This window comes from Tachysurus fulvidraco, chromosome 13, assembly GCF_022655615.1.
Source record: "Tachysurus fulvidraco isolate hzauxx_2018 chromosome 13, HZAU_PFXX_2.0, whole genome shotgun sequence".
NCBI classification, from domain to species: Eukaryota; Metazoa; Chordata; class Actinopteri; order Siluriformes; family Bagridae; genus Tachysurus; species Tachysurus fulvidraco.
In genome coordinates this window covers 9293181-9365269 of record NC_062530.1, presented here as the reverse complement: position 1 = coordinate 9365269, position 72089 = coordinate 9293181, and the positions used below count along the sequence as shown (strand labels likewise).

General features: G+C 40.5%; 1 pseudogene; it reads left to right on the top strand.

Annotated features, from left to right (window-relative positions):
- Window positions 1-32199: 32199 nt before the first annotated feature.
- Window positions 32200-41342, top strand: LOC113662613 (annotated as a pseudogene).
- The last annotated feature ends 30747 nt before the right edge of the window (window positions 41343-72089 follow it).

Below are 72089 nucleotides of genomic sequence, written 5' to 3'. Positions count from 1 at the left end.
AATTATCAGTTTAACAAGCACTAGAAGCAAGGAACAAAAGTCAGAAATGGTTAAATTAGAGAAACAAATAAAATCACTGGAAATAGACATAAATAAGCATGAGGATTATAGCAAACAAAAACAATTATTAGCTCTAAGAACGCAATACAACAAGCTTACAAGTGATAAGGCAGCAAAAAGTCTACTTTTGAACCAAGTGGTTGAACCAAGCTTTTTATGATCGAGGGAAAAGGCCGGTAAATTGTTAGCATGGAGAATTAAAAAATAGAGTCTGAAAGAGTCATTAATGGCATAACCTCACAATCAGGTGGGATCACGAATGATCCACAAGACATCAATAATGCATTCAAAGACTTTTATCAATCATTGTATAGATCAGACACTTCTGCCGACTTTGTTGATCGAGATGCTTTTCTCGACCATCTTCAATTTCAAGTACTCACTGAAGAGGCCAGGATAGAATTGGATAATGATATAACTGAACAAGAATTATTGCAAGCCATAGAAAACGGGCCAGACGGCTTGCCTATAGAATTTTACAAAACTTTTCAGAAGCGGTTGTTAACTCCGCTTCTGAATATGTTTAATGAATCATTTGATATTGGTAGCCTACCTCCAACTTTAAGACTTGCTACAATAACTCTTATTTTAAAACCTGGTAAAGCATCAACTGATTGCTCATCATACAGGCCAATCAGTCTTATGGGAGTGGACACAAAAATATTATGTAAGGTTCTTGCTAAAAGACTAGATCCATATGTCCCTTTTTTAGTGCATAATGATCAGAATGGATTTGTAAAGAGCCGTCAGGGCTTTCATAACATCAGACGATTCCTTAATATAATTCACTATAATAATAATGCAAAAGACCATGCACTATTGTCTTTGGATGCAAGACAGGCATTTGATAGAATAGAGTGGCCCTATTTGTTCAATGTACAGCCAAGCTATGGAATTGGGGGAAAGTTTTTAAAATGGATACAGTTACTATACACTGAACCGGTGGCATGTGTAAGGACTAATAATAATCTATCAAGCCAAATAACCCTATAAAGATCAACCCGTCAGGGATGCCCTCTGTCCCCGTTATTGTTTGTCCTGGCCATTGAGCCGCTAGCCATATCTATTCGAAATGATGCAAATCTGTCAGGAATTACTATCGGAGACCAAGAACATAGAATATTGCTATATGCAGATGATGTGATACTTTTCTTGTCCAAGTTATCAACTAGCATTCCAGCAATATTACAATTAATTAATAGGTTTGGTAAGTTTTCCGGATATAATATTAATGACACAAAATCTTCCATACTCTTCCTAAACCAGGAGGAAAGGAGTAATCCAGTCATAGGATCACCATTTTTTAATGCAAGAGAAGGATTTACGTATCTTGGAGTTAAAATTACCCCCCAAATTGATAAAATTGTTAAAGGAAATTACGATCTGTTAATAGGCGAAGTACATGAATTAATTGAAAAATGGACAACAATGCCCATATCAATGATAGGCCGAATTAATTTGATTAAGATGGTAATTCTGCCGAAATTTTTATACTTGTTTCAATCACTCCCACTGCCACTGCCAAATAATTTTTTTAAGGAAATTAACAAGATTCTTTGTAGGTTTATCTGGAGCAATAGAAAGCCTAGGCTTAGATTATTGTATCTTCCATATGACAGGGGTCGTTTACAGATACCGAGTTTACAGTGGTATTACTGGGCCGCTCAGCTTCGATGTGCTATGTTTTACTTCCTTACACAGTCTCCTCCAGCCTGGGTTTCTATTGAACAAACAATATCTAAGCTCCCATTAAGATTATACTTATATTCATCAGACCCAAAGACTTTGAAAAAACAAACAACAAATCCTTTCCTAAAGAATACCATTGATATATGGTTCAAAGCTCACAAACATATTGGCGATACACCTTCTATTTCTCAGTTCTCTCCTATTTGGAGTAATGCAAAGTTCATTCCGGGCAGGGCAGACGGTGGTTTTAAGGCTTGGGCTGATAGGGGTGTGCAAAAAATTGGAGATTTATATGACAAAGGCATTCTGTTAACGTTTAATGACCTGAGTCTGAAATATTCAATTCCTCAAAAGCACTTTTTTAAGTATTTACAATTGAAACATTTTATTTCATCAAAGCATTGTGATGCCCATCGGGAACCGCGGCTGTCCTGTCTGGAGAATATTATGATTAAACATGGACATGGGAAGCACCAAATTTCTATGTTATATGCTACACTTGATAAGGAATCTAGTAAAGATAGAATGAGGGCTTGGAGTTTGGACATTAAAGAGGATATCGAGGAAACTGAGTGGTCACGAGCATGCTTAAAAGCTCAAATACAGACCATTAATACAAGAATGAAGTTATTGCAACATAAATGGTTGATGAGGACATATATAAACCCTGAAATGCTTAACAAATGGTCCCCGGACATTCCAGACACATGTTGAAATGTTTAATTGAGAAGGGAACTTTAATTCATTGTGTATGGGAGTGCCCTAAATTGGTAAATTTTTGGAAAATGCTTGTCAGTACCCTAAGTAATATCATAAAAATTCAAATACCGTACATTGCAAAACTTTGTATTCTGAGGATATACCCAGATCATCTTTCTGTCAATAACAATCAGAGGACTCTTATTGACTTTGGCCTTCTACAGGCCAGGAGGATGATTGCTTTGAGCTGGAAAGAGACTGAAATATCTTCTGCATACACTTGGATCAGGGAGATGGCAATGTGTGTTACTTTGGAGAAGTTAACATGCATTGCAAGGGGTACGGTACAGCAATTTGTGGAGATGTGGGTACCTTTAATTGATTTCCTTAAGAAATAAGATGAAGCATGTAATAAGGTTCTGAGTGTGACACATTTTTTATTTATTTTTTTATTTTATTATTATTTATTTTATTTGTATTTGTATTTTTTTTTATTAGGTTTGGAGGGTTTTTGTATTTTGTTTTTATTTTGGTGATACGGTTTTTGTTGTTTGGTTATGGTTGATATTATAGAAAAATCAATAAAAAACATTGTTGAAAAAAAAAAGAAAGAAGACCTATTTTCTTAAATTAATATTTATGAGCTAGTGTACAAAGTATTTTATAAGACTTTTTATCTTTTATTACAAAAATCAAGACATATTTTCTAGAAAAGATTTTTTTACTTTCTTAGATTTTGTTTTTTGCAGTGTATGTTTAATCACTTTATAATCAGAGATATTTGTTATTGCGCTAGCTTTGACATAGAAATCCTGTTTGCTACACTGTTGAATATAATGCTATTTTGCATTTTAATAAGTTTATGTTTTTCATTTCATTTACAGTTTTACTTAGTTCATTGACCGGTGAGTTTGCCCTGTAATTGCAAGTTATCATTAAAGGAGAAAGGCGCTAATTTCCTGGCTTTTGAACAGAGTTTGGCTTGACATTTATTTATATTAATGCTTTTTAGCAAAACATATAAAGAGAACAGTACAGTAGCCATGTCATTATAACGAGTATTTTGTGAAATATTGTGGAATTAACTTATCAATTACGATTGCACGCTTTACAAAATATGTCTGCTATTTTATCCAAGACTTTGGCACATTGTCTGTGAAAATCAATTGAGCATTAATTATGTGACAGTAGACTAGAATCTTTAGGGTCGGTTAGCACATTTTACAGAAACTCACACAAGCTAACAATCAGATCTTACATTTATGGGGCAGACAAAACCATAGTAGCTAACAATAGTGGCTAATGCATAAGCAACTTTTTTTATATCTACAGTTCACATTACTAAAATCAGGAAATTAGAAGTGTCAAACATTACTTCTGCAAGAATTAAAATCATACACAATTGATTAGCAACTATACCACAGATTCACCGAGTTAACTCAGATGAACAGAGGACTGTTAAATTTGACACATGTATTGTACATGCTTGGGTCAAACAGTCAGCAAAAGTACATTGTCAATGACTTATTATATATAATTACTCTACATTTCATAGACACTTTTATCCAAATTAACTTACAAGTACAGTAAGCTGCAGTGAAACTTGGACTTACTGCCTCTCAACCATTTATATACTCAACTGCTAAGCTACTGCTGCCTTACACAATAACATATGAGCATACAACCAACTGATTCTTATTATTTTAGTTGTTTTGGATTCCAATTGTACTTTTCTGTAATTAATAGTTTACTGATGCAGTTCATGAGGTCTGACAAATCCAACAGTAACAGAGATTTCAGATCCTTAAAATACTCAGAGAAAGGATGTGAACTAATTTAGCATCCCAATTCATTTTCCGTCTCCTCGGTTGGACCATGAACAATATGATTAGTTTCGATCAGAAACAATTTGATTTTGGCTCAGAATGGAGATACAGAGTTTGAGTGTGTGAAATCGTTATTCGTACTTTTTGATACAAACCTAAAATGTACAACCCTAAAATGTACTGCAAAATGTGTAATTCATGCCTGTTATTTTCAGTTACTTTTTATTGGTTTGTACAAAATACCAAAGATTATTTGGAATGTTTTTAACATTAAGATGGTTTAAAATTAAATGGATTGGATTACATTTTTGCACATACTATATCTCCATAAAAATCGCTGTCTACTCCAATTTGCAACCTCCCGAAAACATTTAGTTGCCTGGCATTTGCTAGTCACAGACTCAGAAATTATAACTATTGAATAAACTATTGATGCATATGATGCACATATTGGAAAGAGTTAATTAGTTTCAAAGTCATCATCTTGTTGGAATCTACAAGATTTCTGGGAGATATGTGTATCTTATTTTTTTTTTATTATTTTTTATTTTTAGCTTTTAATTGCTTTTTCCTCATTAGCTCTGTACTCAGGCTCAATCAGGCAGGGTTCCAAAACTTGAACTTGAACAATATCTTTTATTAAACACTCTTGTAACTGTACTAGCAATATCCCCTACTAATATCAGAGCAGCACACATCTGATGACTTCTAACATGAATAATGAAAATAGAGCATCAACCTCCATGTCAATCCCCTCCATGTTACCTGATATGAGTGACCTTCAAGGTAGAAAGCAAACCATCTGCATACTGCTCCTTAGGATGGACAAGAGAGTCTTGGAGATGACTTTTTCAAATGCTACCAAAAGGTCGAAGAAGGATGAGAACAGATGGCAGCTTTGCTGAACTTGCACCATGTATTTTCTTAGTGAGATACAAAAGAACTGTCTTTGTGGATTATGCCACTTTGAAGCCAGTCTGGTTGGGATCTACTATTTTCTATTTTACTAAGACGTGTCTAGCTCAAACTCTCGCCAAACTCCTGTTTTATAAAATTATTTTAATTTAAAGTCAATTGTGAAAAGCTACGCAGGTGTAAATATGACACATGATCCAACACTAGACCTAACTCTGCCTCAACTCTGTTCTCTACCATCATCCAAACTCGAATGACCGCACCCCGCCGAACAGCCCAGGAAAAATAGACATGGTGGCCTTGAAATTAGAGCTTCTTTGCACATTAAAAGCAGACATCTCAGCAGTGATCAAATCTGAACTGAAAGGTGTGCTGGCTGATGATTTTAGTTCCATTAAGAAAGAAATACAAGCAGTTAAAAAGGAAAAATCATTTGAGGGCTACGACAAAAGAGGTAGAAAGTGGGATATTATTAATGCATTGTTAAGGCTTCCTTACTTATTTCCATCTGTGTCTTGAAAATAATATTGTTCATCTTCTATTGTGAGCCTGTGTTGCTCGCTTACATTTCAAAGGAAGCCTATAATATTTATATTGGGTTTTCAATTTTCATTAGGCTTACTGTATTTCTTTTTTCTTTATTTCGCTTTATCACTATTATTGTGTTATGCATTCAACCAGATTTTTTGATATAATAACACAATGCTTTATCCGAGCTACTTCAGTATGGTGGGTTGGTGGGGGCACTAGCTGTTGGTTTTATAGAGTTCCCAAATGTAAACACCTAATGTGTGGATTTGTTTTTGAAGGGTAACATGTTTATCATGTATTTCTAGGTGCTAAGGGCGGAGGGGAAGTGGTGGTTTACCAGTTCTACTTACTTACCAGACTTATACAGATTCATGGACATGTATATTTCATATATTCAGTTACTTCCCCTTAACATGACTGTCATAAATACCTCTGGCTCACTAGGTTACATATTTAAGATACCATGAGTTAAAAACATTGTTCAAAGTTACAATGAAAAAAAAAGTGTCAAAGTTTTTTTTTTTTAATGCAAAACATAGGGAAAGAAGAGCTAGTTGAAGTGTTTCCTGAATAAGTAGGTCTTCAACCGCCATTTGAGGGGGCCAATCCTGATTGGCCTGTTTCGGTAAGTCAACCAATCAATTGTCAGTGTGGGCGGGCTATAGCCCATGTGTTTCGAAATTACGGCCGCACATACTTGAATAAACGGAAACACGCCCACAGCGCGTCTTCTTCGTGTTTCGTGTTTTCATCCTACAATGCGCCGCTGCTGTAAACAGGTTAGGCTGTAGGCTACACTTCAGCCAAAATTAATTAATTTAAAAAAGTAACAGGTGTAATATTCTTAGGGTTTTGCTAAGAACCAATTATATGTTATTATATTAGGCACTGTGTTTCCTATTGGCTACGGCAAGTGTCAATCATTCCACGTCAGATGGAATTAGGAGGTTTTTAGTGTTGCGCATTGTGACTACAGGTAGCACCTGCATTCTACGTCCGCAATAAACCATTAAATCCTCATCTTCAGAAAATACCGTGTGTCAGGTCATCAATATCTAAGAAATAACACAACATGGTGTCAGAGTAAACGGATTACACGAGAATGGATACTTCTGGAGTTCCGATGCCCACGATGAACTGGCAAGCAACAAACCTGCCGGAAGCATGGCGCAAGTTTCAGCAGCATGCAGAGCTAATGTTCAGCGGACCACTAAAAAAGAAGGAGGAAAAATGTAGTTATCTTCTCCTATGGGTCGGAGAACAAGGCCACGATATTTTTAACAGATGGTGAACACCGTTCCATATTTGGAACACTACCGCTAGGGGCTGAAGCTGCATAATTTCATTGTAACTTTTAAGCATTAAATCCTCTAAAAACACGAAAAAACTTATGTTTCTATTAAAGTTTATACTCTCAATATTTTTTTAAGCCCACGCACAAAGCATAATATGATTCATAGCCGTCATACTATTAGAAAAATTTTTTGGAGAAAATTGACCTAGGTGGCGCTAGACCAGTTTTCCCTTACCTTTAGACGCATCCCTTTCTTCACTGGGGTAATATATTCCAAAACAAATATTCCACAAAAATCCCTAAAGGTCCAAGGAACTGGAATCTGTAAGCCATTTAATCTAAAACGGTTTGGTCGCGCCGCAAATATTCCGAAAAATTGGAAACAGTGGTGTGCCACCATCATTGTTTCGGCTCTAACTTCTCATTGGGGGTTTCAAAAATTCTAAATTTACGTCATCTTTATAGCCCAGGGCGTAACGAATCAAACAAGCCCTCACTTGAACCAATCAGTGCTTGTATTGCAGAGATAGACGGCTGAGAAGCCAATGAGGTCATCATTTTTGGGAACCCTCACTTGACTGACAATTACTCCTTCCAATAGCAATGAAATTGTCCGGGACCTATACAGCTCTTTAGCCAATAAGGAGACAATTCCAATGGTATGCTACGACCCCCCTCTCTGCTGCTTGCTTCTGCGTGAAAATCGTGTGCAATGGGTTTATTGCGCAATCCTCGACCTTTTCACACTCTCACAGCTCAGGGTGTCAGGTTACAGGCCTCTTTACACAACAGAATAGTAGAGAGAGAGGCTGTGTTTGTTTTAGGCCATTTAAACTGAGCATGCAGTCTTTTAATTCAAAGTTATACAGTAAACAAGTAAACAAGAAACACATGACCGAATGGATATGTCTGTAGAAAAATAGTTTTATTGAAGCCATTTTTGGGTCTTTTGACTTGATTTTTTTTGGTGAAAGCCAAGACATGTGGCTATTACCCTCAGTTGTTAAATGTTACCTATCATGTTCCAGAGAAATAAGATTAATTAAAAATCTCAGGCTAAAATCAAAACATTCCATTCTAGCCTCTGTAACTTTGTGCCAGTAAGGCCTAGAATCAATCTGAAACTAGTTTCTGAAACTAGAGAATCTCTTTTTTCCAATGAGACCCCTGTGTGTCAAAGTATGTGGGAGCTGTATCACTTTTTGTTTTATATACAATTTCGGGTGTTCACCATTAGGTTAATACATGGTCTCTGTCTGCAGACGAAGCAAAGGTCTTAAAATCGTATTACGACTGCTTTACAGCATATGTTGAACCCAAAGCAAACGTCATATTTGCTCGTTATAAATTTCACAAAAAAATACAGGGAGACCGCGAGCCCTTCGAGCACTTTGTGACTGACCTGCGTCTGCTTGTCAAGGATTGTAATTATGGAAATAGCGACGAGATGGTCCGCGATCGCATTGTTTTCAGCGATACATTCACCCAAAGTGAGAGAGAAACTTTTGAATGCAGGCTCTGAATTAATGCTTGAAAAAGCAATAGACATCGCTAGATCTCACAAGTTATCTCAAGCACAGTTGAAAACCATCTCAAATAGTATGAGTACTCCACATGAACATGCAGTGCACTCAGTTTTTCGTCACACGCAAAAAGGAGCAGTTTCAAAGCAACATAATGCTAAGCACACAAAGAAATACAGTGAGTATCTGCAACACAGAAGTGCAACCTCAGTGCAGACAAAAGGATGCGGTTACTGTGGAAATAATCTTCACGCTAATCGATCTCAGTGTCCTGCAAAAGGAAAAGTATGCAAACTATGTGGCAAATTAAACCACTTTGCAAAAGTATGTCATTCCAACAGTGAGAAAACTGTACATACAATAAGCAAAGGAATCTCAGACCAGACTGGGGAGAGTGATGATGAGCTGTTTATTGATTCAGTCACACAGGTTGGACTAAGCTCAGAGATGGAACAGGCTTTTGTAAACATTAAGGTAGGCCCTAAACAACTCAAAATCAGGTTCAAACTGGACACTGGATCCTCTGCCAATGTCATCCCCATACACGAATATGCCAAGTTGAGTACCCAATGCACTTTACAGCAGACATCTTGCCTTCTGTTTGGATACGGTGGAGAACGCTTGTTGGTAAAAGGCAAATGTGACCTGAAATGTAAACACAGAGACACTGAAATGATCATGACATTTTGCGTGGTTGACACAATTGCACCTCCAGTCATAGGTCTTAAGGGCTGCATAGACTTTGGTCTAATCAATCTTGTACTCTCTGTATCAGAAAAACAGATGGAAGTGCCAGTTTTAAAGGAATTCGGGGACGTCTTCAAAGGGATTGTTCTGTTTCCCAGTGAGTGTACCATACATTTGGACCCACACGCAACCCCAGTATTCCACCCACCTAGACGTATTCCTCTCGCACTACGCAGCCACCTTAAGGATGAGCTTGATAGCATGGAAAAGCAGGATGTTATCAGTAAAGTCACAGAGCCAACTGAATGGGTTAACTCAATGGTTGTAGCAGAAAAAACACACACAGGAAAATTACGGGTGTGTCTAGACCCGAGGGACCTTAACAAAGCTATTAAGCGACCTCATTAGCCATTGCCCACTCTTGAAGACTTAACATGCAAGCTAGCTGGTGCTCAATACTTTAGCGTTCTTGATGCAAGATCAGGCTATTGGGCTATTAAGCTCACCGAGGAATCGTCAAAACTGACTACGTTTAACACAGTCTTTGGACATAACCGTTTTCGGCGCCTTCCTTTCGGTTTGATCTCAGCCCAAGATGAGTTTCAGCGGAAAATCGATGAGACATATGAAGGCCTAAATGGGGTCATGGCCATTGTTGATGATATTCTCATTTTTGGAAAAACTAAAGCAGAACATGATGAGAACCTACTTGCAATGCTTCAGCGTTCCAGACAGAGAGGTGTTAAGCTCAACCCAGAAAAAAGTGTCATCTGTGCGACAGAGGTGAGCTATTTTGGACATCTACTCACTGCTGAAGGGGTAAAACCTGACCCTGCAAAAGTCGCTTTGCTGTAAGAAGCATGGAACCACCCAAAGACAAAGGTGAGCTCGAGACAGTGCTGGGTATGATCAATTATCTCTCTAAATTTGCACCTGGCCTTGCTGATGTCAACGCACCATTACGTCAACTATTGAAGGAGTCGAGTGAGTTTGTCTGGGATGCCCACCATGACAAAGCCTTCAGGAAAGTAAAAGAGTTGCTCACATGTGAACCAGGCCCAGTCTTAGCATATTTTGATCCTGTCAAAGAGCTCAGTGTACCGGTTGACGCTTCAAAGTACGTACTTTGATGCAGTTTTGCTGCAAGATGAAAGGCCGGTTGCATATGCATCTAAGTCCCTCTCTGAGAGTGAAGACAATTACACTCAAATTGAAAAGGAGCTTTTCGCTGTGTTATTGTTATTGTCATTGAGAGTGACCACAAGCCCCTGGAGTCCATAATGAGGAAACCCCTGGCTTCAGTTCCTCCAAGGCTACAGAGAATGATCCTTCAGCTACAGAAGTACAACTTCACCATCGTATATCGACCAGGCAAGGACATCCCTGTAGCTGACACACTCTCAAGAAAGTCACTTTCTGACCAGGATATGAGCCTTACTGTAGGCATGGACATTCAGGTGCGCACGGTGTACAGCAGCCTTCCTGTCAGTGACTCAAAGCTGGAGGAAATTAGAACTGAAACAAGAAAAGATCCTCAGTTTCAGAAACTAAAGGAAGTCATACAAAACGGCTGGCCTGAGGAAAAGAATAAATGCCCCATGATCGTGTCAGAATTTTGGAATCACCGCGATGAGCTCTCATACCTTCATGGAATAATCTTCAAAGGTGAAAAGATTATAATGCCCACAAGTCTTCATCCATACATGTTATCACGTATACATGCCAGCCACCTGGGCATTGAGAAATGCAAGCAGAGAGCCCGTGACATCATGTTCTGGCCTGGGATGGGAAAAGAAATAGAGAGCATCATTAGCAAATGTTCAATCTGCCTCACATATCACCCTTCTAACACCAAAGAGCCCATGATCAGTCACAGAATCCCGGATAAGCAATGGCAAATAGTGGCTACTGATTTGTTTACCTGGAACAATGAGGACTATCTGGTGACAGTCGACTACTACAGCAGGTATTTTGAGCTGGATAAACTTCACGGCACAACTTCTACCGCTGTTATACACAAGCTGAAAGCTGCCTTCGCACGACATGAGATCCCAGAGACCGTCATTTCAGATAACGGCCCTCAGTATACTGTAGTTCGGGCGAGTTTGAGTCATTTGTTAAAGCATGGGAATTCACACATACCACCACAAGCCCATACTATCCACAAAGTAACGGATTGGCAGAGAAATCTGTGCACACTGCCAAAATGTTGCTGGAAAAGGCAAAGGCTGATAAAAGTGACCTGTACCTCAGTCTCCTGGAATATCGCAACTGCCCAGTTAATGGTTTTAAGTCCCTGGCTCAGCTGTTAATGAGTCACCGTCTCCGATCAACCCTTCCCAATACCAATCAGCAACTCCTACCAAAGGTCATCAGCTGTAAGGATGTCAGAGCAAAAAGCTGCACAAACAACAGCACCAAAAAAGCTATTATGACAGATCAGCTAGACCCTTACCTCAGCTCACAGAAGGACAGGCAATCAGTACAGGAACGAGGGTACTGGAAGCCAGTTACCATCGTCAAAGCAGCCAAGGCTGAGTGATCATATCATGTGCGTACGGTTGACGAACAGGAATACCGACAAAACAGACGTCACCTCCTGTATGCACCAGAACTGCACAGTAGTGACTCTAATCAGGCTTTAAGTGATGCTGATGATGAGCTTTGTACTACATCTGGAAATGACATCTCAGATACACCTGGGCACGCAGATGTTTTTTCCAAACCCACCATTTACAAAACCAGATGCGGATGACAGATAAAACCTAGAGATATTCTGGATTTGTGAATGTACTAGGGTATAGGTGGATCGCTGCCCTTTTCAACTGGAGAATGTACACTGTTCATTATAGTTATATATGTAAATGCTTTAAATATGTAGCACTAGTAATTATTCATACTAATGTTATTCTGGGTACATGATATTAGTTACTGTCAAAAGTAGCGGCATTACAGTATGCCTTACTGCCCAACACCACTTATGTCTTGTGTTCTGTATTGTGGTATTAAGTCCACATATTATTATATTAATATATATTATATATAAAGTCCATATTTATGTATTTTTAGTAATAATATTAAGACAAAAAGTTTATTACTGTGGTCAGTAATACAGTGAATTGTTGATTTTACTACAATAAACTGTATTTTCATATGTTTTAACTGTTAAATTTATTGTATTACTCTGCAAAACAAATTATAAGTTGTACCATAGATTGTACGGTAATTGCATATTTTGTGAAATATCGTTTTATACTGTAGCAATTCTAAGGAATTTTACAGTTATATTTACAGACTTTATTTTACACTGTACAAATCGTGCATTATATTCACGTCACATGTACGCCACAAAGTATGTATCATATATGTGGGCAATATATATATATATATATATATATATATATATATATATATATATATATATATATATATATATATATATATATGCAAAAGTTAATTTCTGCATATAAATAGCATAGCAAATTCAAACATTAACTTGTGCTATGTGTATTACACGAAGATAGTGTTGCATAATATACTTCCAGCCATCATTTGAGTGTGCACTTGGGAAAGCATGAAGGCACTTATTCTTCATGATCAGTTCATACTATATGATATTTCAATTAATTAAAAAACTCTAATCTACAAAATGTACAAATTGTAGTGTATATAAATGATACAAATTGTAAAATTATACACATCTTAATAGTAATATTAAAATACCACATTGCAATTTGAATTTAAATATTTGTTTTTAAAATTCTTTGCACACTCTGAATCTAATGACACCATTTTTCTGAATGACGATAGCCCTAAAAGACAACAGAGAGCTGAAGATGAAGCTGGAATGGTTAGTGTGTGTCTTTGTTATTCTATGAGCAGCACAAATATTAATAAATAAATAAATAAATAAATAAATAAATAAATAAATAAATAATACTGCATATGCCTTATCACTGGCCCTGTTAATGTCTGGCATGTCTTTGATGAACTGATACCAAATGGTTAATCAAGATGCTTGCCTGTTTTCACCTGGTTACCTAAGTACATTTTTTGTGATTACAGAAAAATCGTAATAATTAATATTGACATTATTACAAAACTTCAATAAAAGACAAACATTGAGTGTTCTCACCCAAGACACATGTTAACACAGAATGGTTCCAGGGATGGAAATTGTTGTTTACTGCAGTATGTCACTGTTTGCAGTTGTTAGGTCCTTAGGACAGCTGAAGGAAATATGATGATCCAAAAGCTGTCCTACTACAAAAACTTGAGCCTACATTTTTTTCTTAGATGAATAGATTTTTGTAAGAACACAATACACATCTTAACATAATCTGATTCTTAGATGGTAACAATGAGTTGATGTTAAGAAATTCACATGTGAACGTGTTGATGCACTTGCCTCTTTCAGTGTTATGCTTACTACTGAGAGAATTTTTTTTTTTTTTTTTTTACAAATTAATAAAGTTTAATTATTGAATTTATTTCCCATAAATGTATTCAGGATGCTTCAGAATACATTGACTAGAGCATTAATTTCTTTTTATCTTAAATTTACATTCCAATATTTCTAAATGTAATTTTGACAGCACATCTCCAGCCAAAAGCATAAGAAATATGTATGCCCAAGGAACTGACAACCTCTTTTCATATATTCTTCTTCATACACAAAGCATGGATATGTAAGTGAAATATTTTGGTAAATTTAAGGTTATGGTGTACTTTGTTACCTTTAGTTTTACTGAAAACCAGTATTATTATTTTTTAGGAACATTACTATGACCCACAAAGTGGAAAAGGTATATGGTGGAAATTTTAACTCTAGAGATGTTTATAAGGCCTTGTCCTTCTGCGTTCATGACTAGTAGTTGTTGTGACTAGAAATTGTCATTGCCAGTGGTTGTTTTTGTAGATTATGACAAGGACAGAGGGGACTGAAGACGAGTTGTTTGTGCTCATAAACAGCTTCTAGCAGACCTTGTTAGGGACAAGATTAGCTTGATCAGGAAGTTAGCAGGCATTGTGCATTTAAGCCAATGATTGATGATGTTTTGCTTTTACATGTCTTCTCTCTTTAAATCCTGCCTATAAAATCTTGATGTAATAAATGATCGTGGCCCGACCTTATTCATACTATACGAGGTGTGTTGGGTCCTGTTGCGCAGCAGAACACAATAAATTGTGAAACCTTTTTAATCTCGCCCGTGCCTACCAGTGTGATACTTTATACTTTAAATCTCTCAAAACTCAAACTTCCACAAAAGGTAATTTTAAGAACATTCAGTGGAACTGTGCACCATCAGAGACCCATAGATGTGTAGCGTCTGGTACAGGTCATTTAGATTTCATGTCGCAGGCACCCTAAACTTCGGCATCTACTCTTCAATCAACCGATGAGCAACCCAGTTTCACGATTTTATTGAGGGCTACATTCCACAGTGTCACACACACAACTGGCTCCAGAATGCCTGGAGCCTACACAAAGACCAGATAACCCCATGCCGCTTCTCTGATTAAACTCATAGGGGCCCCAGAATACAAACACACACACACACACACACACTACAGATGTATGTCACAGTCTTTCAATGGTGTCCCAACTGCACAGAGAGAAGCTTCACAGAGCACAGAGGCTATCCTGACAGAGGAACATTGTAGGGAAGCCATTTCTCTGATGAAGCATACTTTGGAGGTAGACACAGGACTGGTCAAGGTGTGGGAGACATTTCATTATCATCGCAAGTAGCTAAGTTTTGCTGCTATGCTGATTTTTGTACAGATTGAGCTAGATTTTTTGGGAATTTTCTGTGAAAAGACATCTGCTAATGTTTTGGAAAGGTGGCCAACTACAGTTATGCAGAAAGTCGTTCATAAAAGCAAAGGCCTTCACTTCTCCCAAGACCTCCAGGATCTGATTGATGATGCAGAATCAGCTGTGTAGAATGAAACAGATGTTGCAGGTCATACTATTAGAATTCATAGGGTTATGTAGACATGTAAATGTATTTTTTTTTGTTAATATTGCCATCTTTAATATTGATAATGTATTTTAGGATGGGTCTGTGATCTTACTTCATTTAATTTCACCATCACCACAAGGCTGCAAGAGACCTGGAAAAATGTCTGCCTCTTAATCTGAGAAACACCTTGTCATCTTTCTAAAGGCTAATTTGGGCTTTCTGTGCTACCTCTGTCTCGACTTGCCCAGTCTGGTTGATTTTAAACCCAATGTAAAGAGAGGCAAATGAACAGCTGCTTCTAAGTATTGTCTTTGTTTTATCTTTAGGCAGGGACTCACAAGAACACTATTCCACTGAAGAAAGCACACAGCCATATCTCCTTGTAATTGGGATATAGAAAAGCAACATTCATGGATACTACATAATTCTTGACGGATAAGCCTGTTCGAGGCACACTTTGTGTTTGGTGCAACCTACAGTAAAGTTCTTCACAACATGTACAGCTTCATACAAACAACAGGTTTTAGATTGACATTGGCAAGGTAAAAGACAATCAAAGAGTTCCTGTGCTCACAGCCAGATTTATGCATTAGAGATGATTATCAGTAAAAGATGATTTGTTTTTTGTTTATGCTTAAACAATCTTTTGGGATAAGTTAATTCATGGGCTGCTTCCTGGCAAAACACTTTGTCTGAAATGTGGTCAGTGTGCTGTTAAGAGTTTTCCACATTTTCAGGACTTTGTAAACATTTGCAAAAGAGTTCATGAAGAAAGTAATAAAGTTCCAGGACATGATAAAGATAGTGCTGTGGTTCATCAAACAGTTGTTTGGCTATTAAATAATGTTGATGTGGCTACATGTTTAAATGGTTTGCCAATATCCAGTAAGAACACTACAGATTTGTGTGCATCGGCAATTGTACAATTGCAAGTGTCAGTCAGACCACTGTCATTACTTTTGTTATTTCTATGGAAGAATTTGTTCAGGACATCCAAGACCAAGTAAAAGAGACTGCTCTAAATTGCTTATCCATACAGAAAAGTGACATTAAAATGAACTTACTTAATTCCATATTTAAATGAAACTCATATTTTATAAAAATGGGGATGCCTACAGTATGTTCCAATTCTTTAAACTTTACAGAGCATTTTAATGCACCCAAAAAGCACAAAGTTTTAAGTCTGGTATACCTAATATAGTTCACCACATTTTAATTCATCTTTAGCATCAATACGCACATCAATATGCACTTTTTCAAACTTAGTACATAAAAGTCTTTGAGACCACAGGAATAGAAGGACCCAGTGGTTATGTATGTGGCAGCATTGTCCAAATAACAAAGATAATCTTGGTTTACATTGACTTTTTGGATTTGTTGTGTCCTTTAGAGCTAGGAATAGCTGTAGCTTTTGACTTACTGAAATGAAAAATGATCAAACTATGTTCTGTGAAGATGAGCCAAATGTATCTTTTCGCACTAAAGAGTCACAGTTGCGACACTGTGAAGCTATACACACTGCCATAATGTTAACTATTTTCTAGTAAATGTAGAAGTAGCAGACAGTGTTTATCATCATGGGACACAATGTCACTAAATATTAGTGACACATTCCGGAGTAGACATCAACACTGAATTGCGTTCATGCCCAAATCATTGCACTCATCCAGTTTTGCAGCAGGAGGCCAATTTCACCTCTCTATGTACCCATAATTAAATGAATGCAATCTGCCATTTAACAGTTTTGCTGTCATAAAACAAGTTTGTAGCTATATGATGCAAAACATGTTTTAATTCAAACTGTGCAATGCCCTCTAAAACATCCTGCATTATGTCTACAGAAAAATTGTCAGAGGATTTAGAAACTGTTTGTTTCTCATAAACATAAACAATTTCTGAGCATCACATGCCTTTCAAGTGCATATTTCCAGACAAGGATCTACTACCTAAGCATCATCTAATGATTCATTATCCCTGCTGTATTCGAAATATTGGCCCTATTTTTCACATGAAGTGTATGAGTCCAAACACAATTTCTTTAAGACACAACAAAAATGTTATCGGCTAAAAAACATCAGAGTTGCATGGCATAAGCCTGATAAGCTTTCACCCATAACAAAATAGTGATTGGAAAGACTGTCTCTGTGACTAAAGTGATAATGTTCAAATTGCATCCAATTTAAGAATTCCTCATCAAACTTCGGTTCTCTGTGTTAAAAATGGTGAAGTATAATGGAACTTAGTATCGCTGTTCTTTAATTATTTGTGCTGAAGTAGACAGTGATTTGCCAGTGTTTTATAAAATCCAAGAAATTGTTGTTAGAAATTCATTTGTAGTACTGTTTGAATCGCAGCTCAAAACTGCTTGCTTTGTATGCCTACAGAATTGATCCAAGATCAATAGAATTTTTGAACTCTTTTATTACAAATCTTTTGATATGCAGATGTCCTGTGGGTCTTCTAATTTATTTTGGTATGTTGTACCTTACGGTCATTGAAGGTTTTATGGTAAATTGACGATTTTATTTTTTTTATCATTCATTCTATCTCTGTGCAATACACATGTGACAAACTTATCTGTACACATGGCATACTGTATGTTTTAAAGTAGCCACTTTTCCCATTTGTTAAATAAACATTTAAATATTTAAATCTGTCTAAAGAATCCTTATTTTAGAATTGATCATGTACTTCAGCACATGAAAAAGTGTAAAAATACATTTTGCACCAAAAAAGAATACTTTCTGAATAATGCTTAAAGATAAATCTTTGTGTATCAAGTAGAGCATATGTAAGAATTGCATTGTGTGGTTCCTCCACTGTCGACATGAAGACAGGAACAATGCTAGAGGTGGCTTAAGCACACTGTGTTAGGGTATGAGACATGACCTTTTGGACTTCCTGGCTTGTGTGTGTCAGTAGGAGCCGAGTCTGATCTTGGTGCCTTTACGGGAACTTTGTCACGTTCTTCGTGTAAACAAGTCGGATGGTGCATGCCGCACGTGCCATAGGTGTGCAGTCCTTTGTGATATGCCCATTCCTCAAGCATCCAAAACAGAGGTGGTTCTGAAAAGCCTTTTGTCATCTGAGGATTTTGCTGGAAAGACAGGATATTTGGTGATATGGTGTGTTTCATTCTTACAAACAGAGCATGATGGTGTTGATTGGAATTCTGGTCTCTTTATTGTTGAACCCTTAACTTGAGCTCTAGTGTTCAGAGCCTTAGCTCTTTTGGGTAATCTTTCATCTGAGACTTTAGAACTCATCAGAAGTGAAGAGGTGACATGGTTGCAAGCTATCATTGATTCTTTCCTTAAAAACTCTGCAAACCGTTTAAAGCTTGGATAGTCACCAGATTCATCCAACTCAATTCCACCACAATTCTGTTCCATTTGCGTACAATCCACTCAGTTAATTTCTTGAGTAGTTTGTAATTTTCCTCACAGTCATTTAGAATATCAAACCTTTCACATGAGGAATCGCTTCCACACAGCCATGTAGAAAATCAGAGAATTCTCACAGCGACAGAGGATCATTAACACAAATCTTTCCAATCATTTCATTAGTTTTTCTCTGAAGACCCTCTAAACAATGAATGGATTTCCATATCTCTCTTCGAGAACCTTCCATGCGCCCAAATATGCATCTTCTGAGTTTCTATAAAAGAATCCTTCTACAGCCTTGCAGGCTTCTCCAGCAAGGTAGGTTTTCATGTAGAACATTTTCTCACTCGCTGAAATTGACTTGCGATAAATAAGTGCTGTAAAGGACATTTTCCCATCGATAAATTTCAGTGGATCACTAATAAAAGTTGTTGGTTCTGGAATGGGTAGTTCACTTATACTCAGAGTTTATTAATGCTTGAGTTAAGCTTGAAGTATCTTGAGTTATCTGTGGCTGTTGAAATGCCTGATGAGGATGGAAAGACTCTACCTCAAGATTTAGCTGGGGTTTGCTATTAGCCTCTATCCACTTAGGCATAGTTACATCGACTCTTTCCTCTTCATAGTCTCCAGGATTTCCCTCAAAATCATTGTATGTCTTCACACGAGCTGCAGCAACCTTGACTTCCTTATCAGCCTTTAGCATCTGCAGCCTTGTTCTTTCCTCCTCAAGTCTTAGACACATTTCTGTTTCCCTTTGTTTAATCTCTGCTTGCGTTTTTGCTTCTTTCACCTTCCAGTCATTTTCCATCTTGTGTAGTCTCGCTTGCTGATCATAGATTTCTTGCATGGCTTTGGCTTGCTCTATTTTGGCTACAAGTTCTGCTTTGGCATCAGCTCGTTTACTGGACGTTTTGGAGAATATCTTCTAAACTTGGTACTGATCCTGAGATGACAGTTTCAATGTTTGTGCCACCTAAAACAGATCCATACTCATCTTTGTTTAATACTTGTCTTACTTTCTCTTTCACAACGACTTCATTTCCGATGTCATCAGAGGTTCCTATTCGGTTGCTCACCAGATCACAGATTTCTGCAGTCAATATGGTACAAGCATCAACTCTTTTAACAACGTCTGGAGTTGCAGTATGATTGTGCAACAAGGGAGCATAACACTGTCCAACTACATCTTGTCTGTCTTGAATATTTCTTTGGATTAGATCAAGATCTTCACGTGAGCATAAAGTTTTCAATTTGGACCTTGTTTCCTTAGCTGTCTGCTTCCAGGAGTCATAAGCCTTGTTGAAGGCTTTCTGATGCTTTTTTGCTTTCATATTATGCATCTCTAGGCCCTTCTCTGTTAAACTTCCTTTTTGTGAACTTGATCTAATTTGCTGCTTTTCTGCAGGGAATGACATCTGACTTGCTTGCTCAGCTGTTTGCTTAGATGCGTCTTCCGTTTCTTGTCTGTCTTCCATTTTGAGGAGCAGTGACCTACTCTCATAAGACCTCTATAATTTAGACACTCAATTTGATAGCAAACAGGAATAAGGCAAATGTCAGGCAACCGCTCTACAGATTTTCAACATTCAGACAATTGTAGAAATTATTTGCATGTCAATGAATAGACATTACATTGCATAAAGCAGTAAAAGCAACCCAACCATCTTCAGATATAGCGTATGCTAGTAAATCCCATTCACAAGGTAAATATTTTCAACCTTTAGTAATTAATCTTACAGCCTCTTTACTTTAAATCTTGAAACAATTCTTCACGTGTAAACTTTAACAATGTTTATAAAACTTTTAATTGAAGTCCAGTTTAATAATCAAAGTTCCATTTTGCAAAGTCGCATGTATAATTGAGAAGTGTACTTGTGATTTGTTTCACTTATCTTGCCTTTAACTGAAGATCAACTCTGCATCCTCAGCAAAGTGCTTTGATTTGCTGTTCTCTTCCTAATCTTCATGATTGCAGTGATCGGAGTGCAATGAAACAGTAGCGTGATGCAAAGAAAGCCTTGAACCAGCAGTGCGATGCGGTGATAGCCTCGAAACAGCAGCACGATGTGGTAGTGGCCTCGAACAGTGGCGCGATGCGTTAGTAGCCTTGAAACAGCGGTGCGATGCGTTAGTACCCTCGAAACAGCGGCATGATCCGGTAGTAGCCTCGAAACAGCAGCGCAGTGTGGTAGTAGCCTCGAAACAGCAGTGCGATGCATAAGAAGCCTTGAAAAAGCAGCACGATGCATAAGTAGCCTCGAACAGCGGCGCGATTGGGGACTAGCCTCGGATGTAGCACCACTCTTACTCGATGAACCAGCTACGATGAGAGCCTCAAACAGCAGTGCGATGCGGTGAAAGTCATATGTGACAGCAAGTTTTACTGTAGCGGCCCCTTAGTCCCGAAGAATAAGGCAGAGAGTTTTTTTATCTTTTCCTGAAACAAGCGCCATGAAGATCTTGAACTAAAGCATCAATCAGTGATTTTACTGGGAAAAAATATAATCACGTTACAATAAGGATCATTAGTTCAAATGTAATGTATAAACTAACATTTACTAACCGTGAGCAATAAATTATTGTATTTAGTAATCTTTGTTAAAATAAAGTTTATTCTTTGTTCATGTTAATTCACAGTATATTAACTACTGGGAAAAAATATAATCACATTACAATAAGGATCAATAAGGATCATTAGTTCAAACGTAGTGTATTAACTAACATTTACTAACCATGAGCAATAAATTATTGTATTTAGTAAACTTTGTTAAAATAAAGTTTATTCTTTGTTCATGTTAGTTCACAGTATATTAAGTAATGTTAACATGGTGTTAATAATGTATTAGTAAATGGTGAAATTAACATGAACAAAATGAATAAATGCTGTAGAAGTGCAGTTCATTATTAGTTCATGTTAAGTAATGTGGTAACTAATGTCAACTAATGAACCTTCATTATAAAGTTTTAGAAAAAAAAAAACTGTCCAAAGGTGGATTCGAACCCAGAATCTCTGCATGCTAAGCAGATTCGCTATCCACTAAGCCATCCAGGAACACGGGAAAGCCTTTGCGGTTTTATGTATTAATTCACTAATGTGAAGAATGGCGCGTCTAATTGTACCCAAGCTTTATTATATTAAAGTCATTCTTATCATTTTTTGTGATTATACGTGTCATATCATGTCAAAAAAAATTATGTAATGTGAGGAGACAAAGAAAAAATGCGCTTAATTTTAATTAATGGGTGGCTCTTAAAAGAGCCGTTGCTGCTCTTAAAAGGACATTAGTTTAAAGTGAAATAAAAAATTATAAAAACTACACTGATAGTTGAAAACAACAAAACGTTATACAAATGGCAGAAACAACAACATATGTGACCGCCGTGCTGTCCAAGGCACCCCAATACTAGGTTTAAGCATTAAATACACGGTTAAATGTTATAGTGTTTGAAAGCTTAGACTCTCGGGATTTTATTAAGCCCACACACAAAGCATAATATGATTTATAGCCATCATACTAATTTAATCCAAGTTGATAGTCACACGGAAATTGGCGGCGCTTACCTTTCTTCACTGGGGAAATATTTTCCAAAACAAATGCTTGTAAAAAATCCCCAAGAGTCTAAGGAACTGGAATATGTAAGGCTTTTAATCCAAAACGCTTTAATCCAAAACGCGTTTCTGGCCGAAATGTGTAAACAACAATCCACTTACGTCCTTTGTTTTCGGCTCTCACTTTATTTTCCAAAACAAATGCTTGTAAAAAATCCCCAAGAGTCTAAGGAACTGGAATATGTAAGCCTTTTAATCCAAAACGCTTTAATCCAAAACGCGTTTCTGACCGAAAAATGTACTTCCGTCCTAGTTCTGTACTTCCAACGTTGTGTGATCTGACAGATTCACTGGTGTCTGCTGCCCTCTTTTGGATGTTAGCACATCTACAGAGAGATTCCCCATTCAAGTCTATGGGGAAAAAACACCCCTTTGAGCTTCCATACTGGGAATTCTGGAATTCTGATCGCTTACAAAATAGATAGCACACCTCTCCTCAATGAGCCGGTCGATTTGACACCTCATTTATGGGTCTAGGACAAAAGCTGCGGGACAAGTTACGTGCCGAAAAAGTGTCCGGAAGAAGAAGAAGAAGAAGTATGCAATAGAATAAGAATGTGCTTTAGCAAGCACATTATTAATAATAATAATAATAATAATAATAATAATAATAATAATAATAATAATAATAATAATAAGTATGCAAGAGAATAAGAATGTGCTTTGCAAGCACATTAATTAAGCCTCTCGTTCCTCTGTTCGGTTTCTGTTTTCCACAAGGCCTTGGGGAAGTCTCAATGAAACACACACGAGTCAGTCTTTCAAAGAGAAGTTCCAAAGTTTATTAGGAAAAGCAGGAATATATAGTCGAACAAGAAGAAGGATGGTGTAATGTGTGTGTGTAGAGCTTAATGCTAGTGTCCACAAAAGCAGCCTTGGCCGTTATCTCAATCTAGGAACCTCCCAGCCAAACTATCATGTTTCTTACACCTTCTTGCAAGTGTGACAGGTGCAAAGCAGGGGGTCCCACTATGATGGGGAGGGGGTTAAACTAAGGTCAAGGCATCTGTGTGTATGTGTAAGATAGAGAAGGAATGTTTGTGTGTGGGTGTGGGGGGGAGTGTGTGTGAGAGAGAAAGAACAATGTGCTCTATACAGAAAGTCTCCAACATTACCAGAAAAGATTGTTTTATACAAAGGACATCTCTTCACCCTGGTAGCATGTATCCACTGTGGAAAAAGATCAGTTAGTACACCTATGCACGTAGTCGAGACTATGCCAGCGGAAATAGTCTCGACTACGTGCATAGGTGTACTAACTGATCTTTTAACTGGTAGTTATTGTGACTAGAGATTTCAGTTGTTTCTTCCTAAAACTGCCTTTAATCAGACCTTTCCCATGAGACCTTTTTTGTTCCCGTGGGATTAGGTTGGTCAGAAGATGAACAGGCGATGCTTCTAAGCCAATGGTGGATGATGTTTTGGTTTTACATGTCCTGTTTCATTTTATTCCTGTCTATAAAATGCTGGTGTTATCAATAATGGAGGCCCTTCCTCTCTGATTTTACATGTAGAGTGTTGGGTCCTTCTGCAAAGCTGAACACAATAAACCGTGAAAACCTTTATACTCTTGCCCGTGCCTGTTGGTGTGATATTTTTATGCTTTAATTCTCTCGAACCTCAAAACTTCCACAACAGGCTGGCGTAGTCGGCAGGATTCCGCGTTTGAGAGTCGATTTCGGGGATTCCCGGGGAGGCTTGCAGCGCTCGAGCCTTGAAGGCTGTTAACTTCACCTCGACCGCAAAATTGGCTATGAGCATGAGAGGACTCTGGAGTTCACCATGAGCCGCCTCAACGCTGGAATCAAAAGTAATTGGATGTGTGGAAGGTGAGAGAATCTATTTTTATTTGTGTTAAAGAACACTGCTTAATCTGCTAAAGTTGTAAGGGTTTTATTTTGAAAACCATAGTTGAATTCATTAGTGTTGAATAGTGAATATTGTTGGTTGTCTCTGTGTAGAAAGTGCTGTAAAGACAGGATTTAAACCTGGATCTGTCGACAAGTCAGTGACCTGGATAGGCACCTAGTGCAAGGCCTAAGAATATAAAAGTAAAGCATTACACTAATCTGAGATTAGGTGCTAAAGGTGTCTTGTTTGCGAGGTTTTGAGAAAACCCGCCGCTAAGAGCTGACGAGCTCGGTGTAGACTCTCCGGAGAGCAAAGCAGGTTTGGGGAAAAGAGAAAAGGCCAAAACAAAAGATAACACACACACATAGCACAGGTTCTCTGGTGCAGAGACTGTTAACAATAAACTAAGATAGTCATGGGCAACAGTATTTCTAAGAGCAAGCTCAATAAAAACCCAGTGTGTGTCACTGGACCTAATGTGAATGATATGAGAAATAATAATGGTCCTGATTCTGGGTCACAATTGCTTCGGTGGGTGACAGAGTGTGGCTTCCCAGACGGCGGCAGTTTTAGCTTGAAACAGTTAGATTTGCTGAAAGGTAACCTGACCCAAATGGACAGAGATAATGTTGGGAAGAAGAAGGAGAACAGGGTAGAAATAAACTGGACAGCTTTTCACTTGTGGAAGTTAAAGGCTGAAAAAAGGTTTCAAAAAGCACAATGTACTCCAAAGGGATGTGGTAGCTCAGTGGTTAAGGTGTTGGGCTACTGATCGCAAGGTCATGGGTTCGAACCCCCAGGTCCACCAAGCTGCCACTGCTGGGCCCCTGAGCAAGGCCCTTAACCATCAGTTGCTCAGTTGTAAGTCCTATGGATAAGGGTGTCTGCTAAATGCCGTAAATGTCAATGTCAATGCCAAAGAGAGCATCTATACAATATGTACAGAATACACAAAGTACAATAAGTAACTCACAAAGTCTTCAGTGTCTTAAGTCTTTTTCAGATGATCCTGACCCGGATGGACCGCCTCCTCGACCACATCTGGCAGCGGCTGCGTCATGTCGACAGGTGTGCGCGGATGTGCGCGACAGCCAGCTCGTGTGGAGCCGAAGGAGAGTCCACTGCCTCCACCGAAGGCAGTTAAGGCTGACCCACCCTCTCCACTGATCGCGGATAGTACATGCCAGAAAGACAAGCAAAAGGAGACTACGGATCTTGAACCTGTCAGAGAAGAGGCTTCGATCCCAGAGGTTAAAGAGCAACTTCAGAGTGTGATTACAATGCCCATGGTGGAAGTAGCAGGGCCGGATGGAGACCCTATGTTAGTACACCATCCGTGGACACTAAAGGACATTGAGCATGCTCATGAGCACCTCCCTGACCCGAGAGAAGTGGGGGGACGGGGGACGTTTGGTGTGGAGTTGGTGTTTGGTGTTTCTGCAAAGAATTTCGTCCCACCTCTCTTGAACTGAGGTGCCTGCTGGGAAGAAAACTAGCATCTGACATTATCTGACATGGATTAAGTATGAATGGCCGGATGAAAATCTGTGCATGAGACATCCAGGTCATGAGAGCGGGAGGAATGCGACGTACTATATCTTCGTAACAGAATTACGTGAAGCGTGTTATGAAGCTTTTCCAGTGAAGATGGATATGACAAAGATTGCGCTGTGCAAACAGCAGGACAGCGAGACAGTTGCGCAATATCTTCATCACCTCACGGAAGTACACAACGCGCACAGCGGCCTTACTGCCCCCGAGAATATGAGTGAGGGGGTAGTGACCACATACGAGGCGCATTTGAGAAACAGTTTCATGAATGGACTGATTCTGGAAATATCTGACAAGGTGAAAAACCTATGCATCACGTGGGACACTGGAAAGCTGAGCCTTATCGAACAACATGCTCTGCATGCGGAAAAGCTGCTCAAGCAAGCCAAGAAAGAGCAGGGAAAAAAGAGAGAAGAACAAACACACAAAGTTCAGCTGACAATGATGCAAGCCATGACGAGATCTCAGACACAATGGAGAGGGACTTCCACATATCGAGGAAGAGGGCGTTATCGAGGAAGGGGGAGAGGAAGAGGAAGAGCCAGAGGCAGAGGCAGAAAAGAAAAAGGGGGAGAGAGTGGATGTTTTGTTTGCGGAGGACAAGATCACTGGGCAAGGGAATGCCCTAAGAGACATGGTGAGAAAACTGCATGACCATCAACATCTCAGGTCAAGGAGGTCAGTCCTGAAGGGATGGGTGAGTCAAAATCTTTGATGCTATGCAATGAGGAAATGCTTCAGCTAACTTCTGATTCCGACTTAAATTTTAAGGTTTTGAATGCTATTGATTTTCTTGAAAAGAAATATACTCCACAAGGCACATATGCAAAATACAGTTTAGATGCCTACAATTACATACATGCCAGTGCACACATTGAATGTAGAAGGGAAAGACATTTTGTTTTTAGTAGATTCTGGTGCAAGAAACTCTGTGATCAAATTACATGAGTTGAGTGAGATGCCAGAAATGAGTGGTAGATCCCTGAATTCAGTTGGAGCGTCTGGGATTATCGTGAAAGAAAAATTTACAGCACCCTTAAGGTGTGTTGAGAATAACCAACAGTCATTCACATTTTCTTTTCTGCTTTCTGAATGCTGCCCGATTAATTTGATGGGCAGGGATTTGATCTGCAAATTGGGAATAAACCTAATTAGCACCCCAAACGGATTAAAAGTGTGTAAAAGTCAAATAGGTGAATTTCAGGGCGTTAAGTGAGACCTCAGACCTCTGTTGTATGTGTATGAGTGGGAACTCAGCACCTCTTCTGTGAATTCAGTGAATCAAGCACTCAGATAAGGCCTGTGATGTTACTAACCCTACATGCACACAGTACATGAACACACATGATCTGCACTGCACAGCACACACACACACACACAGGTCCTGATGTAGTTTATGAACAAGAGTGTTTTGAAATGCAGCCAAAAGCTGATGTGTTGTTACTGACAAAGTTGTATTGGGATAATCACAGATGTACTGCAGAAGTGAGTCTTTCTGGTATAAATGTGAAGCCGGGGAAGGCCCATCCGTTCACTATAGAGAATTCACACCCACATGTGTCTTTATCAAAAGGTGAAACAGAGAAATGGGAAGATTTAGGGATGTGGACATTAAAATGTGTGAAAGCTGATGATTGGAAACCCAGTTCAGATTCCACAGTGTTGTACAGTGAGAAAACTAAAGCCTATTGCATGCACTTGAATTGTATAGCTTTTGTTGAGATAATGCCACAGGCAGACACAGATGTACTGAAAACGATGTGGCAGATGACACACATTTCTGGGGAAGATCCCCGATTAAAAGCAGTTCCTAGAGAACTTTGGGCAACAGGGAAAAATGATGTAGGTCTGATCAAAAATTGTGCACCGGTGCAGATAACACCTAAATAGGATTACAGACCTTGCAAAACTCAGTACCCCTTAAAGCCAGAGGCTATTAGGGGTATCACACCAGTGTTTAATTAACTGCTTGAAGCTGGAGTGATTGTGCCATGTGAAACCTCCCCAGTGAGAACACCTATTTTTCCAGTGAGAAAACCTTGGCCTCTGGGTGAACCAGAGGAGTGGCGTTTTGTCCAAGATTTGCAAGTAGTGAATGATGCAGTAATTCCAAAAGCTCCAAATGTGCCAAACCCTCACACGATCTTGTCTCAGATTCCACCAGAAAGCAAGTGGTTTCCTGTGGTAGACTTAGCTAATGCTTTTTTCAGTGTACCAGTTCATCCAGACAGCCAGTTTTGGTTTGCGTTTTCTTTCAATGGAAAGCCGTACACTTTACCAGATTGTGTCAGGGATATTGTGAATCTCCAACTATTTACAATGAAGCTCTTAAAAACAGTCTTGAATCTCTGACGCTGACCCCAGTGTCAGCAATTCTTCAATATATGGACAACTGCATGATTGCAGCACCATCTAAAGAGCAATGTGAAAAAGAGACTATTGCGTTACTTTCTCATCTAGCGGAGGAAGGTCACAAGGCGAGCTTATCAAAGCTGCAGTTTGTAAAACAGCAAGTGAAATTCTTGGGGCATCTGATATCAGAACAAGGCAAAACTATTGAGCAGAACAGAGTTGCAGCAATACAAAACATTCCAAAGCCTAACACAAAAAAAACAACTGATGTCATTTCTAGGCATGTGTTCTTATTGTAGGACTTTCATACCAAACCATGCAGTCCTCGAAGCAGCTTTGAGCGCAATTGCTCATGGGAAAGGCCTACAGGCCCACAGTGCACTGACTTGGACACCAGAGGCAGAAAAAGCCTTCGTAGATTTAAAAATGGCTTTATAAACCACCCCAACATTAGGGATTCCAGATCCAAACGAATTGTTTGTACAAACAATTGATGAAAAAAGTGGTTGTAGGACATCAGTGCTATTGCAAAATCATGGTGGGAAAATGAGACCAGTGGCCTACTTCTCTGCTAAATTAGATCCAGTAGCGGCAGGCCTGCCAATGTGTTTAAGAGCAGTAGCAGCAGCTGAGAAAGCACTTAATGCTTCTAGAGATATTGTGGGATACAATGAACTAACTCTTTTGGTCCCACATGCAGTGTCACTTCTTCTTCTTGAACAGAAAACAGCACATATGTCTGCAGCACGTTGGCTGAGATATCACACTATTTTGCTTGACATGCCAAATGTGAAGGTAAAACGCTGTACTGTATTAAACCCTGCAACTCTTCTCCCTACAGAAGCAGATGGAGAACCACACAATTGTGTTGCAGTTGTAAATGAAATTTGCAGTCCTAGGTCTGATTTGCAGGAAACGCCGTTGCAGAATCCAGATCTTGAGTTTTTTGTGGATGGATCAGCCTTCAGAGATCAGAAAACAGGCCGCAACTGCGTGGGGTATGCAGTAGTAACACAACATGAAACGATTAAAGCAGAATCACTACCAGAGCATCTCTCTGCGCAAGCAGCCGAATTGGTTGCTTTAACAACAGCATGCAGGTTAGCAAGAGACAAGACTGTCACCATTTATACTGACAGTAGATATGCATTTGGGTAGTACATGATTTTGGCACATTTTTGAAAAACAGAGGTTTCCTGACTTCTTCAGGTAAAGCAATCACGCACAATGGCCTGATTTCTGAACTCCTGGATGCAATCCTGTTGCCAAAATCTATTGCCATATGTAAGTGTGAAGCACACACTGGGAAACATGACCCCATTTCACAGGGCAATGCGCAAGCAGATGCAGCAGCAAAATCAGCTGCGCAGAAACAGATTTTTTGTCAGAGAACGACGAAACTTTGTGTATGTTGAAAATATGTACTCCCACAGCAGATCTCAAAGATCTTCAATCACAATCTACAGCCCAAGAAAGAGCCACATGGAGGAAAGCAGGAGGTGTGGTAAGAGATGGGGTTTGGTATGGCCCTGATGACAAGCCATGTTTGCCAAAGAAATTGTTTCCATTCTATGCAAAATTGGCACATGGCCAAGACCATGCGTCAAAAGGGGGGGATGTATAACAGTGTCTCCAGATACTGGCACACTAAGGGCTTTGCAAACTATTCCCAGAAGTTTTGTGAGAAATGTATAGTGTGTGCAACAAACAACATTGGCCGAGGCGTTAAAGTCTCCCAGAGCACCCATCCTCCGCCACAGCGACCATTTGAACACCTTCAGATGGATTTTATTGAACTGACACCCAGTGAAGGCAAAAAATACTGTTTGGTGATAGTGGATATGTTCTCTAAGTGGGTGGAAGCTTTCCCCACTTCCAAACAGGATGCAATGCAGTAGCTAAAGCACTCCTGTCTGAAATTATTCCTCGTTTGGGAATCCCTGACAAAATCAGTAGTGACAATGGGACTCCATTTGTAAACCAAGCACTTCGACGGGTGGGAGAGTACTTGGGTATAGATCTCAGTCAACACTGTGCGTACCACCCTGCCAGCGGAAGGGCGGTAGAGCGAGAAAATGGTACGCTAAAGAATAAATTGGCCAAGTGCTGTGATGAAACAGGTCTATCATGGGTAAAGGCCCTTCCCATTGTGTTATTATACATGAGAATGAGAACTAGAGGGAGAGTGAATTTAAGCCCATTTGAGGTACTGTTTGGCAGACCCCCAAATACAGGAATTGAGCCTGGACACACACCCAGATTAACCACAAGCCAATGTGAAGATGAAATGCTGTGTTATTGTGCAAACTTGTCCTCTGTTTTGTCTCAAATCCATAAGCAGGTGAAGGAAGCACTGCCTAAGGTGACGCAAACAGATCTGCACAGTCTCAAACCAGGTGACTGGGTGGTGGTGAAGGATTTCAGGAGGAAAAGCTGGAGAGCCAGGGGGTGACTGGGACCATTTCAGGTAGTTCTGACCACGCAGACTGCGGTGAAGGTTGCAGAGAGAGCGACGTGGATTCACGTTAGCCACTGTAAGCGGGTTCCTGAGCCAGAGGAAAAACCAACACCCGACAGCTGCAAAGAGGAATGAGAAGGGGCATCAGGGCACACGGTGACATGCTAGTAACCTCTCCCGTGAGCTCCAACTAACTTTCCACAACGCGTATAGTGTCTGAGTCAGAAGAAAACCCTGATACAACACATCAGCCGACACCGAGAAGGAGCAGCGTCATCTGAAGGAGTAACATCGACACACACACACGAATGTAAACACAAATGTTAATGAAATTAATGAACTGAAAGAGGTAAATGTGACAGACACTGACGACAGCAGATGACTGTACAGCATTACACATTTACGACAGCCAGACTCCCATACAAACACACATATAAGATCTGACTTCTATATACGATCAACATTGATGAGTAAAAGCTCCTGTTAAGATGAGGAGCCTTTTTGACTATCACCCAAGAGTTCTAGGGATCATTGGCATCCTTATGATCTGCCTGTTAATTAGAGGGAATGCAGAAAAGACTTCCACCTTTGGTAGAAGTCGCAGAGACGTGCATGAAAACACTTCTTGGCAATTTGCCAACTACTCTGCCAAAATGATCACAAATGAGTCTTGTTATGTGTGTATGATTCTCCCCACAGCTGCGAGTAAACACACAATGTTCCCCATGAAAAGTAATGGTAGTGAATTGAAAGCCATAGCCCAATACTGTAGAAATTCTTACTGCATGTGGAAGCAGGATGCTTATAGAGTCCTGAATGGCACACATTTGTGTCTGGTGATAAATTTACCGGCATCCCTGTGGTGTGAAGCTGGAGGTCCTGGGAGGACTGATTTAACTGGTACCACCATATGTCTACGGACTCTAATGCGTGTGACAAAACGAACATTCAAGGTAAATCAAACAAGAGTTAACACATTTGTTGTACAGCCTCCTCCTAAATTGAACTACACACACTGTTTTGTAGGTACAGGAAACATACCGTTAGGTAATTTCGCCAGCCGTAGGTGCACTCATTTATATTACCCATATTCTGATGACGGAACCTGCCCACAGGCAGAGAGTTCCCTCATTCATCCATCTGACACTGGCACATTACTCAGGGCTGAAGACTGGGTCTGTGGTAAAAACGTGTATCTAGCCCTACCCCGTAACTGGGGAGGAGTGTGTACTTTAGCAAGGTTTAGGTATCCAGGTGTGGTCATAGCTCACTCACACTCACCAATAAAGCGACCCAAGAGAGAGGTGTCTGATAATGACTTTCCTCCGCCAGAACATAGACTGAAACCTTCTTCCCACAGTATGGGATGACTCAGGTTTGGAATCAACTAGAAGTCACACATTATCGGCTTGCCACTTATATTAACTCCACTAATCGGGCAACCAAAGGTATTAAACAGGAACTCGCGGCCCTTAGATTGACTGCTACACAAAATAGAATGGCCTTAGATATTCTATTAGCTAAAGAGGGAGGTGTATGTGCCCTGATTGGAGATCAATGTTGCACCTTCATTCCCTCGAACGATGACGACCATGGGTCTATCTCAGATGCACTGCATGATATGCACAAAGTAGCAAACCAAATGAAACGAGACGAACAAGGAGATAATAGTTGGGGACTTTGGTATACACTGTTCGGACAGTGGACTCCCTATCTATCAATGATAATCCCAGTGATTGTGGTATTAATCTTATTATGTTTGTTTGGCCCTTGCGTATACAAATGCATTCATTACATCATAATGTCCAATCTAACGACCAAACAACTTGTGAAACTAGACGATATTGACGATGACCCTGAATGGAGTCCTCCGTTCAGCGATGACTATTTCACTGAATTTGCCCAGACTGATCCAGAAACAGACAAAGGTGAATACGGACAGTAGAGACTGTGACTTCTAGTGAAGTTACAACTTGATTAATGCTTAATGCTTTGCCTTTAACTGCACATTTTTTTATATACGGGTCCTGTCCCCACAAAAACAGCATATTATCCACTAAAGATCATGTATTTTATGAAGCATTCATGTGAACCCTACAGGGGTAATGATACGCTGATGTGAGATTGTACATGTTTAGCTTAAGATTTAAATGATTATGTTCTAGATGATTAACAATGTTGTAGATTAAGTAGTTGATTAACAATACTGGTATCGATCATTTAGAGTTTCTATTTTGTTACAGATTAATGATTAGTAAAATCTTGTGTATTGTCCCAGGGACAAGAGGGGGGAATTGTAGTGGAAATTTTTACTTTAGAGAAGAACACATGAATCTGTCCTTCTAGGCTTCTGTATTTCCCATGGCTGGTAGTTATTGTGAGTAGAGATTTCAGTTGTTTCTTCCTAAAACTGCCTTTAATCAGACCTTTCCCATGAGACCTTTTTTGTTCCCGTGGGTTTAGGTTGGTCAGAAGATGAACAGGCGATGCTTCTAAGCCAATGGTGAATGATGTTTTGGTTTTACATTCCTGTTTCATTTTATTCCTGTCTATAAAATGCTGGTGTTATCAATAATGGAGGCCCTTCCTCTCTGATTTTACATGTAGAGTGTTGAGTCCTTCTGCAAAGCTGAACACAATAAACCGTGAAAACCTTTATACTCTTGCCCGTGCCTGTTGGTGTGATATTTTTATGCTTTAATTCTCTCGAACCTCAAAACTTTGTAGCGTCTGGTACAGGTCATTTTAGATTTCATGTCCCTTCTTCTTCTTCTTCTTCTTCTTCTTCTTCTTCTTCTTCTACCGCTTATCCGGGGCCGGGTCGCGGGGGCAGCAGTCTAAGCAGGGATGCCCAGACTTCCCTCTCCCCAGACACTTCCTCCAGCTCTTCCGGGGGAATACCAAGGTGTTCCCAGGCCAGCCAAGAGACATAGTCCCTCCAGCGTGTCCTAGGTCTTCCCCGGGGCCTCCTCCCGGTTGGACATGCCCGGAAGACCTCCGCAGGGAGGCGTCCAGGAGGCATCCGAAACAGATGCCCGAGCCACCTCAGCTGACTCCTCTCGATGTGGAGGAGCAGCAGCTCTACTCTGAGCTCCTCCCGAATGACCGAGCTCCTCACCCTATCTCTAAGGGAGCGCCCAGCCACCCTGCGGAGGAAACTCATTTCGGCCGCCTGTATCCGGGATCTCGTCCTTTCGGTCATGACCCAAAGCTCATGACCATAGGTGAGGGTAGGAACGTAGATCGACTGGTAAATAGAGAGCTTTGCCTTGTGGCTCAGCTCTTTGTTCACCACAACAGATCGGTATATCGACCGCATCACTGCAGAAGATACACCAATCCGCCTGTCGATCTCCCGCTCCATCCTTCCCGCAGTCATAAACTAAACCCCAAGATACTTAAACTCCTCCACTTGAGGCAGGAGCTCTCCACCAACCTGAAGGGGGCAAGCCACCCTTTTCCGACTGAGAACCATGGCCTCGGACTTGGAGGTACTGATTCTCATCCCCGCCACTTCACACTCAGCTGCAAACCGTCCCAGTGCACACTGAAGGTCCTGGTTTGGGGCTTGGGTCGCCGAGGCCCCCGCCTTCGACTGCCACCCAATCCACATTGCACCGACCCCTTACGGTTTCTCCTGCAGGTGGTGGGCCCACAGAAGATGGGCCCCACGTCGCTCTTTCAGGCTGAGCCCGGCCGGGCCCCGTGGGGCAAGACCCGGCCACCAGGCACTTCACACTCTCGCCACTTCACACTCGGCTGCAAACCGTCTCAGTGCACACTGAAGGTCCTGGTTTGAGGAAGCCAACAGGACAACATCATCTGCAAAAAGCAGAGACGACACCCTGTGGTCCCCAAACCGGACCCCCTCTGGCCCCCGACTGCGCCTAGAAATCGCCAGAGTCCAACATGCACCGGGAATAAGTCTGACTTACTGCCGGCAATGCGAACCAAACTCCTGCTCCGGTCATATAGGGACTGGACAGCCCTTAACAGAGGCCCCCGGACCCCATACTCCCAGAGCACCCCCCACAGGTCACCACGAGGGACACAGTCGAAAGCCTTCTCCAAATCCACAAAACACATGTGAACTGGTTGGGCAAACTCCCATGAAGCCTCCAGCAACCTGGTGAGGGTATAGAGATGGTCCAGTGTTCCACGACCGGGACAAAACCCGCATTGTTCCTCCTGAATCCGAGGTTTGACTATCGGCCGAATTCTCCTCTCCAGTACCCTGGCATAGACTTTTCCGGGGAGGCTGAGGAGTGTGATCCCCCTATAGTTGGAACACACCCTCCGGTCCCCCTTCTTAAACAGAGGGACCACCACCCCAGTCTGCCAGTCCAGAGGCACTGTCCCCAACCTCCATGCGATGTTGCAGAGGCGTGTCAACCAAGACAGCCCCACAACATCCAGAGACTTGAGGTACTCAGGGCGGATCTCATCTACCCCCGGTGCCTTGCCACTGAGGAGCTTCTCAACTACCTCAGTGACCTCAGCTTGGGGAATCGACGAGTCCACAACTGAGCCCCCACCCTCTGCTTCCTCAGTGGAAGACATGTCGGTGGGGTTGAGGAGATCCTCGAAGTATTCCTTCCACCATCCGAGGATGTCCCCAGTCGAAGTCAGCAGACCCCCTGAGAGAGTACCCTCATATTGCTTCCCCATTACTGACATTGTAGCTCCTGTATCAAACAGGAAAGAATATACTGTGCCACTTACACATAACTCAAGAAAAGGCATTTCATTTACCTGATGTGATTCATATGTACAATGTAGCATGGTTGGGGTCACGCTCTGTTGACATCCCTATGCATGATAGGGATTTGCCTGCATCCCGGTGAAAGGGCAGGGTGCAGCCTGGGGTGGTTGGGGAGGCGGCGGGGCTTCGGGAGTATGAATTACTTCCTCCTCTTCCCCGGCCTCTCCCTCGGCTCTGGGCCAAGTCACCATTGTACACATTGCCTTCAGCCACAGTGAGGCATACTACTTATCTACTTTCTAAAATACCATCACCTTCCATGGTGTGCACTCTCTCTCCTAGAGTTTTAACTATCATATTGCCATGATCTGTGAGCTGATATTTAAGAACCTTCTGCACCTCAAATCTACAATTATGCATGAAGGTTATGGGGAACAAAGGATTAGCAATTTCGGTTTAATTTGAGGATCAAACTTTGGCAGAGATTTTGATCCTTTTTTGTGAGTTTGGAATAGAGTCATATTTACCCCAGATCAGTTTCATTTCTAGACATTTCTTATAACTCTCTGTCATGTACTGTCATGATAATCCCAATCAGGATCCCCGAAGCCGTCATAAATTTGAATGTAAGCAGACCCCAAATAGTTTCCTCATGGTCTGGCTTAGGATATTGTGTTCTTGAATTACCCATGTCCAACTATAGGTACAACCAATATTATTACACACAATCAACACAACCCAATTAACACAACACAATTGACACAACACAAACAACACAACACAATTAACACAACACAATTGGAGACCAGCAATCGAGACAGAGAGGGCGATCAAATAAATTTATAGCCTCTAACCTTAGAGACATTGCGTGCGCTATTTCACTGGTTCAATAACCAGTGACGAATTACCTTACACATCGTGCATACATTCTATACATGGATATTGATATCAGCCTAGTAGTGCCTGCACTTTGATCGGTATGACTAGATACCAATCAGCACTTGCCCGTCCTTCTGATATCCCCAATATAAATACCAGTACACGAGGTAAGTGCCTACATTAACTGTTATGACAAGATACCAAATCAGCACTTACCCGAATACTGGTATCCCGGACGAGCCCCCAAAACCGTAAGGAATTCTCATCCATCGCTTGGACAGGGTAACCCTCTTTTCATCTGCCGCCTGGGCAGGATAACCTAAAAATCAGCCTCTCGTTCCTCTGCTCGGTTTCTGTTTTCCACAAGGCCTTGGGGAAATCTCAATGAAACACACACGAGTCAGTCTCTCAAAGAGAAGTTCCAAAGTTTATTAGGAAATTATTTTTTATATTAGGAGTTTATTAGGTGGGGAGGGGGTTAAACTAAGGTCAAGGCATCTGTGTGCATGTGTAAGATAGAGAATGAATGTTTATGTGTGGGTGTGGGGGAGAGTGTGTGTGTGAGAGAGAAAGAACAATGTGCTCTATACAGAAAGTCTCCAACATTACCAGAAAAGATTGTTTTATACAATTATTCTCACAACATATAAATGAACATGAAATATAACACAACATACCTCGTTCCGCACTCCTAAGGGGAAACTAAAACCATTAATATACAAACTTATCTATCGTCATCTCTGCAGTTTGAGCATCTGCTAACATGTGACCATTTTGCTACAAACATTGACCTCTGACCTCATTTTCCACAACATTTTTATATTGCCCTCTAGTGATGGATTAAAGAGAGGAAAGGGGGCGGTCATTACACAGACTTGGGACACCATCAACCTAATACTTTTTTCAAGTTTTTTTTTAAATTTTTATTTACATTTAGGGCCATGAGAGGCTGAACAAAGGCACAGACAGAGGCAGGGTGAAGTCAACAAAGATCAATTTATTGTCAGAAAATCAGCTCTCATTCATTTTCTGATAAATGTTTGTTTTGTGTACTGTTTTATTAAAAAGGTCTGGTTTCCTTATGGGCCTAGTCATCTGGCCCATTCCCCTGGTGTTCTTTGCTGTCAATAGAAGTAGAGGATCTGTACTGGGACAAACACTACACAGTGCTATAATTGCTTGGCAGTTTTAACATATATACTCTTTAACTGCTTTAATAGAACTCTCAGATTATTCATTAACTGATAATTTATTTATCTGCATGCCTTTTTGCTTTTCAGTAGTCATAGAAGGAGTACCTCCTTCACAGATTTAACCAATTTCTACAACACTTGATTAAATCAGTCAGCCAAGACGTGACTTTTTTTGACAATTCTTTTGTCAAAGATCACATATAGATTATACCCTTATGTGAAGCTTTCCTAAATTTATACAAGTCTAATATGCAATCTGTCAGATATACTCAACTGTTCATTCATCTACTGTGGATATACCCACATCCCGTCTTCCCCAATCCACTTTACCCTCCTGACAATCTCCAAACTCATCTGCAAATCTTAACACTCCAATAGTCAGCTTGATCCCACCACAACATTTTATTCTGAAGTCTGCTCTGCTGTTATTACTCATCCCATATCACATTTTATTTACAGATCACTGGAAAAAGGAGTTAATCCTTCTAATCTCAATCACTGCAGTCAAACAATTCCTTAAAAAATTATTTGATTCTCCTGACAATCAACCATTTCAGGATACGAGTCTCGGCAGGAGGTGTGACATCAGCTTGGCATAAACTTAAGGTGGGGATAATCACAGGCTGCACCATATCAGTGATCTTATTTGCAGTGGCAATGAATATGATTGTCAAATCGGCAGAGCCTGACTGTCGAGGGCCCCAAAGTAAAGGAGGGGTCTGCCAACCACCAGTCAGTGGCAGGGGGCAGGTGGATACTAAAAGGGCTGGAGAAGCTCATCCAGTGGGCTCAGATGGGGTTTAAAACAAACAAGTCCCGTTCACTAGTGCTGAAGAAGGGCAAGGTCTCGGAAAGATTCCATTTCAGCATCCAAGGGGCAAAGATACCATAACTGTCAGAACAGCCGGTGAAAAGCTTGGGCAAAGTTTTTGACAGCAGCCTCAGTGACTTCGCATTAGTCAAGTCAACCTGCCAGGAGCTGGGCAGCTGGTTAAGATCAATAGATCATTCTGGCCTCCCCGGCAAGCATGGATCTACCGACATGGTATCCTGCCAAGAATACTCTGGCCGCTACTTGTGTATGAGGTTCCCATTTCTATGGTGGAGACCTTTAGAAAGAAAGGTCAGCAGCTAACTCAGGGTTGCCCAGGAGCCTCAGCAACATGGGAACAAGATCCTTCCATGGGAACACCACAATGCTCCGGTTGCCTCTGAAATCCTTGGGAGGAGTTTATAGTGACTCGGGCACGCGAGGTGCTGATGTATAGAGACTCCAACAACCCAAATGTGGCCCATGAGGAGTGCTGGTGAACACAGGGATAATGTGGAGTGCCCAAGCCACTGTGCTGGATGCACAGGCTCGACTGTGGCACAAAGAGCGTGTGGGAGTGGTGGCCCGAGGTAGAGCTGGTGATGTTGTGAAAAATCTATGATGTATTAAGAAGGGCCCCAGAGGAGCATACATAAGGACTTATTATGATTGATATCATAGGATATATGGGTATAGAGCTCAGATGTCATAATAAGAATAAGTAGTTACTTAATGCAAATAAACCACACAGGACTCAGGAGAAGTATAAAAGAGAAAGAGAGGTTTATTGCAAACAAACTTAGTAATAACCAGAGCTATCAGGCCTGGGAGAAATGGGAGTATAGTCTGGGGATCCAGGCCTAGGAGAAGGGGAAGAAGGAACAAAGCCTGGGGAACCAGGCTCAGAGTTAGAGGGAGAAGAAGCCAAACTAGGAGAGAGAGAGGGAATGTAGCCAAAATGAGGAGATAAGACACGAGGAGGAGAGGTAGGGGCTGCCAGGGGACGAATATAGGCGATGGGAGGAGAAGAGATATGTGGAGGAGAGGCAGGAGTTGTCAGCCTAGGGCAACAGGGTTCAGCATGAGGACAACCATCTGATTGTGTCCGTTGATCCACCAGGATAGGAGGCAGAGGTGTTTGAGTAGAAGAAGAGCGAGTCAAAGGCGTCTGCACGATGTTAAAAGGCAAGAGAGGATGATCTGGGAGTGTAGGGGAGGACAGGCGTTCCAGGAAAGAGCAGAACTCCTGAGAAAGATGACGCAGCTGATAGTGGCGATAACTGGCCATGACCTCAGCAGGAACTGGCCTCCTATAGGGAGTAGACCGGGAAATCCAGATGGTGTGACCAGGACGAATTGGATGACCCTGAGGCTGAGAGCCTAGGAGGAAAAAGGAGTAGCCCTGATAAGATAGAGGAACTAAGGCTTAAAGAATGCAATGAGCAAGCCCAGTCTGAAGGCCAGACTGAGATCATAATAAAGGTCAAAAGTTTAACAAAGTTTAAGAAAGAGCCAGTATTAAGGGCTCCAGCAATATACACAGTCATAGCAAATCTTAGCAACAGCAGCAAAGCTATATAATATAACCAAGTAAAATTTGTCAGTTAAATACCATATAATCATTTAAAACATATAATCAAGTAGAATAGTAAGAGCAGAAATGAGGAAAACTTACTCATTGTAGCTGAGGAGAAGATAAGTCCACGAAATGTCTGTCATAAAAGGCTGAGCAACAAATGTATTAACAACAAGGAAGTAAAGCTCTCTTGAGCATATTTTTTTAATACAATGACGAAAAAGGCTGAAAATAATAGGAAATCGAGAAAGGAGGAAAATCCATATAAGGGTATATGAGCAAGGGTCAGGTGATGATTCTGGAAAGTAAGGGGAATTCAGAAAGGCAGGATATGAAGTCACTGAAGGGGCGTATGAGGTAATTCGGGGAAATAAGGGGATTTTGGAAGAAGCATGTAAATGATTAGGTGGAGCCACAGAGAACAACTTGAAACATAATGGGAACCTGTCTGAGAGTAGGAGGGATCAAAAATAGGAGGCGCTTAGCAGCGCCAGGGTATATATTGAGGGAAATTGGGAAGTTCAGAGTGTTTATAGTGGGGTAGCTTGGACGGTGAAACCATTTTTGGATGCTGCAGCTCCGTCATTCTTTTGATACTTTAACTTTCGTTTTGCAAGAGAGAAGTTTTTGGCGACAAGTGAACGCTCCTTTTGGGTTTTTCATTTGTCTTTTTGACTTAGTGAATTTTGTTTTCTTTGAGCCCAATGGAATGGATGACTGATTGTCTACAATAAAGAAGTTTTTGCTCATTCTCATCCAGGTCTGAGGAGTTTTCTCACTATTTCAACAATTTTGATTATAGTATAATTAGAAGGATTTGGTTAAAGTAGTTGACAATACAGTTACAGTTATAAGTATAAATCACCCTTGTGATATGTCAGCTTGGAGGCGGGCTCTAAGTTCCGACACTGGCTTGGGGATGTTCTCAACACGACCTCGACATAAAGAGCTAAAGGTGGAGGAGAAACACAGCCAAATACAGAAAGAGGTCAGAGCGGCTGTGGAGGAAGGAAGGACAAGCAGTTGGAATGGGGCAACAGGGGGCCTGGACCAGGTGGGAGCAGTCCATAGACCCCAAGGTCACCTGGACGGAGCTCTGGCAAAGCGAGCCGCACCGCATAACCTTCCTGATTCGGGCAGTGTATGACGTCCTGCCTAGGCCAGCAAACCTCTTGGGAAAATGTGTGTGGGGGAAAACGTATGTAGGGAAAAGCAGACACACTGACTTGCCATTTGTGCCCAGCTCATGGAACGCTGGCGCACATTCTGAGTTCCTGCCAAACAGCGCTTGGCCAGAGTCGGTACACTTGGCGTCACAACCAGGTGCTGAAATCTATTGCAGACACCATCAGCAAAGAGATCAGCAAAGGCGGCCGAGGGAGCAACACCAGTTGCTCATTCGCATTTGTTAGGGCAGGAGAACAGCCACAAGCAGGGAGGAAGGTACCATCAGGGATCCTGGCATCAGCCAAGGATTGGAAACTCTTTGTAGATTTGGAGAAATTCCCCCAGCACATTGTCAGCACAACAATGAGGCCAGATATCATTCAAGAATATAATCTTCATGGAGCTGACCGTGCCATGGGAGGACCGATAGGGAGAAGCCCATGAAAGAAAGATGAACATCTGGTCACAGACTGCCGAGCACAGGGCTGGAAGGCGAGATGCAGAGCGCTACCTGAACACAAGTCGCGGTCTGATCAGCCGTGGCTGGGTCGCCTGGGCGAGGGTGTCTGATGTTGAAAGACCCGAAACACCTGAGGACCTCATGTTACATCACTGATGATGTGTTCAGGTGCATCTGAAGATGTGTTTCAAGAACTACGGTGACTGAGAAGTGCAAAACACATTAACAAATCCGAAAACACAACGACAAGTCAGACAACCCGGAAACAGTATGTATAGTTTGCGAATAGAAACTTCGGACAGCAAGTGAGTGAGTGAGAGTAGTATATACTGTAGTGTGTGGTGATTTCTGAATAAGGGACAGGTGGTGCTGATTAGTGCTCAGGTGAGTGTGATTGCTGGTGAGTGAGGGAAGGACCTGGTGACTCCATGACAGTATTAAGGATTTTAGACAGTGGATTATAAACTCCTCCTGCTTAACACTGACAAAACAGAAGTACTTTTTCTAGGACCACAGGCAGACAGAAATCTGGATGGTCTTTCTATTTCATCCTAAGGGCCTTGGTGTGATTATTGACTCTGGTCTCTCATAAATAATATCACAAGGGTAGCTCTCATTTCATTAATATTACTTAAAAAATATATTTCAATACATGATGCAGAAACATTGGTTCATGCCTTTATTACCTCTGGGTTGGATTATTGTAATGCTTTACTGTCTGTATGTTCCAGTAGACGCACAAACAAGTTTCAGTTAGTCCAAAATGCAGTGTGGAACTAGAATCAGTAGTTATGAACATGTAACTCCTATCCTGTCGACACTGCATTGGCTCCCAGTTAAATTTCTCAGTAATTGTAAAATACTATTACTGACATATAAAGCACTTAATGGTCTCATGCCACTGTTTTTTTTTTTTTTATAATCTGTCATGCCTACTTTGATCAAAGGTTAAAGGCTATTAGGTAGCTCAATTATGTCAATCAGCTTTGTGTTAGAGTTTTCATCAGCGATCATTTAAAGACTTCAGCAGGAAGGAATTAGTGTTGGGTCTGTGGCTAATTTGGAAATTGCACTGACCTATTAGTTCCTCATAAGCTCTTGGTTGCTTAGTTGAACTCAACTACAACCTGTTGTAGAAGGACATTATTTACATTGACATTATTTACTGTCCATTATTAATCAAATGAGTGTTTTTTTTCTGAGTCCCTGTTCAGTTCGGGATGGCACCATTTAGCTAGATAGGCTCAGCTTTTTTGTGTTGGCAGAAATGCAGCTCTGTGCAGTAAGGCTTGAGGTGGTGCTTTGTGTGTCTACATCAACACAGAATGGAAGAACATGCCTTCTCATAATGACCAGGTGCTCTGACTACCCACAGCTAAAGTGAGGTGAACTCAATGTGGAGTTAACCTATGAAAATCAGCTGGAACAGACAACATTCATTCTTTAAAAACATTTTCAACATTTCCTTCATCAGCACCATTGTTACTTCCTGCCTAAATTTTGAAGAAGTATAGTGTCTAGCCTCCACTACTATTGTCCTGGTTCACTTACACCAATTGTAAATCTGTGCTTCGAGAGGCTCGTGATGAGGCATGTCAAGACCCTTGCTGTGTGTTCATTGTACAAACTGCTCTATGATGATGCCATTGCCAGGATCCTCCATCTGGCCCCCACCTACCTGGACAGAAAGGACACTTGCATACAAATGCTGTTCATAGACTTTAGTTCAGCATTCAAAGCAATCATCCTTCAGCACCTGTTTGAAAAGTTAAGCCTGCTGGGACTGAATACCTGCCTCTGCAACCAGGCCTTACAAGGTTGTGTGCTCAGCCCACTGCTGTTAACTTTCCTGACTCTCGACAATGTAGTAAAGAACAGCTCAAGTCACATCATCAAGTTCAGTGTTGACAGGATGGTGGTGGGTCTGATCAGCAAGCACACAGAGTTAGAAAACAGGTGCAAAATCTAAAAGCCTGGTGCTGAGCCAAAAACCTTTCTCTGAAAGTTGGCAAAATTAAAGAGATGGTAATCAAATTCAGAAGATCACAGAGTGACCACTCTCTGCTGAACATCAACGGATCCTCCGTGGAGATTGTCAAGAACACCAAATTCCTTGACGTGGCAAAAACCTGCGCAATTTTGTGTAAAATCCCTGGACCTCACACCTACCAGCAACCCTAAATCTCCATTGTTCTCCTGCTTTTGTTGTGCAAATGCCCCCATCACCTGTGAGGCCTGGCTCATTTGCATTTGTTCACTCAGAGTAGCTCAGATCCAAGGCAGGCCAAACCTTTGTCTGTGACGGAAACCTTCACGGCTTATCTATACAAAATAGTCATTGTAATTGCAAGTAAAATTAAATAGTAAAAAAAATAGTAATTGCAAGTAAAATTAATCTTGTCCTCCCGGGTCAATTTGACCCGGCCACATTTAGTGGGGCAATAGGTCACACCTTTGACCTTTTCAGCGCAATGAACATACATACAGACACAAAAATGCACATATAAAATGTCCACTAACACATGCACCCAAAACACACACTCACACACACACACACACACACACACACACACACACACACACACACACACACACACACACACACATAAATTGGGCATTGCATCTCATTAGGCCTCAAAAAAGCTACACATTTGTAAATATTTCACACTTTTGAAATGCCTTTGCCAAGCAGAGGGCAAAATATGATCTACCGAAACACACACACACACACACACACACACACACACACACACACACACACACACACACACAGATGTTGTGTTTTCATATTCAAATCATATTTGTTTTCTCTCTTTTATTCATGAATTTAGTTGCTTCAGTCAGCTTTGACCTGGGGATGTTTGACATACACCAGCCAGTGGTTATCCAAAATAATATTTAATAATTTCTGCTTATTTTACTTAAAATCATGGCATAATATCATGAGGTTTATTGTTTATAAATTAAATATAATAAAAAGCATAAGAGGTGTAAAGGAAGTTTTATTCACAATAAATTATGTCAAGTTTTTGAGTGGTGTGTGTGTGTGTGTGTGTGTGTGTGTGTGTGTGTGTGTGTAGCCCGTTTTTGGGTGGTCAGATGGCATCTGGTAGGCAAAATAGACATAAGTGTAAAATGTTCACAAGTGTAAGCTGATCACACAGAATGGTGATCATTGTAGAATTTTTAATTTATAAGCATTCAAGTCAATTTGACCTGGAAAAAACAGGTTTTATTATTTACTGACATTATAAATGGTCAAAATGGTTTCAAAACAATCTCCTGGATTTCAAAGAGACAATGCCAAGAGATAGATTCATTTCAATTATGCAACACCTTCTAACAGACAAATTTGCTGCGGTCTCTGACATCTGAACATGCTTCAACAAGAACTGTGCTGAGAGTTTCACTCCAGGAAAACACATGAACATAGATGAACAGCTGTTCCCTACCATGGTTTGTTGTCCATTCACACAGTATATCGCAACCAAGCCAGACAAATTTGGGATCAAGTTCTGGATGGCCACGGATTTGGAGACCAAATATGTCTGCAATGCATCTCCTTACTTGGGAAAGTACCCCAGTCGCCCAGGATCCAGCTTGCGCAGTGAAGCACAAGCGATTTGCTACTGCACTGGGCATTCCAATGTCCTCCTCTACCCACACAGTTTTGTCGTCTGGCTCAGACAGGGCTTCCCAGTACCACGGTGCATCTTCTGTGGAGGCATGTTGGGTTCTTGTTCCGTCTCAAAATTCACTTTTGGTATTATAATTCATTGATGGCCAATGAAAATGAAATTACATTATTTTATTCTGTATGTGTAAGAACATGTCAAAAGCCATGGACCATAACTTCACTCAGCTTATGACATTTGTCTACAAACATACATTGGAGACTGAAGTGTTAGCAAGTTTTCATTTTATTCATGTATTAGCAACTTTTCATTCTTTCCCAAGTAAGGGATGTCTCATACACACTCCTCTTCATGTCTCATACACACTGTTACTGTTCCAAACACACTCCTTTTTGTGTAAATTAGCACTTCCAATGCTATATACCTCCAGAACTTTGCTCTGACCCCATCCCAATGGCAAAGTATCTTCAGTGCCCACAGTATTTTAATGCCTTATCAATAATAACTTGCTGAAGTAATTCACTGGGGCATACTGTTGGAGGCAATTAGAGGCAGGCTCAAATATCTCCTGTATCTTGTATTTTTTTTCCCATTATAGTCATACTATTTAAATGCACATATACACACTCTCTGTATGGCTCTTTTCTCACTTACTTTTCTCTCTCTTGACACTCACTGCAACATAGAACAAATCATTATATGTAATAAGGCACAGGTACAGGTTTGTGATCATTTCTGGATTTGCAGATTCAGCCACAAAAGAAGATCTGGCATAAATTTCAGGCATGAAGTCCTGGGGCATAATTAGTGTTTCAGTTCAACCCAAAAGGTGGTGCGAGGTCAGGGTTATGTGCAAGCTGAGTTTTTTTATTTTGCTAACCTCATTTTGGGCACAGTGGCAAAATCATGCTAGAAATTGTTTAGGATATAGATTACAATTCCAGTAAAAGGAAATATTAGACAAATTGAGCAGGCAATAGTGGTAATAAGAAACTGAGATATGAAGAAGAAACCTTAAGAATAACCAGATTCAAAAGAAAACCTATTCTCATCTGTGTGACAATGGAGAATGTGATTAAACAATGTCTGTTTTACTACTGTATATAATTGAGTGGAGTAGTGTAACCAGGAGCTTTAATGCAATATATAATGATCAGAATCATAGCGATTTCTCAAGATTCTTGAAAACTACACCAGGTTACATATGTAACCCAGTTCCCTGTCATTTCCTTCTGAGAGAACCGGGTAACATACATAATCCAGTGTAGTTCCCATTCCCTGCATCAGGGCTGACAAGGCCACGTGCCTAAAGGACATATCCCTAATGCCATATCCAATCCTGAGCACCTTAGGGACATATCCTGCCCTGGGGTGCAGAACAGACATGGACATGCCAGGGCAAATTAGAAAGCACACACTTTCTAAGCCACTACACCACACGTCCTTCACACACAAAAATCTAGGCCAAAAGGACGAGCACAATACTGGTATGCTTTTCCCAAAAAACAAACTTGAGGAACTTCCTGTGCTCTGGCAAAATGCCTTTGTGAATATAATCATGTTTGAGGTCCATCGTCACAAACCAGTCTAAAGACATCCACTGCAGCCATTAAACAGTTTATGGGGGCAGGCTGTCTGCTTTGTTGCATGGAGCGTGAACCCAACTGAAAATATGTCCTATTCTAGGTTCTTCAAAATAGCCACCTTTTGCTTTGATTACTGCTTTGCACACTCTTGGCATTCTCTTGATGAGCTTCAAGCGGTAGTCGCCTGAAATGGTCTTCCAACAGTCTTGAAGGAGTTCCCAGAGATGCTTAGCACTTGTTGGCCCTTTTGCCTTCACTCTGCAGTCCAGCACACCCCAAACCATCTCGTTTGGGTTCAGATCTGGTGACTGTAGAGGCCAGGTAATCTGACGCAGCACCCCATCACTCTCCTTCATGGTCAAATAGCCCTTACACAACCTGGAGGTGTGTTTGGGGTCATTGTCCTGTTGAAACGGTGATGTGTCCAAACTTTTGGTCTGTACTGTATATATATTTTAAAACTCCAGGCACTCGGAGGCAACTAAAAGGAGGGAGGCTAAGGCCAGGAACAGAGTTATTTTCAGGGTCAGAAACTGCTCTGAGATTGACACCATTGGCTCAAAGGGAGCTTTGAGCAATACATTTAGGACCACTAATAGGTCCCAGGGGGAAAGATGCTGTCTGCAGGATGGCCTCTGTTGCCTGACACAATGCAGAAAGCCAGAGGATGCCTCCCCAAAAAGTAACTGAAGAGTTGCATAGTTTGCTGCAATGGCTGCCTGGTAGACCTTCACTGTAGAGGGTTGATAATCCTTCATGGAAGAATGTCTTCAGGAACCCTTGGACTGTACCCGTCCTGCCAGCACCAATTGCACCACAGGTGAAGGACCCTCCACTTTGGGGCATACAGATGTGGCCTTTAATAACACGCATCTTCTACCGCGGCATTTGGCAATTCGTGCCACAGCGTACAGCAGCTTTCCTCACTTCTGTTCGGGGGGGCTTTCTTAGCAATCACCTTAATGTGTTTTGCTTCACAGAATATCCACCAGGTGGTGAATAAGAACACTGTTTCTCAAACAATCAAAGGTTTTTTGAGATTGTATAATATGTTTATATTACTAATTTACATGTAAAAATTTTAGATTTTTAATTTTACTTCACATTACATCAGAATTGTGAGAAAACATCCACAATAAAATATAATTATAAAGACGTATGAAACACCATTGGCTATGGGATTTTTTTAAATTAACATTTGTTCTTCTTCTTCTTCTTCTATTATTATTATTATTATTATTATTATTATTGATATGAACTGATGTGTTGGGTCCCCGCTATGACAGCAGCAACAATCAGGAATGTTTTCAGAACAAGCGGGGGCCCAAAGTCCCTTTAGCTTTCACTATCTCTGTCCTGATATGTGATAGAAAGACGAAGGCCCTCTCCAGCCGCACGACAACTCTATCTAATCTACTGCCTATTAGACGTCATTCTGAGATGGATACAGGGCCAAAACCAGTTACTGTTAAATTAGCACTTCTGAACATCCGTTCATTAAAGAACAAATCATTTTTAGTTAATGATCTTATCACCACTAACAACCTGGACTTCATGTTTCTAAATGAAACCTGGTTAGATGACAGCTGCAGCGCTACAGTCCTCAATGAATCAGCCCCACCCAACTTTACTTTTATAAGTGTCTGTAGAGCTGTTAGAAGAAGTGGAGAAATAGCTGTTTTATTCAAAGATGCCTTTCAATGCAAGCAAGTGTTACTTGGTGATTACCAGTCTTTTGAATATTTGTGTATTGCTCTAAAAGGTACACCATGCATTTTGTTTACAATTATTTATAGGCCTCCCAAATACACTCCAACTTTTGTTGATGAATTCACAGAACTTTTATCAACAATCTCCTCTGAATTTGATTATTTTGTTATTGCTGGAGATTTCAACATTCATATAGACAATGCAGAAAACAATACTGCAATTGAACTGTTAAATGTTTTAAACACTTTTGATTTGACCCAGCACGTGCAAGGTCCTACACACAATAGGGGACACACTCTTGATCTGCTCATTAGCAAGGGTCTAAACATTCCATCCACTGTTATAAAGGATGAAGCGCTATCTGACCATTTCTGTGTTTACTTTGATTTACTGATCTGTCCTGCCACTGATGCTAGATCTGTCTATGTAAAAAAAAATGTTCATTAATGAAGACACCTGTGAGGTATTTATGAATGCTATATCAATGTTGCCAAACATATCGGCAGACTCTGTTGATGTTCTCCTTGAAAATTTTAACTTAAAAGTTAAAGATGCAATTGATGATATAGCTCCAGTAAAGGTCAGGATGATCACTGGCAGACGTAAAGCACCTTGGAGAAACACAAGAGCGGTACAGAGCATGAAAAGAACATGCAGAAAAGCTGAACGTATGTGGCGGAAAACAAAATTTGAAGTACATTGTAGCATCTATAAGGACAGTCTTCATTCTTTCAATGTAGAACTAGGCACAGCTAGACAGATCTTCTTCTCAAACATTATAAACAACAACATAAACAACACTAGCACTCTTTTTGCTACTGTAGAGACACTAACAAACCCCCCAAATCAAGTTCCTAGTGAAATGCTCTCTGACAACAAATGCAATGAGTGTGCAACCTTTTTCTCTGAGAAAATCATTAATATCAGAATGGCAATCAATACGGCCTCATATTGTAATGTGTTCAGTCAGACCTCACTACAACAACCTCAAAAATTTGTCATTTTCTCAGAATTTTACATAATTGATATAAAAACCCTGGAAGAAACAGTACAACATCTTAAAGCATCAACTTGCAGCCTTGGCACCTTCCCCACATCCTTTCTCAAAAAGGTACTTAACTGCTTAGAATCTGACCTCTTAAAAATAGTAAATACCTCTCTGCTCACAGGCACTTTTCCGGAATCCATAAAAAAACAAATTGCTTACCACAGCTATGCAGATGACACCCAGATATACTTAGCCCTGTCCCCTAATGACTACAGCCCCATTGACTCTCTATGTAAGTGCATTGATGAAATTAACAGTTGGATGTGTCGAAACTTCCTCCAGTTAAAAAAAGACAAAAAAGAAGTCATTGTATTCAGGAATAAAGATGAAACTCTCAAGGTTAACACACACCTGTCACGGTTGTGACATGGTGAAGCAAAAGGCAAGAGAGGATCCAACTGCCAATAGGACTTTACTGGACAAAAACAAGAAACAAACACACAGGCAGGCAAAACAGATCAGGACACGGAACAGGAACAGAGAACAACATGAACCAAACACCTACAACGACCAACACCAGGGAAGTGAACAGACAGAGTAAATATAGTAGACGGGAGCCAATCACAACGCAGAGACAATCAGAGACAAAGACAAGACACCTGGGGAAGAGATGGAATGTAATTAGTGTCCATAGTGAGCAATGAGTGGGCGGAGCAAACAATTAACATCAGGGAGAGACGACAGACAGAAACAAGGGGAAAACACAGACAGACACGTTACAGAGCCCCCCCCCCCCTTACGAGCGGCTTCCAGACGCTCCCAAGTCCACAAAACCCAGTCCAGGAGGGTGGAGCAAAGGCGCCACCAGGGTGAGAGGGCGGGTCGGGTTCGTGTAGTGGTGGCGCCAGCCGAGCAGGAGGCCGGGGTGGCGCCGGCCGAGCCGGAGGCCAGGGCGGTGCCGGCAGAGCCGGAGGCCAGGGCGGAGCCGGCAGAGCAGGAGGCCAGGGCGGAGCCGGCAGAGCAGGAGGCCAGGGCGGCGCCGGCAGAGCAGGAGGCCAGGGCGGCGCCGGAAGAACAGGAGGCCAGGGCGGTGCCGGAGGCGGAGCCGGAGACCAGAGCAGGACCAGAGACCAGGGTGGTGGTGCAGGCGGAGCCAGAGACCAGAGCAAGACCGGAGACCAGGGTGGTGCTGGAGGCGGAGCCAGAGACCAGAGCAGGACCGGAGACCAGGGTGGTGCTGGAGGTGGAGCCAGAGACCAGAGCAGGTTCCATCGACCCGGTCGGTTCGGCAGGTTCCGTCGACCCGGTCGGTTCCGTCGACCCGGTCGGTTCGGCAGGTTCCGTCGACTCGGTCGGTTCTGTCGACCCGGTCGGTTCGGCAGGTTCCGTCGACCCGGACGGTTCCGTCGACCCGGTCGGTTCGGCAGGTTCCATCGACCCGGTCGGTTCCGGCGACCCAGCTGGTTCCGGCGACCCGGCTGGTCCAGCTGGCGGCTTAGGGATGCCGGCCGCCCGAGCCAACCTCATCGGGGTATCCGCCAGTTTGGAGACCAGCCGGTCAGCACGGACCTCAGCCGAGCTCGCCGGTACGGTAGCCATGGGAACTGGCTCAATCACGGGTGTGCACGAGACTGATCTGGGCAGAGGCACTGTGGAGCATTCGGGCGTCCGTGGCTGATTCCACTCTGTGGCCCACGGACCCCGATGCTTGCTGCCCCCCCCCAAAAAATACTTACGGCCGGCTTCCGTCTCTACACTGCTCACGCTCAGCGTGGACCCGTCCAGGAGCAACGCCAAGTTGACGAACTCTGAGAATGTTTTTATCTCTCGAGTAGACGGTATCAGATACCGCAGGATGTCCTTTAGTCCGTACTTAAAAATGTCCTTGAGAGCCTTCTCCCCAAAGTTGACCTCGTTGCACAGGTCCAAGAATACCTCCGTGTATTCCTCAACTGGGGCGACCTCCTGACGTAGACAAAACAGGATTTCTGCTGGATCCATGTGGTTGGTCGTTCTGTCACGATGTGACACGGTGAGACAAAGGCGATTTTGGTTTCCTTGAGTCTCCTGAACATTTGTGTACTGAATTATAGCAATGAATTGCTTATTTTATCTTTTCGTAAAGGCAACTTTTCAAAGAATAATATGAGATAATTTGCCTTTTTATGACTGTCTTTTGACTTAATGTAGTTTAGGCACAGGAGAAATTAGTCTTAGTTTAGCATAATTTTGAGCATCATACTGCAGTCTTTGTTATAAGAAGTGTTCTTTTATGGATGATAAAGCAGTGGAAGGAAAAGAAGCTGCAACAATCTGTTTATATATATATATATAACAAACATCAAACATGCACCAGACTGTCAATTAGGCAACAACATCCAGATGTTCAACTCTCTTTGTTAAACTTGAGTGATTCCTTCTATCACTAGCTCACAATTTGCATCTTTCAAAGAGACAATGCCAAGAGATAGATTCATTTCAATTATGCAACACCTTCTAACAGACAAATTTGCTGCAGTCTCCGACATCTGGACATGCTTCAACAAGAACTGTGCTGAGAGTTTCACTCCAGGAAAACACATGACCATAGATGAACAGCTGTTCCCTACCATGGTTTGTTGTCCATTCACACAGTATATCGCAACCAAGCCAGACAAATTTGGGATCAAGTTCTGGATGGCCACGGATTTGGAGACCAAATATGTCTGCAATGCATCTCCTTACTTGGGAAAGTACCCCAGTCACCCAGGGTCCAGCTTGCGCAGTGAAGCACAAGCGATTTGCTACTGCACTGGGCATTCCAATGTCCTCCTCTACCCACACAGTGCCGCCTTTTGTCGTCTGGCTCAGACAGGGCTTCCCAGTACCACGGTGCATCCTCCCAGTACCACGGTGCAAGCTTCTAGTAAGTTTGCAAAAACATACTCTCACCTCAGCAATAACACACTCTCACATTGCAGCCAAAATGAACTGTTATAGAATTGGATTACAGAAGTGTACTATTTGTAAGTGTAAAAAAAAAAAAAAGATTAAACACAGAAAAAGCTGCACTAGTTTGTGCCAGTACCCAATCTAGGTGTACATTCAGGGTAGAAACAGAGTATAGTAGAACAGTATGGCTACAAATTGCTTCACTTTGTTTAACTTTACTGAGATTTGAAAGTATTAACAACTATTGTTTAAATTTACTGCCTAGCCTATTAAATGCAAATAATGAGTTGTGTGTACTGAGGTGTAGAGACAATATATTGCATTTTTATAAATAATTTTATACGTATTTTTTATTGTTTTCTATTCATTATCTTTCATCAAAAAGTTTAATTTAGTAATTATTTTTGATTAACATATAATTTGGTCATACTGAACGTTTTTATATTTAAAATTATGGCCATAAAGCGTGCCTGGAATTAAAATGCAGCCAGTTGGCCAACCTACAACAATCAAGGTTTGAGAGCCTGTAAAGACAGTGGAAACAGGAAAGAAGCACACACACAAACACTGCTTCCACAGTAAGCTTGCACAATCATGAATACTAGAATTGTGCATGTGACTATGCATGAATCATTCTCAGCACCAACAAAAAGTTTATGAATCATGTCCACTTCCGCAGTTTGTTTACCTTATTTTTGTTATAGCTCAGTACTCTCATGTACTGAGAAACAGTTCTGAGCCTATCCCAGGAACACTGGGCATGATACAGAAATGTACCATGGATAGGATGCCATTCTAACAGTTTCGTTACTGGCATGTTTTTGGGGGTGGGAGGAAACAGGTATTAGTAGCAACATACATATTTCAAAGCAAAACCCCCAGTTTGTTTGCATGTGTGTGTGTGCATGCATGTGTGCATGCGTGCATGAGAGTGTGTGCATGAAAGTGTTTGATGACAGCCACTTACTGCAGGCTGAGAGATGACAGAAACAGAAAATGTCACAGAGATTTGATTGTGACTGCTTTTGTGTGGGATTAGGCAGTTGATGCATAAAGATACATTACTTTGACATTTGAGAGGCCTGAGATCCTACTGCATATAAACCCTATAAATCAGCAAAGCAGAAAATGTTACAAAAAACATGCATTAAACCTGGAAAAGGTCTTGCACTTTAAGCACTTCTACGAATATTTTTTGTGATATATTCTGATTACATCAGTTAATCAGCAACCTGACAAAGTCAAATATAATACATTTTTCAGCTTTGATTTAATGTATTAGTCTCACTAACAATCCATGCAAAAGAATCCATATGGAAACTGAGGTTCAAGGTTATGGTAAAGACTTATGTATTTATACCATTCCTTAAGACTTTATTAATAGCAAAATGGAAAATAGTATCCATCTTATTTTGAAATCTTACAAATTTAGTTTGATCTTTCCTTTGGTTGTTTGTGACAGTAGTACTTATTAATGATTCTTTTTTAACTGTTCATTTAGAATTTTTAATTACTTGAATTGTAGATTATATTAAAATGCATCAAATTATATGTTAACAGACTTAAATCCATGATTCAGATCTGCTCAGCAGTGCACAGGTATTAATTGGCTGCTATATACAGTGCATAATATATAATATCTACCACAGAAGACTAGAAATTCAGCATTTTTGTGAAAAAAAAGAAACTGTGAAAGAAGCACACTGCCACTGTTGGCAGAAAAGGTCAATTAAAAGTGCAGAAATACAGACATGGATTACATTCTTGTTGATGGAGGATAATAGGTTTATGTTTAGGTTATTTCTTGAGGCTGTGTTTTTACATCTACAACATAAAGGACAGGAGGACATTAACATCATCAACTCTTTGTTTGTTAAATAGATACAGATGATTCCTTATTACTACAATCTAAGAAATTTGAAGTCAGAATAAAGACCAAGTTGGAGTCCCACAAGGAGCAAATTCTAGACTACAGTATAAGTCATTATCTGGGCTCTACAGTGTTGTATAAAATTTTATATAATTGCAGACTTATACAGTGCTAAATGTTTCTAATGGGCAGTTACATTGAGAGCCAATTACATTTGCTATATTACTGGATTGTCATAGTTATGAAAACTCAGTAAAGCCTCAGTCTGCTGCAGCTTTAAATAAGATACTTTTTTATTGCACCTCATATGTTATTCAAACAAGAACACATGATCCCTGAACACAATATTAATAATCATATATGTACAAGATTCTCAATGTAGTTGATTAGGAAAGACAAGCTTTAGTTCCATGCTTAATGCATTTTGGGTTTTGAACTGGAGTTATTACTTAAACAAGTAAGGGTAGTAACTGTTTTATTCAGTTAACATCTGTCTATACTCTTAACCTCCACAGCACCATCTACAGGTGTGAGATTGTAAATAGATTACTTTTCAAAATTTAATGGTACATCTTGGGAAACTAGGGAATAAGAGGTGAACTTCAGTGCTTTAAAATAATTATTAAGACATGGAATGGTTCCTCAAAGTGATGATGACTGTACTTGTTTCGGATTCTGAAAGCTGTTTCTATGGTTACAAATCAAATGTATAGACTGAATCAATAACAAATATTTATACGAATAATATAAACATGTAAAAAATTGCTCGTTGGTCAGCATATGTGTTCAGCATTTGTCTTCACTTTTATTCATCAGCCTAGTTACTTGCAGCTCTTTAGCTGTGTCCTTTTGAGCCTGAGTCTCTTTTTGTGCCTAGTGGGTCATTTAAGCAGCTTTCATTTCAAATAGATGTCTGCCTGTAACTCATAATACACAGTTTTTTTTCACTTGCTGTATCTGGGTTAAGCTAGGGTGGAATTATTTTTTCAATGCAATTCAATCAACTTTATCTGTTCACCTGGAAGAAGAATGAGAATACATTTCTCTGGCTCTGTCAGACTGGATGTTTTGATGTAACTCATTGCTGTGATATCACCTGTATAAAGAAGGCTCAGCATTTTGGACCTTACTGTACATTGATACTTTTAGGTTTTGGCTTTATACCCCTGAGCTAGTGCTCTATTTTCTGTTAAAGTCAATGCCTAGTAAAGGGGGGAAATCCAGTGAGGATGACCTGAGCTTTGATCAGCATACTCAACGGAGCATCTTGGGACAAGTTGGGCAAAGCCTCACAGATCCTCATTATCTAGTCATTTGAGTTGTGGAGGGACTCTAAGCTCATTCATATTTAATGCCTTCAAATAAATTATTAATATATGAAATTTCATTCCTTCTACAGTGAAAAAGATCTAGCAGGATGACATGAATATCTCATCTTGTCTTCTTTTTTCTACCAACCTTGCTTTTGTTCATCCAACAAGTTGGTAAAAAATGCTAAACAAAAAAGTTTTTTTTTTTCCCAAAATGAATCTTTATATTTTCAGCTCAGTTTCTCTAAAGAGCATGAAAAGATTATCAATCTCACACTGTGAAGTGCATATAAGTGCATTTGTAGTTCCGAGAATTAAATTGATTCATTTTATTTGCAATTGTTTTGCCCTTTTTGTGCATATACTGTATAGTATTATATGTATTTCAATGTGTAGCTTAACAAGGTAACATACAGAATTGAGAATTAGGAATGCTACATGCCTCTCTGTTTTTGATTCCTGCATAATGCCCTTATTTTCTTTGACAATACTGTTTATTTATTGTACAATAATTTAGTGGACAATTGTAGTTTGTTAAGGCAAGCCATGACATTACTATAGTGATGCCTATCAAATAGCAACATAAGCTGCAAGTTACATTATTTAGATGAAGCATCATGCCAACATTTGCATGCTATCTGAGAATCTTTCCAAATGAGGCTCCGGTTCAATCAATGTAGTTTATTACCAAAAAGGCAGAAATCTAGCTTGTGTCAGTACATTCCTCTTCACTTCCAGTTTGCGATGCATTTAGGTGATGTCACTTCTGGGTTGACAATCTTTTCATGCCTTAGGCAATATTTAAACATGTTGTTTGTGGATGTTTCTGGCCAGATAATATTTCTAGTTTTGCTGCGATCTGTGAGACATCCTGCCTTTCTTTGCTCTAGTTATATCACTTGGATTTGATACTGTGTTCCGAGTGGATATTTTGCCAGGTTGGATTTTCATTTTAAACTCACTCCCTTTTTGTTCTCCTGTTTTTGCTGACTTTTGCTGCAGTTTTTCTCTAGTCTGCGCTACTTTTATTATCGAGCTCTAGTGACTTCAGCCAAGTGGGATTTTTTTTTCTTTTCTTTTTAAACCTTCTTCTATTATTTTTGTGCACCACCTGCTTTGGATTATCCTCTGCATGGGAGCCTCCTTGTGTTGGTTGTTACCCATATGGATTAGTACCTGTGTTTCTTCCCATTTTTGTGGACATTTAATGTACTTTGCTTCAAGTTGATATTTCGTAATATTTTCTTGTATTTGCCTCTTTATTTTGTGAATTATTTTTCTCCATGTGGATCTGTTCCCTATGGTGCTATTGGACTTCTATTCCTTCTCGTGTCCTAGTTTTGGCCCCTCATGCTTTCTGGCCACTGTTCCCACTATCATTTCCACCCCGTTCCTGAGAGCATCATCTGGCCAACTATGTATCCAGCAGTCAGGATTTACAGTCCCACCTTGACTCTTTGTCTCAATCCTCCACTGCTCATGAATGCCATGTCAAAGACATCACCTCAGCCACAAATTAACGTATCTGCCGCATGAGTATGCTCATCTCGGCCCAGGCCTCCTCATCACTGAAGACGCAATTACCACAACCTCTGCTACCAGTGGTCAAGATGACACAGTTGCCTCACCCTGAACATTTCTCTGAAGAGGTTGGACTTTGCCATGCTTTTTTCATGCAGTGTTCAATTATTTTCAAACTTTAACCCTTCTCTTTCCCTTCTGATCGATCCAAGGTAGCATATGCAATCTCCTTGATGTCCGGGAAGGAAGGATACCGCCAAATGGGAGCTGTGTTTTAATGGCTCTGTTTTAAACACTATTCTATGTAAAATGGATGCCACATGAGCACTGTTTAAGTCATTTCCGGGGACCTGTTTGGTGGCTGAGTATGCCGTGGATTTCCACATGGCCACCGGGGACAGTGGTCATCTACAGAGGATTAGCTTCTGGGGTGAAGGACGAAATAGCCACACATGAACTTCCCTTCATGTAAATGACCATTAAATTCCTCAATTGTTGAAGTGATTCTTCACCTCCATCTGCATAATTTGAAGACAAATATTCAGTTCAATATGGAGAAAAGACAAGAAAAAAGGACTCTATTTGTTTTGTATTATGTTTTTTGTTGAACACTACTTCCGCCTATATTTTATGTTGACATTGTGGATTTATTTGTTTTATTTGAGTATGTGAGTTTCCTTTCACATATGCTTTTATTTTCAAGTTTTAAAGAGAGGACGTTTAGTGGCGCTGTTTATGTATGGTGGCGGTAACCGGCATTCTGAGCAGCAGGCGCCATTTTGAGTAATTAAAACGGATTAAAAAACTTTAGTGTGCTCACTGTACATACATGTTCTAAGGATATTGTTATACCTCTTAGCTCCTGGCTGATGAAGGGCACAAGGTACAGCTTTAATTTCATGTTATGCGATAAACTTTGAGACTTTTGAAATGTTTATTTTATCGGTTATAAGCTAAAGCTATTTGCTAACGTTTAACGGGTCGTTAACACATGGGTTGATTTTCAGTCATCAGCACTTAATTTGTTATTATTGTTATGCAAAGTGTGGTGGTGACGGTGTTGTGGCAGTGTTAATATAATTAGTTTTATTAAGACTTATTCCAATCTGAAGTTGGAATATGGCACTTAAATCTGTTTTAATAGTTTATAGGTTTTTATTAGGTTTCATATATAATCAACGACCAGGACCATAAACTTGCAGTTTTTTTTGGTCAATGATGACCCTCCATCAGACCTCTTTCTGGTTCAGATGATAATATTCTGCATGAATAACTGGAATTCCACAACTGTTAAGAATCAATAACCCTTGCCACTCATGTCCTCCACATTTGAACTCCAAGGTGCTACTGTTTTCTCTAAGTTGTACCTCCGGAATGCTTACCATCTAGTCTGTAACAGAGAGGGTGATGAGTGGAAGACAGCGATCAACACCCCCACTGGTCACTACTGGTCACCCCCACTGGTCCTGTGTTTTATTCTGGCAGCAAGAGCGTTCAAATGCACCCTGACAGAGTAAATGTGGTTGGGATTGGCCTCAACCCAGAACATGAAACTTTTATTGAAGATTCATCTATGGCTACAGCTTCTTCGTGGCACCTCTGCACCAGCTATCCTCCTCATTTTGGCCCTATTTCTGGAACCCTAAAGCCAAGCAAACCTTTGAATGACTCAAGTAACTCGTCACCTCTGCCCAATTCTAACCCTCTCAGACCCTGAGCTTCAGTTCATGTTGGAGGTTGACACGTCCAATTCCACTTTCAGAGCCATTTTATCTCAGAGGGACAGAAAGGACAGAAAGCTTCAGCCTAGTAAATTGTTTTCTTGTCATCTCCCCCCTCAGAACGGAACTAGGCTATTGGAGAACGTAAATTGTGGCCATCAAACATGCCCTGGAGAAGTGGAGTCACTGGTTGGAGGGGGAAGAACAGCCTTTTCTGGTCTGGATAGAAAACAAGAACCTTGAGTATCTCCATACAGACAAAAGGCTGAATCCCCAATATTCTTGATGTTTTATCTTCTTTGAGAGTTTCAAATTTATGCTGTCCTAATGGCCTGGGACCAAGAACAGCAAGCCCAATGCCATCCTGTCAGATTCCCCAGAACCTACAGAGGTCACAACTCCTGTCTCTTCTGACACCCCAGCTTCCCTCTGACCTTAACGGTTCTCCAGCAATGCTTCTAGTGGCCCTCACTCAGAAAAGACGCTTATGAATTTGTTGACAACTGATGTGGCTTTTCATCAAAGACCTTGCCTTGCAGCTGGCCTGCAGAAAGCTTGATCCCCCGTTCGTCAGCCCTTCCCCTAACTCCAAGGTGATCATTCCTGTAGCCTTTCATCTCAGACTCTCCAAGCTAGTTCATGTCAGCACTTTTCTATGCACTTCCAGTTCGCAATGCATTTCGGTGACAACACGTCGTTTATGCATGTTTCTCACCAGATGATCTCTCCAGTTTTACTGCAATCTGTAACTCATCCTGCTTTCTCTTTGCTCTAGTGTTATCCCTTGAATTTGAAACTGTGTTCTGAGTGGATATTCTGCCAGGTTGGATTTGTTTTTTGAACTCTCTCCCTTTTCGTTCTTCTGTTTTTGTGGATTTATGCTACGCCATTTATCCCTAGTGTGTGCTAGTTTGACTATCGTGTTCTAGTGATTTCAGCCAAATGGAATTTATTCTTTTTTTCTTTTGTGAGCCTTCTCCTATTTTTGCACTCCATCTTCTTTGGATTATTTTTTGCTTGTGAGCCTCTTTGTGTGGGTTATTTCCCATATGGATTAGTACCTGTGTTTCTTCCTATTTTTGTGGACTTTTATTGTACTTTGCTAGTAGTTGCTATTTAGTTTATATTCAGTCTGGGATATTTAACCAAGTGGGTTTTTTTCTGAAATATTTTCCTGTGTTTGCTTCATTTTGTAAATTATTTTTCTCCATGAGGATTATTTCCTGAACTGATGCTATTTGACTGCTATTTCTTCTCCTGCCCTAGTTTTGGCCACTCATGATCTCGGCCCACTGTTAATTAAGACTGTTATTAAACTACTCCTAATCTTATTTGTGTACTGAGTTTGGGGTACTCCCTATCATCTCCACCCCATTCCTGACAGCTTGATGAATTTAAACTAAAGTTCAGAACACACAATTAAACAGAGGGATGTCTATGGCCAACATAATTTAAATAGTAAATAAATAGATAAATCAAAAAATCCACTCACTACAGCAATGAGCTAAATCATTGATAAAACTACAGATAAACAATCAAACAAACAATAAATAAACACAAACAAACAAAAAGTTTTTTTTTTATTTGTTATTTCCTTTTTTTCAAATAAATCTCTGGATATCTTGTTTGTGGTTCTTGCTAGAGACCATATATTTGATGATGTTGTGAGAGGCAGAGGTGGCAAAAGTACAAACATCCTTGTATATGTATATAATTTTGGAGTGTGCTGATGGATATTTGTGTTCATCAGCCACAAGAGTGTTATGAAAGGCAGGCACTGATGTAGGTGAGGTAGGGTGGAGTCAGCGTTCACATTCATCCCAAAGGTGTGCAGTAAGGATGAGATCAGAAAACAACCACATATAGCAGGAAAGGTCAGGTGACCCAATACTTTTGGAAATATAATGTATACCAAGTGTATCACCAAGGCCATATCCAACTCTGTCCTTGAAAACAACTCAAAATTATTCTGATGTTTTACAAATGACAAAATTAATGTTAATTAAATTAAGCACTTCGTGTTTTTTGGGTTGACACCAGGGGTGGTTCTAGGATTTCATCTTTAGGGGTTTTTAGCCCTCAGTGAGAATTTAAAACAAGAAGAGTTTTATATTCTATATTATATGACAACTCTGGTAATAAGAATAGTGAAATTTCACTGCTTTTGGTTGCCGTCTTTGCGTCTTTCCACCGATTAACGTTATAGATAAAAGCCTCCAGCTCTGACTGCACGTGCACGCTGCGCGTACCTGTGCTTTTCAATTCAAATAAAGCAGACAGCTGAAGACGCACTTTTGAAAGACTACAACACGTGTGTAAAAGCAAAGTAAAAAAAAATCGCTCTTGGATCAAACTGATAAATAATTTTCTTTCCCATTGATGACATGTCCTGCATTTTAACGTAATTTTTATTGTTTATTTATGAAAGTAAAAAGAGATTAGAGACAGGTGGCTGAAGCCACCCTAAAAAAGGTCTAGAACCACCCCTGCTTGAAACAATTCGCAATGCATTCACCAGGAATCCTTTTTGACGCCGATTATTTCAAACATCGCAGTGATATATGGCCATGGGTGCTCAGGAATGTCCTCTTTGTTAGTTATTTTAACATTGGTGACTCCCTCCGAATTAACATTAGCCATTCCTTTTGTAGGCATGCTGCTCATTGTTAGCTCCGCTATCCTGAGTCTATGTCTGATAGCCAGTAAATAATACAGTACACCAGTCACATGGTGAAAAAGCCGCACAATGATAGGATGATCGGCTGGAAACAGCGCTCACTGAGAAGAAATAATACTAAAAGTAACGAGTCCGTTTTGAAAATGTAAGAAGTAAAAATTACAGATATTTGTGTAAAAATGTAACGAGTAAAAGTAAAAAGTCTGAAAAATAAATAGTGGAGTAAAGTACTGATACCAAAAAAATTTACTTAAGTACAGTACGAAGTATTTTTACTCCAGTACTTCCCACCTCTGGTGAGAGGTAACCTCTCAGTGCAAACTGGACACCTGGAGCTGTCTCTGCTTGTTCTGTTTTAGCTCCTTGTATGTGTACATTTACATCATTTGGCAGAGGCCCTTATCCAGAGCATCTGTTTGTGTGTCTGTGGGTGTGTATGAGAAAGAGTGTACAATCAACAGCCTTTCAATATTCTTTAAGAATAATATGCTTTTTTTTAAATAGTACCACTGGCTGACTGCAGAAAATGTCAGCAGTACATGTTGTTCGTCAAAGCACAGCAAGTTAATCAATACACTTTATTATTCAAAGAGAGCTGAAATGACCTGTTTTTGTGTACTGATTCCTGAATTTAAACCTTCTTGTCAAACCAACCTAGAAATGTCCAAAAAGGTTTTACATTCAAATAAGCAAACAAAAATTTATACTTTTTATTTAGCTACAATACTTCAATACTTCAAACTACAATGACGACATAAGAATCTGCATTTGTTGTGTTAATCTGCTCTGAATAAGGCCACCCATCCCTACTGCAACTCTGATCACTCTGAGCTTGACTGGAGCTTTTAAATGCTATCAGTCATATTCATTAGCAGTTCAGTGATTAGCAGTTGGTTATGAGGTTTGACCAAATTAGGGATTTTTGAACTACACTTAGTCCTGGGTTATTGTTGTTTTAAACTTTGCATTTAAACACCTGGTAGAGGTATATGTTTATACTGGTAATTTAGAAATGGGGTTTGTGCCACTGATTAACCTGGACAATAAAGCCCTGTTCTCTTTTTCTTTACTATATTGTTGTTCAAGTAGTACTGAGAAAACCAGCAACGTAAATTAGTGGTTTAAGTTAAAAAATGTCCATTTTGGAAAAGAAAATCTATTGTAATGTGTTTTCTTTTGTAAGAAATTAACTCTGTGAATTAAACTCAATTGTTTTTTGGAAACCAAAAGTATGAGTCAATTTTTATTTCATTCATTCTTGATGCTGTTTTGAGGACAAGTCCTCGAGAAATGAGAAACGGTGCTCATTGTACAGACGGACACATGACCTGTATTCTGTACAATGCATGACATTACAGATTTAGCTGAATGCAGTGTGATTTAGAAAGTTTGTAGAAACAAGAATTCTTCTTTAGTTGCATGCTTATTTTAGAAAAGCTTCAGGACACAAAGAGAGAGACTAAATTAAGTATGGGAAGGGAGGCAAATCATCAAATGAAAAACAAAATTACAAGCAAAATATTTTGCAGCAGTGACTGCAGTGAGCATCACATCACAATTTCATCACGTTTTCTTTATTTCTGCTAATTATTATAATTGAAGACACCCTATTCTATGAAAAAAAAATTAGAGAATTTCCTCTGTTTTAATTACTTGGAATACACATTGAGATCATTTATACTCCTCCTCTATAATTCAATTTTATTAAAGCTGTTGAACACTAAAGACAGGAATGAATAGCTAACTGTACTTTTTTTTCACAGAATGGAATCCAAAAGTCAAAATATTTATTTATTTTTGTAATAAATACTCTTTTCCTTTATTATTCTCTGCTTTTTCCTTCTTATTATCATTATCCATGGAGACCGCTGTGATCAGTTTGCCATATTTGTTGTAATGATATCAAATATTTCACTTTTTCGTGGTCAGTTTTGTAATTCTCTGTTCTCTTGAATTTGGAATGATCAACATTTCATACATTTGAGGCTGACAGGCTGATAAGCTGGCAGGCCCACATTTATCTGCATTTAAATTTGGTTTATGTTGGCATATTATTTAAAGCATTTTTGTCTTCTAGATTTTAACCATGAGCCAAGTTAGAAAACATTAATTAATTCATGATTAAATAACAATTTCTGAATAAAACTCCAAATGCAGAAATTTATCTATAAGAGAAGAAAAGAAAAGAAAAAGTGATGAAAGGAAATCAGCCTGCGCTGTGACTGCTACTGATAAAGAACTCAACACTATATGCAGTATATATAGTGACAAAATGTATTTTTTGACCATTAGGACTGAAATAGAAATCGACAATGGAAGCCCTCTGGGGAATGAAATACAGTAGAGGAAGTGTGTGTTGTGATGAAAAGGTCCAGAGGAAAACACAGAGGCGGTCTATTCCTCACCTTCAATTACAGCCTATAGTTGCACAGGCCTCTGAAAGCGGATGTTTGTTTTTATCACTTGTACAGTAAACAGACATAGGTGTGGGAGCCATTATGAGTTAAGGGATGATGAACAATAAATATGTGTTTATCAAGACATGGTGCAAATGAGACATTGTAGAGGATATGCATCAGTGCAAGTTTTATTGTATTTATATTTTTCTAATCTTTTTTAATAATTGCTTTTACATATTACAAATAAAATATGATGGGAGATGGTGTACTTGCTCTACTTTTGCTTATTTTGTTGAGGAGCAGCAAGATAACATTAAACGGTCACTTGAGTGGATTAAAATTATTGGAGGAATTACATCAGTGCAATTACACTGATGAGCCATAACATTAAAATAGCCTAACTAATATTGTGTAGGTCCAACTTGTGCCACCGAAGCAGCTCTGTCCTCAAAAAGAAACAATGTCAGAAACTGCTTCAAGATTTACAATTCTTTATGCTCTTATGCTTTTTGTAGGTGCACAGGGGTGGGTATTCTGACTAGGAACACCACACACTGTTTTAGAGCGAGCCTGACCATGTCTTTTAGCCATCAAATTTTGAATTTGGCCTTTGTCAAAGTTACTCAGATCCTTATGCTTGCCCATTTTTTTGCTTTCACCACATCTACTTCAGAAAGTGACTGTCAAGATCAGGGAGTTTAATGTTTTAAGGCTAAGGATGATGTTTAATACTATGGATTATGGATTTGTCTTGGATTAAGTTCTCAGAAATAATTATACAGCAGCCAGACTGGAAAGATGACACTAACAGAATGAGAATACCAGACATAAGCAGCTAAAGACATAAAACTGATTATGTTTACAGAGAAGAAATAAATTTTATGAACCCAGTCTAAATCATGTCATGTTATGAAAAAATGTACACCTAACTGTGCTATAATCAGGCTATGTGTAATACAGAGGTAAAATTCCCCTTTGGAATTAATGGTCAAAAAGTCTCACTTATAACTCTCACACAGGGAACCAGGTTACATATGCTTTTTTAGGGAATTCCACGCTGTGTCAAGGCTGACACTATGGGAACATGAAAACCCACGCCGCCCCACACCGGTCAATGACTGTGCCAGAGGCTGTGAGAAAGCATGAGCAGACTGGGAACAGAACATCGATGGCCCCAAAGGACTTGGGACTCTGGAGTGGGACATAAATTCTGGCTTGGGGTGCAGGATAGTTTTGGACATGTCAGGGGAAAATTCTAATCAGGCAGATTCCAAGGTGAAAAGCAGGGCCATCTTTGGGGTCAGAAACCTCTCAGAGACTGACTCCATAGGCTCAAAGGTGGCTTTCAGCAGCTCCTTCATGAAGGCGTGGTCTGCAGGATGGTCTCAGCTGCCTTGCACCACACAGAAAAATAGAGACCAGGGGGTGCCTACCCAAGAAGGCCCCAAGAAATGTTCTTGGATTGTTTGTAGTTTGCTGGTGCTTGTTTGCTGGATAATATTAGTGTCATTGTTGAATTGATAATGAAATGATAATATTTGTTGAAAAATTTTGAACTGACCTGGTATGCCATGGCATAGCTTCATTTGTTCATTCTGGCATGTTAAAACCTCATTCACAATTTAAAGTAAAAAAAATAATAAAAAAAACTCAAAGAGATCCATTATGCCTCATCAATTATGCCTTTATGCCTCAGTTAAATTGCTTGGATGAATGAGATTTCTACAATGCAGGTAATGGTGGTTTTGACAATCTATCAGAAGTAATTTGTAAATCGGCAGTGTGTAATATTTATGAAAAGTCCATGGCAGATTGACCAAGTGCGTCATCTAAAAATTGCATAATTCTACTGTCAATGTATTTCTGTCATATTTGTTTTCTCTTTCAGAAGGGCCATTAGATTTGGGAAATTTGGGAAAATAAAAATTTACTTGCACATTTTGGACTAATTTATTTTAGAAATATTGCTTATTGACATAGCTGTATGTGTCTCTATATGCTTAATTTTTAAGAATGCTTCTTTTATTGAGCAGGGAATAAAAAAAAATTCTAAAAGATAGATTTTTATTTTTGACTCATCTAATCAATAGGAATGTGAATTAAGAATGGTTTGACTCATACCTCTGGTAATAGTGGATTTGTCATTGACATTGTATATCATTGTATTTCTCTCAAAGTTGTTTGTGGGTTTTTTGTGTTCAGAACAATTTTTCTGGCAGTAGTGGGTGAAATCTTTCTTGGTCTACCTGACCATGTCATGTCATATCATCAGCCTCTTTTTATGTCTTACAGCTTGCACAGTACTAACTGCCCTTTTTCAATTGTTTATATATCTTTTCATATCCTTTTACAGCATTATAAAATTCAATTAACATACTATGCAGGTACATTGACAGTTTTTTGACCTTCCCATGGCACAGTCATGCACAGACACTAATCGCAATTACAATGAGTCATAGGTTTGGAAGCTTCCCTATAATGGCCAATTAAACGTATGTGTGTAAATCTGTGTGTTTATAATGTGGCCAAACATTCCAGGATAGGTAAACTTTCGATCAGGGTTGTTTAGGTCATTTCAATTGTCATTAGATTTTAAAAAGGTTTGCATGTAAAATATTAACATGGCTGCTCAACATACCAAACATTATTCTGTGTACAATTAGCTGTAGGTTGTTGAATAGAATAACTGACTTTTTTTTGAGGATATTACATCTCATTATCTCTTTCTATTCTCTTAGTGTGGTTTAAATGGTTTATGTGTTTGTACTGAGGCAAGAGGACCACAGTTTGACCTGAACCAACAACTAGCTTCAGAAAAAACGTAATACATGTAATTACATCTAAATTATGTCTATATTTAGTTGACACAGTCAACGACATGCTTCCAGCCCACATGTACAGCACAAGAGGCTGTGAGTGCCCAGAGGAGTTATATGTAAGATGATTTATTACCTCTTATACTAGAATAAATGCCCAACATCTTCGACATGCACATACCCATGGCACTGAATCACCATATGTCTGAGGACACCTCTGCATTCCCTTTGCTAATCTCAAAAAAACAGAATCAATCACACTGCTTATTTTCCTGCTCCACATGTTCACCCTGATTCAGCTATGCAGTGGCAGGTGAGACAAGAATGGCAGGATGTCTCTGCAGGGGCATGACATGCAATACAAACAAAGCAATATACAGCTCTTTCCTGCTCACATTTTGGTATCACTGTTTGGTTTGCAGAGACTATGCATTCTGCATTCACACTGGGCATAAAAGCTAGTGCTGACTCTGGTCTTCAACAGCCAGCACAAAAATAGTCAGAAGTAATTGATTTACAATTCTTATCTTCTTGTTACCTAAATTGGGGGTTTACACTGCCCAGACTAGATAAGGTAAAATTACTGAAAGTAAAAAAAACACAAATTATTCACACAAATGGCCATCTTGTTAATTATCCACCCTTAAGAAAATTTATATTCTATACTGCTGAAGTACAATTTTCTTTCAAGAAGTCAAGTCAAGACGTCAAGAAGCTTTTTATTGTCATTTCAACCATATATAGCTGTTGCAGTACACAGTGAAATGAGACAACGTTTCTCCAGGATCAAGGTGCTACATAAAACAAAGACAGGGCTAAGGACATGTAAGTAGTCTTAGCCACATAAAGTGCAACTGTGCAACCTGGTGCAAACAGTGCAGGACAAGACAAGCAAGACAGTGCAGGACAAAATACAGTGCAGGACAAAAAACAGTGCAGACATTAAGTTACAAGACAATACAAAAAGTACAAAAAATGCAATACACAAAAGACAATAAACAGTAGTATATTTCAGTGCATATCCATGGTTCTTCCTTGTCAAAATCCCCAACATAAGTCTAAGTGGTATCCAGGTTGAGGAGATGATGTGGCTAAACAGTAGTATATTTCAGTGCATATCCATGGTTCTTCCTTGTCAAAATCCCCAACATAAGTCTAAGTGGTATCCAGGTTGAGGAGATGATGTGGCTAACTGAAAGTATACTTAACTGCCTCGGAAAATTTTCTATGCTCACAGAGAAAGATACAAGAAGAGAGGAAATGAGCTATCCAGATTTAAATTACCTTGAGAGGAAGAAAAACTTGGCCTAATTATATTTTATAAGGTGGATGAGCAGACTAGGGCCTGGTTAGCATTGTACCAATGCAGGCCTCCGCTCCATTAACAAGTACTGCTTTTGCTGAGACAAGTGATAATTACCATCCCTGTGCCCTTAGAGAGTGACAAGGACTAGAAATGCTCCAGAGAACATTGCTAATGTAGCAGAGAGGAAGAGCCAAAAAGCTAATTATGAAGCCAAGAGAGCAAAGAAGGCCAGCACTGAACAGTCCAATAGGCTTATGAGCCTGTACACTATAGATATCATTAGTTTTAGAACACACACTTATGTAACCATAGGCAACTCAGTGTAACCTTCTATTCATGGAATTTCAATGTCAGATTTCATAAGGTAGCATATTACTAAATGTCTGTGATACTGATGCATGAATAAAATGATCCAAACATATAAAAAAAAGCTCAGCCCTTTGCAACAATCGAGGGTCTTTTACAGCTTTTGCTTTTCTAATATCATAAAAAAAAATCTCTTTATCAACCAAGACCATAAATGCTGTAATCTATAATTAAGCATAAGAAAGATGGATTATATGTTGTTGTTTTTTTTTATTTCTTACTCCTGTGTACATATTATCATAATGTCAGTAAAGGTTTTCTTTCAGCTGTTTTAAATAATGCATTGAATCTAAAGTTAAATACTATTTGATATATGGCAAGATGGCGGCGCGTGCACATGCAGCGGCTTCTCTCTCTCCCGGAAAAACGGTGCTTTTGTGTTTTTCACCTCGTGAGTCACAGTGTTTTTGGACGTCTACAACGCGTCCACCTGTCCTTAAGCGCCCATACAGCAGTGAGTTTCTGCTGGATGTCGCAAGAACCACATTTTTGGAATTAAACTCCGTGCACGCAGAAGAGCTGCGGGACCTCGGTCTGCTCCGGAGGCCTACGCCATCACCGACCCCCACTACTACATCTCGCCCGCAGCCGAAGTGCCACAAGAGGCGTGAGAGAAAGCAGAAGAGGGGTAAGCGCGGAGGTATCCGGGCCAGGCTAAAGGCTAACCCACACAAGCCAGCTATCCCTACCATCGTACTGGCTAACGTACGCTCTTTAGACAATAAAATGGATTACATCCGACTACTTCGCTCGGCTCGTAGATCTGTAAGAGAAACATGGCTTAGCAACAGCGTTCCGGACGACGCTATTCAGCTCGATCAGCTAACATGCTATCGAGCAGACTGAGCTCTTGCCGCGGGAGGAAAAACTCGCGGCGGTGGGCTTTGTGTTTACATCAATGATGCGTGGTGCCGCAATGCTGTTGTGGTCTGCAAACACTGCTCACCGCTGGTGGAGTTTATGAGTATTAAGTGCCGCCCGTTCTATCTGCCGAGGGAATACACAGCCATTCTGCTCGTTGTTGTATACATTCCCCCAAACTCCAACAACAGCAACAGGAACGATGCACTACATGAACTGTACCAGCACATCAGTGAGCAGCAGACAGCACACCCTGATGCTTTTCTCATCATAGCTGGGGATTTCAATCATGCAGACTTAAAGAGTGTGTTCCCAAAAATACACCAACACATTAACTTTCCAACACGAGGTAATAACATTTTGCACTTTGTTTACACCACACAGAAAGGAGCCTACAAAGCCCTCCCCCTCCCCCACCTTGGCACATCAGACCACATTACTGTCATGCTAATGCCTGCATACAGACCACTCATTAAATTCACCAAACCAGTTCAGAAACAAATTCAGTGTGGCCTGAGGGGTCATCGGAGGCTCTTCAAGACTGCTTATACACCACGGACTGGAATATGTTTAAGCAGGCTGCCACATACAATAACACCACAGACCTCCAAGAGTACACTAGAGAAACTATCACTGCCTACATCACCAAGTGCATTGATGATGTAACAGTCACAAAGACCATCACTATCAGGGCCAATCAGAAGCCGTGGATGACAGGAGAGGTCTACAGACTCCTGAAGATGCGGAATGCCGTCTTCAGAGCTGGAGATGAGCCGGGTCTGAGGACAGCCAGGGCCAACCTATCCCGTGGCATCAGAGAGGCTAAGAGGCAGTACTCCAGGAGGATAGCCCATAAATTCAGTGACAGCAGAGACACTCGGAGCCTGTGGCAGGGGATACAAACCATTACAGACTACAAACCTCCACCACGGACCTGTGACAGTAACATCTCTCTGCTGAACGAGCTGAACACCTTCTTTGCTCGCTTTGAGAAGCAAAACAGCACCACTGCACAGAATACTCCACCTCCTCCCGGTGACCAGGTAATGACGCTGACCCCGGATAGCGTGAGGAGATCCTTCAGCAGAATCAATGTACACAAAGCTCCGGGTCCTGACAACATCCCTGGACGTGTACTGAGAGACTGTGCAGTGGAACTCACTGATGTCTTCACAGACATTTTTAACATCTCACTCAGTCAAGCTGTTGTCCCCACATGCTTCAAACCTGCCACCATCATTCCTGTCCTGAAAAAGCCGTCTCCATCATGCTTCAATGATTACCGTCCTGTTGCACTTACTTCTATCATCATGAAGTGCTTTGAACGGCTAGTCATGCACCATATCAAGTCTGCCCTACCCCCCCTCTCTGGACCCCTTCCAGTTTGCATATCGGCCAAACCGCTCGACTGATGATGCCATCTGAACTGCCATGCATTCAGCACTCACTCATGTGGACAAAAAGGACTCATACGTTAGAATGCTGTTCATAGACTTTAGTTCAGCATTCAACACTATCATCCCCCAACAGCTCAGTAATAAACTGCTTCAGCTTGGGCTCAGCACTTCACTGTGCAACTGGCTATTGGACTTTCTGACTGGAAGACCTCAGGCAGTACGGGTCGGCAGCAACACATCCAGCACCATCACACTGAACACTGGGGTCCCCCAAGGATATGTGCTGAGCCCCCTTCTCTTCACCCTGCTGACCCATGACTGCACACCATCACACAACTCCAACCTCTTTATCAAGTTTGTGGATGACACGACTGTAGTGGGTCTCATTAGCAACAAAGATGAGACAAACTACAGGAACGAGGTGAGACGCCTGGCCGGGTGGTGTACTGACAACAATCTCTCTCTGAACGTGGAGAAGACGAAGGAGATTGTTGTTGACTTCAGGAGAACGCACACTCAGCATGCTCCTCTGACCATCAATGGTGCCACTGTGGAGAGAGTGAATAGCACCAAGTTCTTGGGTGTGGTCATCACAGAGGACCTCTCCTGGACTGGAAACGCAGCAGCACTGGCCAAGAAATGCGTAGGCTACTTCCTCCGCAAACTGAGAAGAGCCAGCGCCACGCCACCCATCATGCACACCTTCTACAGAGGCACCATTGAGAGCATACTATCGAGCTGCATCACTGTGTGGTACGGTGCTTGCAACGCATCCTGCCGGAAGACACTACAGCGCATAGTGAGAGCAGCTGAGAGGATTATTGGTGTCTCTCTCCCCTCCATCCAGGACATTTACGCGACCCGTCTCACCCGAAAAGCCCTCTGCATTGCAGGTGATCCCACCCACCCATTACACAGCTTCTTCAGTCTGCTACCATCAGGGATGAGACTGCGGAGTCTCCGGGCCAGGACCAACAGATTGAAGGACAGTTTCATTCATCAGGAAGCTGAACTCACTCTCAAACTTGTCTCCACTTCTCTTTTCTGCCACTGACTCCACAGATCTATGAAGCCAACACTCCCCTTCAGATCCCACATCCCTTCCACTCCCCCTCCCACTAACATAAGGAAACATGCACCAGTCACAGTGGAGAATAAGCAGACCAATGCTGCACAAAGTGACTGGTGCATGTTTCCTTATGTTAGTGGGAGGGGGAGTGGAAGGGATGTGGGATCTGAAGGGGAGTGTTGGCTTCATAGATCTGTGGAGCCAGTGGCAGAAAAGAGAAGTGGAGTCAAGTCAAGTCAAGTCAAGTTTTTCTTTATTGTCAACTCAAAACTTGACTTGACTTGACTTGATACCAGGCAATTTTCAAATTTAATACCTAGTCTTGCATAGTGTGTAATTCCACTGCTACTGGGTTTGGTTTCTTCTTTGACCAATAAAGTTTACCAATGAAGTAAAGATACTGTTGCATAAAGAAAAGCAAAACAAATTTAACAAATGGTTTACCTGACATTTTTATTATTTTGTCTGATAACAGTGCAGGTGGAACAAATTATGTTAATGTCAAAAAATGCGATCATTATCTGCTGTACGATTTGACCTGATGTTTTTTTTATCTTTTTTTTTCGGTTTTGGAGACAGATTAGGAGTTTTGAAAGACTTGCTTGAGCATAGTGCTTTGACAGAATTTCTATCAAATGAAAAAAAAAAGGTCTTTAATATCTGTTTAAAAAAAAAAAAAATCACACACACATCCAAAGGGTATGATATTATTACATACAGTTATGGCCAAAAGTGTTGGC